This window comes from Martes martes (genome assembly GCF_963455335.1).
Source record: "Martes martes genome assembly, chromosome: 8".
Classification (NCBI taxonomy): Eukaryota; Metazoa; Chordata; class Mammalia; order Carnivora; family Mustelidae; genus Martes; species Martes martes.
Genome location: NC_137895.1, coordinates 90,299,270 through 90,370,946, shown reverse-complemented (window position 1 = coordinate 90,370,946; position 71,677 = coordinate 90,299,270). Strand labels below are relative to the sequence as shown.

At 35.6% G+C, this 71,677-nt stretch overlaps 3 protein-coding genes and 3 pseudogenes across 6 annotated transcripts in view; 2 read left to right on the top strand and 4 right to left on the bottom strand.

Annotated features, from left to right (window-relative positions):
- Positions 1-917, top strand: part of LOC308347523 (olfactory receptor 6C2-like) — a 964-nt pseudogene extending 47 nt beyond the window's left edge. Inside the window, exon 1 of the transcript in view lies at positions 1-917. This exon is cut by the window's left edge and continues 47 nt beyond it. The product of the transcript in view is annotated as an olfactory receptor 6C2-like (transcript).
- Positions 918-11,228: 10,311 nt separating this feature from the next.
- LOC308347126 lies at positions 11,229-29,184 on the bottom strand (annotated as a pseudogene). The gene is made up of 2 exons: positions 28,214-29,184; positions 11,229-12,219 (listed from the first exon to the last, which is right to left on the bottom strand). The product of its transcript is annotated as an uncharacterized misc_RNA (transcript).
- On the top strand, positions 24,375-25,016 carry LOC308347512 (large ribosomal subunit protein uL1-like; annotated as a pseudogene). Its single transcript has one exon. The product of its transcript is annotated as a large ribosomal subunit protein uL1-like (transcript).
- Positions 29,185-35,380: 6,196 nt separating the features above from the next.
- Positions 35,381-36,353, bottom strand: LOC308347522 (olfactory receptor 6C1-like; the record flags this gene model as incomplete). The annotated part of the gene is made up of 1 exon (XM_080810987.1): positions 35,381-36,353. Exon 1 carries the CDS (start codon positions 36,317-36,319, stop codon positions 35,381-35,383), a length of 939 nt encoding a protein of 312 aa, XP_080667113.1. The 5' UTR covers positions 36,320-36,353.
- Positions 36,354-61,480: 25,127 nt separating this feature from the next.
- LOC308347483 (olfactory receptor 6C1-like) lies at positions 61,481-62,419 on the bottom strand (the record flags this gene model as incomplete). The annotated part of the gene is made up of 1 exon (XM_080810957.1): positions 61,481-62,419. One exon carries the CDS (start codon positions 62,417-62,419, stop codon positions 61,481-61,483), a length of 939 nt encoding a protein of 312 aa, XP_080667083.1.
- Positions 62,420-67,099: 4,680 nt separating this feature from the next.
- Positions 67,100-68,038, bottom strand: LOC308347464 (olfactory receptor 6C3-like; the record flags this gene model as incomplete). The annotated part of the gene is made up of 1 exon (XM_080810940.1): positions 67,100-68,038. The coding sequence occupies one exon, from the start codon at positions 68,036-68,038 to the stop codon at positions 67,100-67,102; it is 939 nt and encodes a 312-aa protein (XP_080667066.1).
- Positions 68,039-71,677: the final 3,639 nt, after the last annotated feature.

Genomic DNA, 71,677 nt, shown 5'->3' with positions numbered 1-71,677 from the left:
AACATTCATTCTGCTGGGACTTACGGATGACCCTGAGCTGCAAGTTCTGATTTTTATCTTTCTCTTTCTGACCTACACACTGAGTGTAACTGGAAACCTGACCATCATCACACTCACTTTTGTGGATTCCCACCTTAAAACACCCATGTACTTTTTCTTAAAAAATTTCTCCTTCTTGGAGATCGCATTCATATCTGCCATTATTCCCAGATATTTGTATAGCATAGAAACAGGTGACAACATTATTACTTACAATGCTTGTGTTATCCAAGTGTTTTTTACTGACCTCTGTGGGGTATCAGAGTTTTTTTCTGCTAGCCGCCATGTCCTATGATTGCTATGTGGCCATCTGCAAACCCTTGCATTATATGATCATCATGAGCAATGGTGCCTGCAGGACTCTCATCATCTGTTCTTGGATGGCTGATTTATGTATAATAATCCCACCACTTAGCCTGGGTTTAAATCTAAAATTTTGTGACTCTAACATAATTGATCATTTTGGCTGTGATGCATTTCCCTTAGTGAAAATCTCATGTTCAGATACATGGTTCATGGAATGGACAGTTATAATCTGTGCTGTGCTGACCTTGAATATGATACCTACATGTGTGGTTCTGTCATATGCTTATATCATCAAGACAATTTTTAGATTCCCTTCTGTCCAACAAAGGAAAAATAACTTTCAACCTGTTCTTCCCACATGATTGTGGTCTCCATCACCTATGGCACATGCATTTTCATCTACATGAATCCTACAGCAAAGGAAAAAGTAACCATTAATAAAGTGGTTTCACTGCTCATTTTCTCTATTTCACCTACATTGAACCCATTTATTTATACTTTGAGAAACAATGAAGTTAAGAAAGCCTTTGAGGACTCAGTCAAAAGAATTTGCCTTTCTCTCAATTAAGTAAAAGAAATATTATTTTTTAAAATATCTCAAAAACAAGAATAAATATCCACAGTTATTTTATTTTGAAATCTATAATCTTGTTTTTTAATAGCATATATTTCTGTTGCATTAATTTTCTCAACACTTTTTTAACCAATCTTCCATTGAGCTCTGCTCATGCCATTCTTGTGTTTTGATTTTTCAAACCAATATTTGATAGTTTTGCATATCAATTTCTAAAAAACCATTCTGAAGAGAAATTAACTTCTTAATTTTGTTACAATATATAATAAGAGTTATTCCTCGGGGAAATATAGGGTAAAATTGTTTGTAGCTCTTCAATATACACAATAATGATATGTAAACACATGTAATAAGAGTACTTATAGGTAAAATGTCTAAAATGGATGAATAATCACATAATTTAAAATGTATGTGAAAAAGAGTAATGGCACTTCCAATACTGAGAAAATAGATGAAAATATACTATAATGAACACACAGAAACACTGGATGATATGTAATAAATATTCTCTTAACTCTATAGCTGAAATCATCGCAAAGTGGTCAACAGGAGGTATCAAAAATAAAGATTCAACTAAAAGTACAGTAATAATCTACAAAATGACTACTGGGTGCTGAGGTGAGCATAGACTGGAGGGTGGGCGCAGGACATTGCATTATGGATCACAAAGGCTTAGGCTTAAAGTCTCAGGATTAATGTGGAAAGTACTTGGGACAGCACAATAGCTGCACATTCAGTGAAAGTTTGAATTAGAAAACCAAGTTCATTTTCATAGAAAGATTACATTTTTTCTGAAAAAAATATCATCTGCTGCTTATAGAGCTCTGAGTCAAGGGGAAAACATTCCCCAGTGTATTTGATAGCCTGTGCCTACATCTAATACAAATTAAGCTCTCATAGTCCAAATTCTGCCATAGTAACCATAATATACAGAGTTTTACCTGTAAAGAATGAAAAATCCACATAATATAATTCCTTGGAAATTGAGGAATTTACATCAAATTAACTAATTGTTATCTGGAAAGTAATGAAATGCAGACATGCCATCACAAATTATTTGGAACACTGAAAAAGCTGTAGTTAGAAGGAATTCTGTTATCTTAAATAAATTCATTTTTTAAAAATACATAAACTAGACCAAAAGTGAGGAATTTATGCTAACAAATTTGAAAAAAAAAAAAACATTGAAAACAAAAGTAAATGAAAAATGTTACTGTGGGTAGAAATTCAAATCAATTAAATCAGTTCAAAAAATTCAAAAGCCAGGTCTCTGTAAACTCTAATAGCACAGATAAACCCCACCCCAATGAATGTGATGAGTAAAAATCAGAAATGCCCCTTATTTTATTAGATCTTGGATGATGACCTAAGAAAACAAAATAATCATGATATACATGGGAAAGAATAAAAACAATGGCATTTCCTTGATTTTAAAGTATTTTTCATATTTTGCTTTTCTGAAATTCAGACATTTCATACAATGGATGGCATCTACCATTGTTCATAGGCTAATTGTCAACATTTTCTTTTCAATTGTGATAAATAGTATAATGGCATGCCTTACAATTAATGCTGTCTTAAAGTTGATGAAATTTGATATATCTTTTTTTTTTTTTATATTGAGGGCATTCTTACATACAAGGAAAACTCAAGGAACTAATAGGAAACAAATGGAACTAGTAAGGGAATTTGGTATTCTAGCTGAAAAAATGGAAAATATTTTAAAAAGCAGTAGACTTTAATAGCAAAAGCAACAGGAAATCAATGAGCAAATGTTATTTTGGTCATAAAATGTTATCTTGGCTTAATTACCAAGAGAATAAATTTAACATAGAAGTGATTTTATATATATATATATATATATATATATATATATGTGTGTGTGTGTGTGTGTGTGTGTGTGTGTGTATATATTATAAAATCTCTTAAAAGAATATAAAATTTAATTAGAATAAAGGAAAGACAGCCAATATTCCAGATTGGAAAATTTTAGTATAAGCATGTGTCTGTGTGAATGCATAAGTTATTTATGTATTACAGAATATTTATTTTCATATAATTACTGAACATATAAAATATTAAAGGAAAACAAATTTTAATGAAGGTTATCTGAAGCAGAAACTAAACAATGTAATTAGAAAGAAGAATGGGTAGAATGAGACAAAGGGAAAAATCAAAATAAAACATTGATCATATAATCCCACTTATATATGTAGGTTTTGGTATATATACATTTGGGTGAAAATGAAGAAAATCTCTTTCAAATAGATTTTCATCTACAAAATGGTAAAATGTCTGTTGCCAAGCAGAAAGAAATGAAGTTGCAGGGGTTTTGTTAACTGCAGATCAATAAAAAATAAACCAAAAAAATGCAAAAAAGAAAACCTCTCTGAATGTATAAATGTTACACATTATACACATGATTATCTCAAGTGACACAGTAAAAACATTGGACAAAATCCAGCACCCTTTTGTGATAAAGACACTTGAAAGACTAGGAATAGAAGGTAACTTCCTCAACTTAATAAAAGCATGTACAGGTATCCCATAGTTGATGAGGAAAGATTGAATGTTTCCCCCCCTAAGATCAGTAACAAAAGGATATCTGCTTTTACCACTTCTATTCAACATTTTACTAAAGGGTTTTTTCCCATGGTAATTAGAGGAAGAAAGAAAGAAAAGAAAAAAAGACAGGAAAGGAAGAAGGGACATGATTTAGTATATAGAAAATCCACAAACAACTATTAGAACTAATAAGTGCAGCCAGTTTGCAGCATATAAGATCAATAACAAAAATTAGTTGCATTTCTGTACGCTAGCAAAGATAATTTAGAACATCAAAGTTTCCAAAGCTACTGGAAGTTCCTTTGTACTAGCCTTTCTTTTTAGTGATGGAAAGTAAAAGAAAATATTTCCTGGGCTTATGACAGCACATCTATCTTGAGGAAGTTTATGCAATTTATTAAGTCACACGGATTCTGTAACTGTGGCCATGAATTCAATCAGCAGTGAACAGAAGCTGTCATGCAGGTTTTCAACATTACATTTATTTTCAAATTTGTAGTTGTAAGAATAATTGTAGATAAGCATCAAAAGGTTACAATTAATTGCCAGAAGTATAAATAAATATGATCAATTCTGTCCTTTCAGTTATATTCTCTTTTGGTGATAACTGGGTCATGTTGTCTCTGGGAAACAGATTTTCTCTGACTGTATAAAACTAAAAGATGTGAGTTTTAATATGGATATTAAAAAATGTTATTTTTTAAATGTATTACTTTGGGATAGCTTATACTCATTGATCATTTGTATGTACCAATAAACAGGAAGTCATCCAAAAGTAGCATTAACTTGAGAGACATGAAGATGCACTGTTCAATGAAAAAAAAAAAACACTTAACAACTTGGCCCACATTGCATTATCTTATTAGAAATCAAATTTTAAAACCTTTTACATATCATACAAACAGCAATCAGTCAATAAAAATTCAGATCAGTTATACTCAACACCTGCATTGTAATGTCAGAGTTCTTATGGAAGTATAGTTTTAATGACTGGAAGAAAAATGATTCTCAGAGTCAGTTGGGTTGTATTAGTTTCCAGAGAAGCCCAAGTCTTTGTACATTGGGAAGAATAGATTCAGGGATGGGGGTGGGCTGCAGAAATGGTCGTCGCTGTGATGAATTGATCATTTCATCATAGAAATGACCAATTGTAAATGTCAGGAGTGGACCTACATTTATGGGAGCATTCTAGCTCTCAAGCAAACCATGAGCAAGTCCATGCCCCTTGTCTTTGATAGTGACTGTCATCCCTAGGATTCAACTCTGGCATTTAGGCACATGATCAGAGCTGGTACTGGCCCCATCTCAATATGGAGAAAATATTATAAAGCAATATAACAAAACATTTCACATAGTAAATGAACAGGAGCCTCCAGTTCAAATTGTAGGAAATCTACTATTTTGGGAAACCCTGATTTCATTTTGAAAATATTTTAAAAGCCAGCATAGTATTTAGTTTGTGTTAGTTGAGGGGGGGGGGAATCTAAACATAATGCCACAAATTTAGAATTTCAAAGTCCCTGGCTTCTGGGCTTCATATCCCACTGAGAGATTCATCAAGAAAGCAAAAGCAGTATCAATGAACATACAATTACTCCTCATGAACATACTACTATTCCTCTGATTGACAGGTAAGGCAAAGAGAAGGCAATTACCACTTTTTTTCAGGAGTGAATATAATGAATATGATCAGAGTAGTGCTTCTTCATGATAAGACTTACTACACTAGCAAGAAAAAAAAATCAAAAACAAAAGTCAAAATGTTAGACTCAGAATATAACAAGTTAAATAAGTAAATTCAATATCCCAGCAGTTTTAGCTGTATCCCAAATAAGAATAATGTAGCTTCAGGTGGAAAATTTGACTTGAATTTTTTACCAATAAGGACTTGATTTTGGCTCAGTTCATGATCGCAGAATCATGAGATGGAGCTCCTCACTCAGCACAGTGTTTGCTTGTCCTTCTCCCTTACTTCCTCCTCTATCTCCCTCTCTCTCTCTCTTCATCTCTCTGTTTCTCTCTCAAATAAATAAATAAATCTTTTTGAAAAAATTTTTCCAGTAAATTTTTTAGGTATTGAATATATATGGAACTGTGTTACTTATAGATGCTATTCTAAATAAAAAGCACCACATTAGCCTCAAAATAATGTACATTTTCAGGGTGATACTGGAATAGGAGAAAGAATTGATTACACTGAATGACATCCAATCCATATATCATAATTTCATTGGGTTCCATTCTACATAGATGTCTTCTACTATTTTAGATCAAAAGGTGGGGTCTTTAATAAACTTTGGTAAACATGGTTTTATTAGAACAACAGGGGTGGGGCATCTGGATGGTTCAGTTGTCTGAGCAACCCACTCTTGGTTTCAGCTCAGGTCATGGTCTCAGGGTCATGAAATCAAACCCCATGTCAGACTTTGCACTCAGGAGGGAGTCTGCTTGAGATTCTTTCCCTCCCCCTCTCCCTTTGCCTTCCCCACTGAAATAAATAAATAGAAAATTTTATAAAAAGAACAATGGGGTCAAATGTATGATTACAATGTGGTAAAGAATAATGGAGGGTGAATAACAAAAGGAAAATTACTGTGAATAACAACACTGAAATAGGGAGCATATAGTTATAACAAGCTAGGCACTTTCTAAGTTTCAGATATGTAGAATTTAGTTTTTTTAAATGGCGTGTAAAGGACACTATTATTATTTCCACTTCAAAGATGACAAGACTGAATAATAGTGAAAGTAAATAGTGCTTGGGGAATGTGATTAATATTTGAAATCTGACTTTTTTTTTTTGACTTAATGACATTGGAACCAAGATGTTGGAATGTTTAAATCTTAGTCACACAAATTAAAAGTAAAAAAAAAAAAATCGTGATGATGTCATACAATCCTGTGAATGTCACACCCAACATATCTTAACATTTCAAACAAATTTCTCACCAATAGCAACAATGACCATAAAGTTTGGACAAAAAATTCATGAGGGAGAGAGAGGAAAAGAAATGAGTCAGGAAAAAGTTGTTTAGAGAAGAAAACATGGGTTCAAAAATTAGAATAATGCTAGATCTCAAAATCTTAAGTAATGGATACGAAAGCCCATAACTATTTGCATATATTTGCATTTTATGTGTAACCAAACTACAAAGAAAAATTAAGTCTTTAGAAGTTTAAGTTTAACTTTAGGATATATCTTCAGTCAGCAGTAAAATATAAATACAAGTAATTCTAACCCAATGTGCAGATAAAAATAAAACATAAATTGGGAATAAATGAATCATGATTTGTCATTAGAGTGCCCTATAAATAAAGTAATCTGATTTTCTTAATATACCTTGAAATTATCTAAATGTACCACTGTGGAAACTAATGCCCTTTTATAATTTTTTTTTTAATTTAAAAAAGTTGTTGATTCACAATTTCAGAAGCTTTCCAGGTGAAATCTAAACTCGTCCCATTACACAAAGGGCAAGGAGGGACCAAAAGATCCAGGCCACTCCAGACTGATAAACTGTAGTTTCAACAAGCAGAAGAATATATTATATACGAGACTTGTCATCAGTGGCTGCAAGTTGATTAAATCTCTACACTCACCTCCTCCAGAATGTAAAAGTTTATGTAGAAGCTTTAGCTGGGTTTAATCACATACTGTCTAGATGGTTTCAGTGACACACTGCTCTCTCAAGACTGTGTCCTCCAAAACGGCTCCCACCATGGGAACAATGAGCTATCTGCATATATCAAATCATCACAGTTTATATGTCATCAAATGTTTTGGTTTGGGTTTTTGGTTTTGGTTTCAAGGTTTTTGGGGTTTATTTGATTTTTTGGTGAGAACATTTAAGTTCTATTCTCAGCAAATTTTAGTTATACAATACAGTGTTATCAAATATAGTCACCATGTCATACATTTGATCTTCAGACTTTATTCACCTTATAGTTTCTATGCTTTTACCAACCTCTCCCTATTTTCCTCATCCCCCAGTCCCAGCAACAACTTTCCTACACTCTGTTACTGATTTTTTTTATGTTTTTAGATTCCACATATAAGTGATATCATGCAGTATTTATCTTTCTTTGTCTAACTTATATTGCTTAGCATAATGCCCCCAAGTACCATCCATGTTGTCACAAAAGGAAGGATTTCCTTTTTCCCTGTGGTTGAATAATATTCTATTGTACATATACACACTACATCTTCTTTATCCACTCATATGTTGATAACCTTATAGGTTGTTTCCATATCCCAGCTATTATGAATAATGCAACAAAAATGCAACTCATGTATCTCTTCAATCCCTGTTTTCATTTCCTTTGGATATATACCTTGAATAGGGATTACTGGATCCTATGCTAGTACTACTTTTATTTTTATATTTTTTAAAGATTTTATTTATTTATTTGACAGAGATCACAAATAGGCAGAGAGTCAGGCAGAGAGAGAGGGGGAAGCAGGCTCCCTGCCGAGCAGAGAGCCCAATGTGGGTCTCGGTCCCAGGACCCTGGGATCATGACCTGAGCCGAAGGCAGAGGCTTTAACCCACTGAACCATCCAGGCGCCCCAGTGCTATTTTTAAATTTTTGAGGACCCTCCATACTATTTCCACAGTGACTGCACCAATTTACATTCTCAACAACAGTGCACAAGGATTCCCTTTCCTCCATATTTTACCAAAATTGTTATCTCCTGTATTTTTGATAACTGCCATTATAGTAACTAAAACTTACTATTAACTCATATTTTGACATTATAGGGTTAGTTTATTTATTACAGAATGTATATTTTTTTGTCATTAGAAAGAGATGGATTGGGGCGCCTGGGTGGCTCAATGGGTTAAAGCCTCTGCCTTCCACTGGGATGAAGCCCTGCATCAGGGCTCTCTGCTCAGCAGGGAGCCAGCTTCCCCCTCTCTCTCTGCCTTCCTCTCTGCCTACTTGTGATCTCAGTCTGTCAAGTAGATGAATAAAATCTTAAAAAAAAAAAAAAAAAAGAAAGGCATGGATGAAAAAGGAAAATGAGGCACTTAGTGGATTTGTGACTTTGGATGTTACTAAAGATTTTAAGCTTCATTTTTCTTCATTTGACATGGAGTTAAAATGCAAGGAGTGTTTGGAGAATTAATTCAACTAATATAAGTGAACACACTCTATAATTTATGTGACACTAGGATATATGAATAGCTGCTTCATTTATTTTTGTTTCAGTTGACATTAATTTCAAACTTTGGAAGGATGCTCATGGTAGTTGTGATTTTTCAAAGGCAATTTATTTCAGTGATAATTAGGACTTTTATTATTTATCTCACTTAGTCCTTAAACACAGTTATGAAAGTTTTATTCTCCTAGTCCATATTCCCATTGAAGAACTGAGGCTCATAGAGATGGTATACCTTACACAAATTCACATAGCTAGCAAGTGTCAAATATAACCTTAAGCTTCCTGAAATTAAAGTCTGTCCTCTTGAACACAATATCCATAGCCTATCTCCAAACGGCAACACACATAGCCATAGTAACTTTCTGTTCTTAACTGAAAATGAATTAATTGATATAATAAAACAAAATATATGGTCCTGTTTTTATACTTTTTAATATATCCAGTTGCAAATCCTAACCCCAATATACTCCATTTAATTTGATTAAAAGTTGAACTAATGAGTCAATAATAAGGCTTGGGAGACTTTCACTGCCTTCTGTATGCCAAGCTTAACTCTGCTTTTCATACAGGTTTACAAACACGGATTGTCTGTAATAGTAAAATATTGGCAAATCTCATCATTGTCATCTAAGGAAGCCAGCATTTCTGATAGCCTTCCCTTTGCCATTGAACAATGATGTTTTCTATCATCAATATTTTTTTCTTGTTCTTCCCATTTTGTCCCAGAAGGAATACACATATTTAACTTTAGAGACTAAGAAAGACCAAATATATAAAGGACAAAAAAAAAAATCAGAAAGTGTGTTAAAACTTTTTGGCATGGTTTTTACACAGATTTAACTTGTACAGAGTAGTTAATATTTTAGGTGTTCCCTGGCTCAAGGGAAATAATTCAGTGAATCAAAATTGCCCGAAAAGGGGGAACCTGGGTGGCTCAATGGGTTAAGACTCTGTCTTTGGCTCAGGTCATGATCTCAGGGTCCTGGGAACAAGCCCTGAATCAGGATCTCCACTCAGTGGGGAGTCTGTTTCCCCCCCTTCCACCCTGCCTCTCTGCCTGCTTGTGATCTCTGTCTGTCAAATAAATAAATAAAATCTTTAAAAAAATTGCCAGAACAGGAATGTGTACAAACGTTAAAGAATATAAAACATAGTACACATTAGTATTGCAGTGAAACAGGAAGCTTGTGAGACTGTCCAATGAGATAGGAGAAATAAAACCCAACAGTAAGCAACAACAACAAGCACTAAGTGTGAAGTTTTTTTCCTTTGACATTACTTTTCAGACAAAGATTAGCAACCAAATATCTTAATTCCTAATGCAGATCTCTACTGAATGCGTCTCTATTCAATGGCATGTTTTTTAAACTGGTAATCTACCACCTTGTACTAAGTCTATTCATTCACTCCATTATTTTTAATCTGACTTCTAATAAGAAGTTTTGGTGTCATAATAACGCTCATACTTTAGATTTTTTTTTCTCACACTATTGCTCATAATCAGCAGCAGTTGAAGAAATTCTAATTTTAGTTAATGTTCTAATTTATATGCCAAGTAGAGTAATAGGAGTTAGTGCTGTCTCTGACTAGACTATAATAATATAATCATGTTCAAATGAGATAGTATGAGTGAAAAGCACCAGCAAAATTGTGCAGGTGCTTAGTGAAAGCTATGCAAAATATGGAGGTCTTTAGTGAGTTTCAATTGTGTATATAATAAAGCAAATGATTTTTTGTCAGTTTGTTTTGATTTTCAAATCAGTTTATGATACTGGCTGTTATAGCTGAAGACCTCAGGAAAAATATGCAACTTTTTTGAACATCTATTTACACACTTGTAAAGAAGAGATAATTAGTCTAACTTGCCATACAGCTGTGAAGATTAAATATGATATGGTTTAGGACATATCTAGTTCAGAATATGGCACAATAATAATGTTCTCTCTAGAACAGATTTTATGAAATTCCTATCAAATGTCCTGGTGACATGAGTGTAATGATGACTGCCTAACTATTCACCTACTATATATTTAAAAATAATACAGTTAAGGAAGGAGAGTATGTAAAAAATGGCATGTCACATGCCTTAAGCATAACTAGAAAACAGAAGACTTATGACCTTCAAATAATTTGTAGTAATAGAAACACTCAAGTCAACTAGCTGAATTGGAGAATTGGACAGACACTGAAGATAGTGTGCAAAAAATATGGTTGTTACAGATAATTTCATATTTTTTGTAACTTTAGGAAAGAAACTATGATATTAGTAACAAAAAAATTAAGAGTTGATTAAGACAGTGTTTACTCATTCACCATTACAGTATACAATACAATACAATACAATATATTTATTATTCAGAACAATCAGAAAATAACATATTTTATAACCACGGGATTTCTATTTGGAACTGTAACAGTGAGAAAGTGGAACCTACAGACAGTTTGAAGGAACGACACAACATGGTTACTTTCAGTTTAAAGAAAGCTTCAATAAAGTGCTCAGCCTTGCAATTATCTCTGAGACGGATATGGGAGGATATTGTAGAAGTTGAAATTTTATATTTTCTTTGTTGAATCTTCTCAATGACATCCATTCATGTTAATATATATTTTCATTTCTTTCTCAACAACACTGTTAAGCAAGTTTTTGTAAACTTGTTTTACTTGCTGGTTCACCAGGACATAAACAAAAGGGTTCAACGTGGGTGGGGGGCAATTGAGGTGTTGAGAATAACTACTCCTTCGGTCAGTGATGCTCTTTCCTTTGCTGAAGGCTTGACATACATGAATATACAGCTCCCATAAGAGACGGACATGACAATCAAGTAAGAGGAACACGTGGAGAAAGCCTTTTTCCTCTGACTAGCAGATGGAATTTCTCAGGGTCGTGCTAAGGATACACAGGTAGGAGAGAATCACTAATGCCAAAGTGAAGAGCAGAGTGGCAAAAGCAAAGTAAAAGCCAATCATCTCCAAAAGCCATGTATCTGAGCACGAGAGTTGTAAGATGGGGAAATAGTCACAAGAGAAATGATCAATTACATTGGAAGCACAGAAATCTAGCTGGAGGATGAGCATGAGTGGTGGGAAAATGGTAAGAAATCCTCCTAGCCAGGACCCAAAGACAAGCAGGGTGCAGATTTTTTTTGTTCATGATGGTGGTGTACTGAAGAAATTTGCAGATGGCAACGTAATGATCAAAGGACATGGCAGTGAGAAAAAAAAAATTCAGAAACACCCATGAAGATGAAGAAAAATAGTTGAGCTAAACAATTGTTATAGGAAATGGTCTTGATATTTGTAATGATTGCCCCCAAAAGTCTTGAGATAGAGACACTGGTGAATGTAATTTCTAAGAAGGAGAAATTATGCAGGAAGTAATATATAGGAGTCTTGAGATGGCAGTCTATCAAGGTGAGGATGATGATGGTTAGGTTTCCAGTGACACTTAATACATAAACCACAAATAAAAAGATATAGTTGTGGGTGATCTGAGATGCCTAAGGGAATGAACTCTGTAATCATTGTATTATTTCTCATGCTGCTTTTCATTTTCTTTAAGCAAAATCTACTGTTGAGAAATAAAACAGAAAGAAAAAGTACGTGAATAGTAAAGGAATTGAGGATTTAAATGTTCATATTTGCTTCTTTTTTAAAATTTTTATTTAAATTCCGTTGTTTAACATATAATGCAATACTAGTTTCAGATGTACAACTGAGTGACTCAATACCTACATACTACATGCAGTGAAAGTTACAAATGTCCTCCTTAATGCCCATCACCTATTTCACCCATTCCCTCCACCCACCTCCCCCTGGTAACCATCAGTTTGTTCTCTATAGTTAAGAGTCTGTTTCTTGGTTTGCCACCCTGTTTCCTCCTAAGATTGTTTGTTTTGTTTTTAAAATTCCACATATAAGTGAGATCATAAGGTATTTGTCTGTCTCTGATTGACTTATTTTACTTATTATAACAACACATGCACACACACACACACACACACACACACACACACACACTCACACACACCCCATATTTTCTTTATCCACTCATTAGTTGATGGACATTTGGGCTCTTTCAATAGTTTGGCTATTGTGGACATGGCTGCTATAAACATTCAGGTGCATGTGTCCCTTCAGATCGCTACACTTGTATCTTTGCAGTAAATACCCAGTAATGCAATTGTTGGGTTGTGGGATAGCTCTATTTTCAACTTTTTGAGGAACCTCCAACTTTTTTCCAGAGTGGCTGGACCAGCTTGCATTCCCACCAACAGTGTAGGAGGGTTCCCCTTTCTCTGCATCCTCACCAACATCTGTAGTCTCCTAACATGTTAATTTTAGACATTCTGACTGGGGTGAGGTAGTATCTCATTGAGGTTTTGATTTGTATTTCCCTGATGCTGAGTGATGTGGAGCACTTTTTCATGTGTCTGTTGGCCATTTGAATGTGTTCTTTGCAGAAATATCTTTTCATATCTTCTGCCCATTTCTTGATTGGATTAAAATTTATTCCTTGGTGTTGTTTGATAAGTTCTTTATAGATTTTGGATACTAGCCATCTATGTGATACGTCATTTGCAAATATCTTCTCCCATTCTGTCAGTTGTCTTTTGGATTTGTTGACTGTTTCCTTTGCTGTGCAAAAGCTTTCTATCTTGATGGAGTCCCAATAGTTCACTTTTGCCCTTGCTTCCCTTGCATTTGGTGATGTTTCTAGGAAGAAGTTGTTGTGGCTGAAGTTGAAAAGGTTGCTGTCTGTGTTATCCTCAAGGATTTTGATATCTCACATTGAGTTCTTTCATACATTTGAGTCTATTTGTATGTGTGAGGTAAAGAAATGGTCCAGTTTCATTCTTCTGCATCCCAACATGATTTGTTAAAGAGAATATCTTCTTTTCATTGGATATTCTTTTCTGCTTTGTCAAAGATTAGTTGACCACAGAGTGGAGGGTTCATTTACGGGCTCTCCATTCTGTTCCATTGATCAATGTGTTTGTTTTTGTGCCAGTACCATACTGTCTTGATGATCACATCTTTGTAATTGAGCTTGAAGTCCAGAATTATGATGCCGCCAACTCTGGTTTTGTTTTTCAACATTCCTCTGGCTATTTGGAGTCTTTTGTAGTTCCATACAAGTTTTAGGATTATTTGTTCCATTTCTTTGAAAAAATTGATGGTATTTCCATAGGGATTGCTTTAAAAGTGTAGATTGTTCTAGGTAGCATCGACATTTTTACAATAAAAATGTTCTTCCAATCCATGAGCATGGAACGTTTTTCCATTTCCTTGTGTCTTAATCAATTTCTTTCATGAGTATTCTAGAGTTTTCTGAGTATAGGTTTTTTTTTGCCTCATTGGTTGAATTATTCCTAGGTATCTTATGGCTTTGGGTGCCATTGTAAATGGAATTGACTCCTTAATTTCTCTTTCTTTTGTCTTATTGTTGGTATGTAGAAATTCACCCGATTTCTGTGCATTGATTTTATATCCTGACACTTTACTGAATTCCTGTATGAGTTCTAGCAGTTTTGGGGTGGAGTCTTTTGGGTTTTCCACATAAAGTATCATATCATCTGCAAGGAGTGAAGTTTGACTTCTTCTTTCCTGAACTGGATGCTTTTTATTTCTTTTTGTTGTCTGATTGCTGAGGCTAAGACTTCTAGTACTATGTTGAATAACAGTGGTGATAGTGGACATCCCTGCATGCGCCTGACCTTAGGGGAAAAGTTCTCAGTTTTTCCCCATTGAGAAAGATATTCTCTATGGGTTCTTCATAGATGGCTTTGATGATATTGAGGATGTACCCTACATTGTGAAGGGTTTTGATCAAGAAAGGATGCTATACTTTTTCACATGTTTTTTCTGCATCTATTGAGAGTATCATATGGTTTTTGTTCCTTCTTTTACTAATGTATTGTATCACATTAATTGCTTTGCAGATGTTAAGCCCACCTTGCAGCCCAGGAATAAATCCCACTTCTTTGTGGTGAATAATCCTTTTCATGTACTGTTGGATCCTACTGGCTAGCATTTTGGTCAGAATTTTTACATCTGTGTTCATCAAGGTTACTGGTCTGTAATCTCCTTTTTGATGGAGTCTTTGTCTGGTTTGGGGATCAAGATAATGCTGGCCACATAAAATGAGTTTGGTAGTTTTCCTTCTATTTCTATTTTTTGGAACAGTTTCAGAAGAACAGGAATTAATTCTTTAAATGCTTGGTAGAATTCCCCTGGGAAGCTGTCTGGCCTTGGGCTCTTGTTTGTTGGGAGATTTTTGGTGCCTGCTTCAGTCTCCTTACTGGTTATGGGTCTGTTCAGGTTTTTTATTTCTTCCTGGTTCAGTTGTGGTAGTTTATATGTCTCTAGGAATGCATCCATTTCTTCCAGATTATAAAATCTGCTGGCATATAGTTGCTCATAATATGTTCTTATAATTGTTTGTATTTCTTTGGTGTTGGTTGTGATCTCTCCTCTTTCATCATGATTTTATTTACTCGAGTCCTCTCTCTCCTTTTTGAGATGTCTGGCCAAGAGTTTATTAACCTCATTAATTCTTTCGAAGAACCAACTCTTAGTTTCGTTGATCTGTTCTACTGTTCTTTTGGTTTCTATTTCATTGATTTCTGCTCTGATCTTTATGATTTCTCTTATGCTGGGTTTAGATTTTCTTTGCTATTTTTTCTTCAGCTCCTTTAGGTGTAGGGTTAGGCTTTGTCTGTCTTTCTTTCTTTCTCTTTTCCTACCTCATTTCTTATTATAGTTTTTATTTAAAATCTAATTTGTTTGATATAAGGATTACCACCACAGCTTTCTTTTGATGTCCATTAACATGGTAAATGCTTTTCCACCTCCTCACTTTAAATCTAGATGTGTCTTTGGGTCTAAAATGAGTCTCTTGCAGATAGCATTTTTTGGGTCTTTTTTAATTATCTTATCGGATACATGTGTCTTTAATTGATGCCTTCAGCCCATTTACATTGTGTAACTATTGAAAGATATGAATTTGGTGCCGTTGTATTGCCTGTAAGGCGACTGTTACTGTATATTGTCTGTTCCATTCTGATTTATGTTACTTTTAGGCTCTCTTTTTGCTTAGAGGACCCCTTTCAATATTTCCTATAGGGCTGGTTTGGTGTTTGCAAATTCATTTAGTTTTTGTTTGTCCTGGAAACTTTTTATCTCTTCTTCTATTTTCAATGACAACCTAGCTGGATATAGTACTCTTGGCTGCATCTTTCTCTCCTCTAGTGCTCTGAGTATATTGTGCCAGTCATTCTGGCCTGCCAGGTCTCTGTGGATAGGTCTGCTGCCAATCCAGTGTTTCTACCATTGAATGTTTGTTATAGATCTCTCGTCCTGAGCTGCTTTCAGGAGTTTCTCTTTGTCTCTGACACTTGTAAGTTTTACTATTAGATGATGGGGTGTGGACCTATTTTTATTGATTTTAAGTTGGGTATTCTGTGCCTCCTGGGTTTTGATGATTGTGTCCTTCCCCAAATTATTGAATTTCTCTCCTATAATTTGCTCCAATATACCTTCTGTCCCCCTCTCTCTTTCTTCTCCTTCTGAGATCCCAATTATTCTAATATTGTTTCATCCAATGATATTACTTATCTCTTGAATTCTCCCCTCATGATCCAGTAGTTGTTTATCTCTCTTTTTCTCAGCTTCTTTGGTCTCCATTATTTGTTCTGCTATACCACTCATTCTCTCTTCTGCCTCATTTATCCTATCAGTTAGAGGCTCCATTTATGATTGCACGTCATTAGTAGCCTTTTTGATTTTGACTTGGTTAGATTTTAGTTCTTCTATTTCTCCAGAAAGGGATTCTCCAGTATTTTCTATGCTTTTTTCAAGCTCATCTAATATCTTTACATCAGTTCTGACATCTTACTAATGTCCATATTGATTAGGTCTCTGGCAGTCAGTACTGCCTCTTGTTCTTTTTTTTTTTTTTTTTTTTGAGGTGAGTTTTTCCATGTTGTCATTTTATCCAAAGAAGAATAGATGAATGAGAACAAACTGCTAAAAGAGTAACAACAACTCCAGAAAATTATACACTAAACAAATCAGAAAGACAGGAAACCAGGGCAAAAAATAGAGTATGATCAGGCTGGTGAATACAACAGAGGCACACAACTAGATTTTGGGTGTATTTTGGTCTGTTAGAAGAAATTGCCTCCCAAAATTTTTAAGAAAGTAAAACATATATATGTATGTATATGTGTGTGTGTGTGTGTGTGTGTGTGTGTATATGTGTGTGTGTGTGTATGCATATATATACAAAAATAAGTTTAAATATGATGAAGGGATGCAATATAGGTGTAAAGATGAAAATTGAAAAAGGTTTTAAAAAAAGAATTGATAAGATAAGAAGTTGATTGAGAAAAGAAAGAAAAAAAATTTAAAAAAGGGAGAGAATGTGATCAGGTGAAAGACTAGAATAAAGTGATACAATAGATTTACGGTATATTTTGGTCTGTTAGAAGAAATTGTATTCCAAAATTTTAAAGGAAGAAAAACATATATATACAAAAAATACATACATATATATATATATATATATATATATATATATACACACACACACACAAATAGGGTTAAATACAATGAAGTGTTTGACTATGACTAAAAATGAAAATTAAAAACTTCAAGAAAGGAATTGATAAGATAAGATGCTGGTTGAAAAAGGAAAGAAGAAAATTTCAAAAGAAATAGGAAAAGAAAAAATGAATATTAAAAAAAAATTAACTTTGAAAGACTAAAAAATCATGAAAAAATTTTTAGGTTCACAGTTTACGACATTAAGTACATTCACATTGTTGTGCAATGATCACCACTATCCATCTCTAGAACTTTTTCATCATCTAAAACCGAAACTCTGTACCCATTAAACAATAACTCAGCATTCTCCCCTGCCTCCCAGCAGAGTTTGGTACCACTGTTCTACTTTCTGTCTGTATGAATTTGGCTTCTAGTTTCTTCTATAAGTAGAATCGTATAATATTTGTTTAAAAAAAAAAAATCATGGGAAATGGCCATAAACTTTATGTGCTGTATTCCTCCAGCACTGGAGTTTTGAAGTTCTCATTGATTGGTTAACTTAGTCTTAGCTGGATATCCTTGTTGATCTCCTGGGGGAGGGGCCTGTTGCAGTGATTCACAAATGTGTTTGCCTCAGGCAGAATTTTACCTCCCTTGCCAGGGGCTAGGTTTAGTCATCTGCTCTGGTTTGTTCTTGGTAGCTTTTGTTCCCTGAGAGCTTTCAACGCATCTTTGGAGGATGAGAATGAAAATGGTGACCTCCCAATCTGGCCCCAGAGGAGCTAAGAACTCAGGGCCCCACTCTTCAGTGAACCCTCAGAGAAAAGCAGTCAATCACTCCTGTCTCCCTGGTCTCTGGCCACAGTCCATGCTTACCCAGCCTGTGACCAAGCTTTTGTATCTCTGGCACATGGCCCTGTTTGGAATTTCCAAACCCAGCAGATTCCTACCATGAGCTCCCATGCCATTCTCCCCCAGGGAGGAAGGGGGATCTCCTTGGATCTGTTCCTTGCTGGGTTTTTTCTTGCATCGTATAGTAGGACAGTAATTGGTATATACTTTCCTCCTAGAACCACTTTTTCTTTTTCCCAAGGGTTTTGGGCTAATGTGTTATCATTTTCATTTGTTTCCATATATATATGGAAACAAATATTCCATATATATATGGAAACAAATGAAAATGTATGTATGTATGTATGTATGTATATACATATACATACATACATATTTCTTCTCTAATTTCCTGGTTGACCCATTCATTCTTTAGTAATATGTTCTTTAGCCTCCATTTATTTGCAGTCTTTCCAAATTTGTTTTTGTGGGTGACTTCAAGTTTCATAGTGTTCTGGTTGGTCAATATGTGAGGCATTATCTCAGTATTTTTGTGCTTGTTGAGGCCCAATTGTGACCCAGAATGTGATCTATTCTGGAGAATGTCCATGTGCCCTTGAAAAGAATGTGTCTTCTGCTCATTTAGGATGGAGTGTTGTGAATATATCTGTTAAGTCCATCTGGTCCAGTGTGTCATTCAAAGCCATTGTTTCCTTGTTGATTTCTTGCTGAGACCATCTGGGTTATTAAAGTCCCCTACTATTATTGTATTATAATCAAGGAATTCCTTTATGTTTATGATGACTTTTTTTTTTTTTTAATATATTTGGGTGCTCTGAAGTTCGGGGCATAAGTATTTATAATTGTTTGAACTTCTTGTTGGATAGGCACCTTTATTATGATACAGTGCCCTTCTTTGTGTCTTGTTACAGTCTTTGATTTATCTGATCTAAGTATGGCTAGTTTATCTGCTATCATTATGGTTACTCTGGCTTTCTTTTGACATCTGTTTCCATGATAAATGTGTCTCCATCCCCTCACTTTCAATCTGCAGGTTCTTTAGGTCTCAAATGTGTCTCTTGTAGGCAGCATATAGATGGGTCTTTTTTTTTTTTTAATCCATTCAGACACCCTAAGTCTTTTGATTGGAGCATTTAGTCCATTTCCATTCAGAGTAATTATTGATAGATATGAATTTAGTGCCATTTTATTACCTGTAAACTCTTTGTTTCTGGAGATTTTCTCTGTGCCTTTCTAGTTTTTGTCACTTCTGGTCTTTCTTTTCCAGTCAAAGAGTCCCCCTTAATATTTCTTTCACAGCTGGTTTAGTCGTCATGACCGCCTTTAATTTATGTTTGTCTGGGAAGCTCTTTAATTCTCTTTCTATTCTGAATGATAGCCTTGCTGGATTGAATAATCTTGGCTGCAGATTTTCCACATTGGGTACTTTGAATACACATGCCACTTTCATCTTGCCTGCCTAGTGTCTGTGGAGAGATCTGCTGCTAACCTTATTGGTCTTTATAAGTTAGGGACTTCGTTTGTTTTACTACTTTCAGGATTTTTTTCTTTATCTCTATAATATTGCAGATTTAACTAGAGTGTGTCTTGCTGTTGGCCTTCTTTTGTTGATTTTAATGGCAATTCTTTGCGCCTCCTGAATTTGGATGTTTGTTTCTTCTCCCAGGTTAGGGAAATCTTCAGCTATAATATCCTCAAATAAACCTTCTGTCCCCTTTTCCCTCTTTTCTTCTTCTGGGACTCCTATGATACAAATGTTACTACCTTTGATAATATCAGTGAGTTCTCTAATTCACGATCTAAATTTTTCTTTCCCTCTTGTGCAGCTTCATTATTTTCCATAATTATATATCAGTTATTCATTTCTCTGCTTCTTCCATCCTTGCAGTCATTACGTCCAGTGGGTTTCACATCTTAGTTTTTTCATTTTTCATTCAGGCCTGACTAATTTTTAGCTTTCCTATCTCTGTGGTAGGGGCCTCCCTGGAGTCTTGTATGCTTTTCTCAAGCACAATTAATATCTTTATGATTGTTGCTTTAAATTCTGGATCAGGCATATTACTTATATCTGTTTCAGTTTGATCCCTGGTCCTGACCTTTTCTTGTTCTTTCTTTTGAGATGAATTCCTCCATCTTGGCTTTTTGTCTAGGCCTCTGTCTTCTTCTGTATGTTACAAAAGCTTATGTTTCCTGCTCCTGATAATAATGGTTTTATGAAGAAGAGTTCATATAATGCCCATGTCCAGTGCTCCAGGATGTGTCTCTGGTTGTGTGCTGTGTGGACTCTGCTCCTGTGTTTTGGCAGCTCTTTTCCTCAGGTCAGTCCTCTGCAGTGTTTCTCCTTGCCTCCAGTGGGGAATGTCTGGACCTTTTCCAGAGTGTGGTTGAGTTTTAACCAAGTGTCTTCTGGTCTGCTTGCTAAAAGAGACCTGAGGCTACTTCCACTAGAGCTGAAGCTTTGCAGAACTCTAGTCGGTAGATGTGCTGTGTGCAGGGGTTTGTGCTGGTCGGGGGGCCCACTAAACTTGTCCTAAGGCACACTTGCTCTTGAAAAGTAGTACTAGTAGATCACAGCAGGAGAGGACTTGGCTTAAGCAGGTTAGGTTTCCAGTGTTGGTACTGTGTTGCTTACCGAAGTTGGTTTATGCTATGGGGCACAAGAGGAAAATGGCACCAGCCCACTCCTTTTCCCTGGAGAAGAGGGTCCACGATTGCTTCTCCCACAGAAGCACGTTCAGAGGAGCAAATAATTCTTCCTGTTGCATCACTGACGTTTTTCAGTTTGCTGAATTGACACTGTCTCTGGGTAACTTGCCTGCCTGGAGTAGCAGAGTGCTCATTGGCCTATATATGAGACAGGCCTGCTGCCTTTTAAAATTTCATGGTGTGGCAGGACCTGCACTGGTTCTTTGGGAAAGGGTCTTTCCACTCTGGGACTGATACTATCATCTAAGATCATTTTAAGAAATACTTAACTTTCCAGACACCTGTCCAAGTCTGTAATGTCTCATTTGTTCTCTATACCCTTCAGAGGTTTCAGAGTTTTCAAAAGGAATAATATTTACTCCTAATCAGACAATTAGTTTAATATGTTAATGAGCTTACTAAAATTCTTTACCTATAAAATTTCTGGGAGGGAATTATTCCATTTTCCATCATCTGTCCTTTTTGTGGTCAGAAGATATGTATATTTTTGCTTCTGCCTTTATATGCTGGATGCTAACTTTCACTCTAAAAAATTCACATTGGGCAAAACTGAAGCATAAAGTATATCTGCTCAGTGTTAAGACACATGAAATAAATTGTTTTAAATTTTGTACAGGAATGATTACATGGTGTGCTGATATTTACCATATTAAAATAATCATTAAAAGATATTTAGATAAGAACACAAAACCATCATGTGGTCCTATCAGTCACCAATTATTTATGTTATAATGAACAAAAATGTATGAAACTCTTACGAAATTGTAGCAGTTTTAAAAATATCTTCATTGATGTATTTCATATAAATTGTGTGGCTTAATTTTATTCACATATACCATTGAGCATAATTGAGATTACTTGTATAAAGCATAAATTTACCCTATTAAAGCAAAAATATATTCCTGAAAGATAGCATTAAAGACATATTTTATGGTAACTATGACTGGTTTACACAATGTCACTTTTAATAGCTTCTTTAATTTGTTTAAACATAAGTTCTTTGAGATTTTTCAAGTGTCTTTGCAATGTGTTTGTCCTCTGCCATCTTGTATTTATAAACAAATACTTGAAATATTGAAAATAAAGAATAATTCCAGGAGTTTCTCTATAATTTCACACAAAGGGCATAGATAAACTCATTTCTACACCTTAACCCAACTTTCACTAAGGATCTAAGGTCCCATGTTATCCTATGTATTGTCACTTAAAGAAGTATTATTTTAACACTTACAATGAAACAAGTTATAGTTAAAATAAGGGTTAATACAATGTCATTCCAAGCTTGGTGGGCAAGTTGGTATGATCTTAGTAATGTTAATGATTCAGGCTAGCCATAATTTTATCTGCTTTCTTAACAATGGATGCAGGGGGATTAGTTGAATGGATAAACAAAAGGTACCATGGAATTTTGTGTTCTCAAGACACCAGCATTAACCTGTAGTCCAAATTAGGACACAATTTAGATACAATATTTCAGCGATAATGGCCTGAAATCAGAGCAGAAAAATAATAGAAGAGCTTAAATTTTTATAATAGTCCATAACTGCACAAGAAGAAGAAACTTAACAGTTGGGTAACAGAATAACAATTTCTCAATAGCAACAGATTAATTTGTGAACAAGTGACTTTTTTCTCTAATCTTAGGGAAAATATTAAAAATTAATTGTGTTGATTTAGACTGGGGCTGAGGTCTCTATCCTTCTACACCATAAGAGATGTCAAGCTTGCCTTTATGTTTTGTATCTTCCCACTGAATGGTGACATAGAACACCTGACCATGATTAGAGTCATTACCATTTATTCATTCAATGATTACTTCTTAGATGTTTATTATGTGTTGTGGCTAAGCTTAGTTTTGGAGACTACAAAGATGCTAGTGACAGCTGTATGTGTAATTTTCTTCTTACAGCAAAGGGTGAGAATTCTACATTATTTTAGAAATCTCAGATTCTTTTTCTCGTATCCGATACAAGCAACATACCCTCCACCCCACTCGTCTTCTTGTTCACTGCAATGATCTGAGAAGACATCTCTAATATTTAATTTATATTCATTATTTAAGAGATATTTATTTTCTACTGTAACCAGGATGCAGAGGAGTAAGTGCCCCTTGCTCTGGTGTTCCAAAGAGACCAGGTTTGGCCACTCACTGCTGACGAAATACAAAGGCAAAGAAATGCATGGTGGTGAAACAAGAAAGGAATTTATTTCAGTGACACTAACACCAGGAAGACAGTGGACTAGCATCTCAAAGACTGTGACCAAAGTGCCAAAGTTCCAAAGTTCTCCCAGACTTATACAAGGGAAATGTGGGAAATGCGAGTTGGTAGGGACAGGCAGGCAGTAAATTGAAATTGATCATTGTCTTGGAGATACTCTTGTGGAGTCTTGCTGACTGGACAGTTCTTATGGCTTGAGAAGTTAATTTCAGTTCCCATCCTAGAAAACCCAGTCATAGAAAATTATTCAAACAAGGTATTGGAGGAGAGCAATAATAATTTCAAGCAGGGGATATCAACAATTTAGATAGGAATAGGCTTTTTGAGATCTCCATCCTTTTGTTGATTAATTTAAAAAATATTTTAGTAAGTGACGGCACTATGGTAAGCAACAATGGTAGGCAACAATGAACAAAGTATCCCATTTTCTAGCAAAATGTTCATAGTCTGTGAAGATCTAGTATCGAGAAAGATGACATTCCAGTATATGGTGAAACTTCTAATCATATTGATTAGCATACTGTACCATGAGGCTCATATAATCTTATTTGACTATAAATTGCAGCAATACAAAGCCAATTTTATAGATGGAGCAGAGGGCAATGTGAATTTGAGGACTTTAGCGTTGGAGATCTACCATCAGACAGAGTGGTATAGGGCAAGATGAACACCAAAGAGATCTGATTATTTAAGTATACAAAGACTTACTGTGACTAAGTATTATTTATCAGTGAGAGAATCAGTTGTTAATCCCATATTCTATGGTTATAGCTGCAGTTGTTGTTGTGGATAACTCAGTGCTCAATCCAAAAATAACAGAAACTCTTTCCAACAAGAGATGATACTATCATACTAGCATATGTTACATCTGAGATTACCAGTGGAAGAGTTTGGGATTCTAAGCTTCTTTAGTGAAAGCAATTTTCTGCACGTAAGTTTAGGGATCTAAGTTTAATTCCAAAAGAGTAGTTGTCTTCTGAATTTTTAATTTTCTGAGATATGTTATTTTGGAGAGAAATCCCCATAAGCCAAGACTGGCATTTTAGATGAGCTAATTTAGTACTCTTGTGAAGGAAGCGCTTTTGTGGAAAAAATAGCATCCAATTTGACATTCTAAGATTTTTTGGTATATGTTCATGTTGCAAGATTTCTCACCTCCCCCAGCAACTGGTACAATGGCTCCTTTGGGAGGAACAGCTTTGATCTGAATCACTGTTCAGATGCATATTGGCTATATATACATTATTTGTTTCTTATGAATATCTGTCTCATTCTTTAAAAGAAGAAAGCATATTCATTTAAAGGGATTGTTAATATCTTGTGGGGGGTAAGCAAAATGTTAAACAGAGTTTAAAACATATAATGTTGCTCTTTTCATCTGGTTATTGTGTCATGAAGCACCATGAGCAGCAAAGTCTCCAAGTGACACCCTGTACTGGTGGTGTGGGAAGTCCTGAATGGGAATCAGTGCCAGTGTCAGAAGTTTCTGGAGATGGTGGAGCTGCAGATCAGCTTGAAGAACTACAACCCACAGAAGGACAAATGCTTCTCAGACACATTCAGGCTCAAGTCCACTCTCTGCCACAAGTTTTGGGAGACCCAGCAGCACTGTGATGAGTCCAAGATTGTGGATATTCCCCACATGGACACTGAGACACTGAAGAAACTCAACAAGAATAAAAAAATTAGTCAAGAAGATGACCAAGAAGTTTGATGCCTTATTGGCTTCAGAATCTCTGATCAAGCAGATTCCACAAGTTTTGGGTCCAGGCCTGAATAAAGCTGGCAATTTCCCTTCCATGTTGACCCACAATGAGAACATGGGGCTCAAGTGAATGAAGTAAAGTCCACAGTCCAATTCCAGATGAAGAAGTTGCTATGTCTGGCAGTGGCTGTTGGTCACATGAAGATGGCAGATGATGAGCTTGTGTGCAACATCCACTTAGCTGTCAACTTCCAGGTGTTGTTGCTTAAGAAGAATTGACAGGAGGTCTGGGCTTTATACATGAAAAACATCATGGGCAAGCCCCAGCACCTGTACTAAGGCACACCTCGATAAACCCGAGTGCTAACATTAAAAAAAAAAAAAAGAAAGAAAGAAAGAAAAAAATGTAATATACATATGAGGAACACTAGTATTGGTTTTATAGCATAATTTTTTTCTGTGCATAATGAATTGAGTCAATAAAATCAGCTTCTCATGGAAAGCATAAAAGAGAAGTAATGATTCCTTTCAGTTTTCTTTTCCTATCCACATTATTCCCATTCACTTCGCTCACTTTAACACCTGTCATTTGGAATCATTATTCTCTTTGCCCAGGATATCGATTTAATTATATTTTTTACTTTTACCTGGAATTCTTACTGCATTATTGTAAATTCTGTGAGCAGTCCTGTATTTTATATTCTTATGGTCCTGGGTATATATTTTTATAAAAGATTAATAATTCCATACCTAAATGTCTACCTTTTTATCTGTGGCTCAAAATCTTATAAGGTGGTGATGGTCTATTCTAATAATCCAAATGGCTAGTGCATGCCTGCAACGTAGTTGCTTTCAAAGTCTTTTCAGAAATAACATCTAAATGATTTTCACTATAGGAATTAGGAGGAATTATAAATTCCCTTAATCTCAGGAAACAAACTGAGGTTTGCTGGGGAGTGGGGAGGGAGGCGTAAGGTAGCTGGGTGGTATACATTGGGGAGGGTATGTGCTATGGTGAGTGCTGTGAATTGTGTTAGACTGATGATTCACAGAACTGTACCCCTGAAGCAAACAATGCATTATATATATATATATTAAAAAAAATGCAACAGCAAAGGCAAAGAAGACACAGAATGTGGAGAGCTGAAAAAAAAACTTTCGATTATTTGTTCCTATAAAGCATTAAAAAGTACAATAGGTAAGAAAAAAAGAAGGAGGAAGAAATTATATTTGTGAGTTTCCTAATCTTATGATATGCTGTTAATATCCACATAATAGGTATTAAATATTGTTATTGGTTTTTCTTTTAGTTTAACTAGTTTGTGCATGAACTTAATTTGTCAAATATATCTCAGTGTTTCCTACCGTAAATTGATAAATGCCTGAAAAATTCTTAGAAATCTTGACTGTGGTCATTGATATAAATTTCTTCAAAATAGATCTGAGATAGTAGTTGATATGGTGTGGTAGCAGGTTAAACGGAGTGTAAGATGAATGTATGATCCACAATGCAGTTTGAGGGTAAAGGGAGGCTTGATGGAGAGTCTTGGAGACTATCATAAACCTATTCTCAAAAACCCTTTTTACAGGGGCACGTGGTTGGCTCAGTAGTTAAGTGTCTGCTTTCCACTAAGATCATGTTTCCAGGGTCCTGGGATTGACCCCACATCAGGCTCCCTGCTTGGCGGGAAACCTGCTTCTCCCTATTCCACTCCCCCTGCTTGTGTTCCCTCTTTCACTGTGTCTGACTCTGTCAAATAAATAAATAAATATTTAAAAAAAAATTCTTACTGAGGAGATAGTGTGACTTTTTTTTAAACATATGTAATAATGACCAAGAAAGAAAATAAAGGTAAAATTGAGATAATACCCAAAGCAGACAAGGTTTGTCTTATGCATATGACTTTAGGGTTAAAAAGAATCAACATTTAGCAATTATTGTGAAACTGACACTAATTGTGCTAAGGCAGGAAAACTGACATTTTCTTTGACAATGATAACATACCAGGCCGATAGGCTTCTCATGCTTAAGTTACTGCATTGATCAAATTAAATTTTAATTTCATGTAGTTTTTCTCCCCCACTAGAATCTGAGATAAGTTAGAGCAAGAATCCTCCTTCTCATCACTCAATCCCCAAAGCTTGTCATAAGTAAGAAAAGCCTGAATGAGTTCATTAAACATTACAAAGTCCTTTAATGTAACAATCCTAATATTGAACATGAACTTTTATTCATAATTTATTACAAGTGAAAGTCAGGGTGAAGATGAAAGTAACCCAACTAGTCTGGGTTTTGAGGTGAAAGGAAAGTGACTGAAATGCCAGTTCTGAAAGCTGCAATCTCTGTGCATTGAACTTCCAACCTCAATTGCATCATGTTCATTCACCTATAAATTGCAAGCAATAATGTTCGTTTTCTAAGAAGTTTTGTAAAATAAATACTGCATGTGATTTGCTTAATACAAAGTAGAGCGTGTAGAATATTATCAGTAGATGTTATATCTCTTCCATACTTCCCAAAACCCTAAAGTCGGTTCTAGATGCCACAAATAAAGCTCGGTTCTCCAGAAAGGTGAACTTCCAGTGGTTTATCATAGTTTCATCCATTTTATACATTTGGTGTATTTTTACATTGTCTGTTCTTTGCCTATTTTTTAATTTGGAGGCATTTGCTCTGCCTAAGGAAAAATACCTCTGACTAAGAGAGATTAGTTATTAATAGCACCCCATAAAGTTGTTGGCAGGATTAAATGAGTTAATACAAAGAAAATAGCTCTAGAAGGTAGGAATTGATGAAAATTTTTATGTTATCTTCTACCCCCTTCTACCTCCTTTCTCTTCTTCCTCATTAGCATCTTAATTATGATAAACAGTATAAATATATTTTAGTATGTATGTCTCTAATCTTTTAATATTTTTTTTAAGATTTTATTTATTTATTTGACAGAGAGAGAGAGAGAGATCACAAGTAGACAGAGAGGCAGGCAGAGGAAGAGGGGGAAACAGGCTCCCTGCTGAGCAGAGAGCCCGGTTTGGGGCTCAATCCCAGGACCCCGGGACCATGACCTGAGCCGAAGGCAGAGGCCTTAACCCACAGAGCCACCCAGGCGCCCCATAATCTTGTAATATTTTAAAGCAAATATTTGTATTTTATTCCTAGTCCTCTGGTAATTGTGTTTATTTGATTTAATGGAAATGACAAGGAGAATCAGAGTTTTCTAATAACATTCATCTCTATTACTGGGTAAGAATGAAAAGTTCAGAAATCCACATCTATCGGGACACTTTCCATCAAACTAAATGCCCAGTGTCTCTTCAAAGGCAAACCACTACCATTCAAAATCACAATCATTAACCCAGATGTTTTACTGCATTGAACCCAGAATTTACAGAAAATTCTGAAACAATATTCAGTTCATCAAATGTATTGAGGTCAAGGATTGGGAAACTTTAATATGGGAGTAGAAAAAAGGGGAAAATACATAACTCTAGTAAAGGAAAGGGAGTTTTGAGAAAGTGTGAATAATAGTATTTACAAGAACATCATCCTTTTAATGCTCCTTATACTTTCATTTACTGGAAAAAACATAACCTTTTGGAAAGCATCTTTAAAGGCTTGCTTTACTTGCTGGTTCCTGAGGGTATATATAAATGGATTCATCATAGGAGCGACAGAAGTATTCAGAATAGCCACTCCTTTGATCAATGATGTCTTTTCTTTTGCAGAAGGGTTGGCATACATGAATATGCAGCTTCCATAAGAGATGGAAATGACAATCATGTGTGAGGAACATGTAGAAAATGCCTTTTTTCTCTGACTGGCAGAGGGCAGTTTCAGAATTGTTCTAATGATAAACATGTAGGATAAAATTATTAATGCCAAAGTGAAAAGCAGAATCACTATGGCAGAGTAAAAACCGATCACTTCTAAGAGCCATGTGTCTGAGCAAGATAATTGCAAGAGGGGAAAATAATCACAAGCAAAGTGATCAATGACATTGGAACCACAGTAATCTAACTGGAGAAAAAGAATAACTAGTGGGAAGATATTTAAGAATGCTGCCAGCCAAGCACAAAAGACAAATAAAATGCAGACTCTTTTGTTCATGATGGTTGTATAATGCAAGGGTTTACAGATGGCAACATAGCGGTCATAGGACATGGCAGTTAGAAGGTAAAACTCAGTTATTCCCATGAAGATTAAGAAAAATAACTGAGCTGTACAATTATTGTATGAGATTGTCTTGTCTCTGGTGATAATTGTGCCCAGAAATCTAGGAATACAGACAGTTGTAAAGGATATTTCTAATACAGAGAAGTTCCTGAGGAAGAAATACATGGGGGTCTGTAGATGGGAGTCAACCAAGGTGAGAGTGATGATGGTCAAATTACCAGTGACACTTAATATATATGTGATAATTAAGAAGAGAAAAATCATAATCTGAAGCTCTGGGTCATCTGATAGCCCTAGAAGAATGAATTCTGTGGGTACTGTGCGGTTTTTCATTGCCGATCCTTTCTTCCCCCCTTTAGAGCAGAAACTGTTTGTTCCCCTGTAGGACATAAAAAGTTAAAACAGGATTGAGGTTAGAGTACAGAATCTTAAAAATATCTACGGTGATGAATAATCTATGAAACCCAAAAACAAATGTTTTCCTTCAGCAACTCTCCAATTTCTACTGGACCTCACATTCAAGTAATACATATTATTTGAAGTTAAATACTGATTTCTTTTTGTTGAAAATGCACTGTTATGGGCCATGGATAAAAAAAAAAAATCTTCTGTTAACATTTAAGCAGAAGCTATTTATTCTAAATTTTTTAAATATTAAGATTCTAATTATTCTTGAAAATATTTAGCTCTGTTTTTATAAACATGAAAATACTCTAATTGACATTTTTCTTTTCCTCAATATTATAAAAACTAGTCTGGATTATGGATAATCTAAATACAGGGTTTCAAATCTCACAGGGATTATTTAGGCCTACCTCCACATTTTTTATTTGGAGACCTACATTGTTTAGGAAACTTCCACAAGTTTACACAATTAGTCACCATAGTAATCATCTCACTGTAGAATGTGCATGTTTATCCATGGGAGTGTTTTGTTGGCATTCTCTTATAAAATTACTTTCTTAAGGGTTTGGTTGATGCTATCACACTCTTATCTTTTTTTTTTTTGATTTATTGATAAAAGGATCAAAAGGACAATAAGTTAACCTTATATTAGTAAGTTAAATAGTTGCCTAGAGTAGTTGCAATCATTCAATGCATAATCCTTTTTTTTTCCTTTTTTTTTTTGTTTACTATAACGCTATAGAAAATGAACAAGTGGATGGTCAAAATAACATCAACTTGGAAGCAGATATTCTTTCCATTTTTAAAAATAATCTCGTTTTTGTGACAGAGTACATTTTTAAATTAGAAAAAAAATGAACAATCCAATATTTATTTCTGTGTTCCTACTTTAGGATTTTATTAATAGTCTCTTAGTAGTAAGCAATTATTTAATTTTTTTAAAGATTTTATTTATTTATTTGACAGACAGAGATCACAAGTAGGCAGAGAGGCAGGCAGAGAGAGGGGGAAGCAGGCTCCCCACCAAGCAGAGAATCCGATGTGGGGCTCGATACCCGGACCCTGGGAATACGACATGAGCCGAAGGCAGAGGCTTTAACTCACGGAGCCACCCAGGCACCCTAGCAATTATTTAATTTGTAATATTATAATGGTTGTAAATCCACAAACACATATGCAGACATGATTTTAAAACATTTAAGTAAAATGAAGATTCCATATATTATAATGAAGAATAAAAAATTTACTTACTTCCTGATTCTTCTTGATGACCTAGTCTCAAATTTTATCATCTGATTTGCTTAAACATATACACAATTTCAGAGCTGGTAAATCGAGTTAGCAAAATATTTGGTTTCTACTGTGCTTTCAAAACAAGTGTGTTGATTTAACTTTTTCATGGTTCTTAGGGATTATAATTCTCTTTAACTCATGATATCCTTCATTCCTGATACTATAAAATGCTGACAACATTTTATTATAATTCAACTCATTCTTGCTTTTCATCTCTCTCTCAAACTCCACATACAAATTCAGTTACACCTTGGTTGACTACTACTTTTCCATTTGCCTCTTTTCATATAATACAAAGCACTATTTATTCAATCATTTTTCTTTCTATTCATGCAAATTTTTAAAATCAATATTTTGTAATTCTATGATTATACATCTATAAAACCTAAGTAATATTTTCCTTAAGTTCATGGACTGCTATATTTTCCTACTATATTTTCCTGCAAACACTGTTTTGAGAAACAGAAAATATGGAATGTTCTTCTCTATGTCTGACATACAAATGGAACTGGACTTTATTTTATCTGTGTATTTTTGTTGCCCCAGGGGAATTCATTAAGTAAATAGAGTGCCGAGGAGAAGAATCATTAAAGACAGAGATGAATCATTTTTATAAATATTGATTAAGAAGTTCAAGGAGCAAAATGACAAATACAAATGGCGAGATCCTAAGTATGTGAAAGCTTGATTTAGAATTTCACACTTCTAGTGCTTCTCGGCCTTTTGGCTATGATCAAGTGTAGAATTTCACTCTTCTGTGATTGCATAAAGAATCCACATTTTTCTTCCAGAAACTGGACTTGTCTTCAGTAGAATTAGTGTGCTGATATCTCGTGAATTTTGGCAACCTAGAGAAGAATTCTTTATCGGGATGAAATGGTGGAACACACTGCTGTGGATTTCTAGTATGACTTGATTGTCTTCTGAAATGGACAACCTCTTAAAGACTGATGAGGAGGTTTATACCTATATTGACCCTTTGAATTAAGGGAAGCCATTCCCAAGCCCCTCCCTAATGTGACTTTCATTGCCTTTTGACTACTTTCTTCACTGTGTTATTTACTTCTATTAAACAGTTATTTATATTTGTGCATATGACATCTTCTCATATTGAGAATATTATGAATCAATAAAATAAATATCTGGAAAGCTGGCATTGGATATTTTGACTTGTTTATTTCCACATTCCTTCAATGAGAGACATCATTTTTATTACTAGAAGGGTAATGTAGTATAGAAATATAGAGGTGCCTTGGCGGCTCAGTGACTTGGGCCTCTGCCTTCAGTTCACGTCATGATCTCAGGATTCTGGGATCAAGCCCCACATCAGGCTCTCTGCTCAGCAGAGACAATACATAGATGCTGAGATGTGTTGAATTTATAACTGCTGCACATTAAAATAGGCGTGAAAATATTTATTCAAGATATTTCAGTGGAGATGGTGAAACTGATTCTCTACTTGTGAAAATTCTATTCCTTTGCCTTTGGTTTTGTATCCAAATAGCAATTCTTTTTATATTTTATTCAGAGCTTTTATTGATTACCAGGCACTGACCATAAAATTATCTCATTTTTTCAAACAGGCAGACAATACAAAACCATCTGAGGTCATTACTATTATTATCCAGGTAAAGAAAGAGTCTGGGGCAGAAAGAAGTTAAAGTGTCTGGTGTCCACCATTAGTGTGTTTGGAGCAACACAATCTTTAGTGACTCACAGGGAAAGGGAATGAATTTCTATCTCACAAAGCACTGTACTTCACGAAATATCCTATTAGACATGTTTCTTCTCCATATCTTTTCTCAAACTCCTAGGTACTGGATTGTCTCTCTCTTTCCTCCTTGATCACCCTCTCGCTCTCTAACTTTTACCCTCACTGCTTTATTCCTAGTTCCTAATAGCTGTCTAGCTTTTCTCTAGGCCTTGGAATAATTTACTTTAAATGAAGACTGATTACACCTGTTACCCTCCTATCCACAAGCTAGTAGGCATCTGCTTTTTAGTAATGTGTCAATTACCTCCGTGTATTCTGAGGTTGATGAGGGACTATGTATTAGGTCAATGAAACATCGTTCAAGCTACCAGGTTTCACTCTCCTCAGAGAGTGGAGGATGGATTTTAATTACAAATAGTGGTCTGCTTTAACATGTTCTAAATCAAAATATAAAATTTATTAAATCAAATTGTTAAGGGATCCAAATCTTTTAAGACTTTCTCTAAAACCTAAACTGGCATTGTATTACTGAATATTTTCGGTCTGTATTACTAATCATTTTCAGTGATATACTATCATGATTTACACGGAAGCCTCTCCACAAGATGTCTGGATGTCCTCCTACTTACTGTCTACCATCATTTAATTGAGCTATTATTCTATAAATTGAATTTTTAATCTCAGAAGTGTATCGATTGACAGGTGTTCTTGGACCTGATAAGTTACTAGGTGTAACCCATATAGTTAAGAGTATCTTTTTTGTGTGTGAAAAAAAATAAGGGTTTGCATCATGGATGTTCCTACCATTAGAAAGTTCCAATGCAAACCTTAACAAGAATTGTTCTCAATAACTTCAATACACATCAAATAAATTGATTTTTGCATAGTTGTCACAAGTCCTAATGTAAAATAAAAGAGGAAAATGAAAACCAAATGCCTTAGAAAATATTCAATTAATTATTCTTTTGTCATACAAAATGTCTAGTTATGATAAAATGCACATTTTATTCAATCACTGTTTTAAAAGCTAACTCAGTGTTATGTACATTATTACATGTGTTTATGTTGGATAAAATATTTAGTCAGAGCACTAGGGCATTGGAACCGTTCTAAATTATTCAAATGTATTTATGTATTCAAAAAATGTTTATCAAAAACCCACTACATGGCAGATGCCGGTTCTAAGGGAGGACTATTAGTGACTTCTGGTAAAAGTCTAACAACTGCTTCTCAGCGGGTGGAGGTGAGGGGCTGATCTGTAGAGCTGATCCTTTTCCAAGATGTGAAGTCACTCACATGGCAGGTTTCAAGCTACTGATATGGGCTTTCTGAATGCAAAATTGAGAAGACACAACACAACTGGCTTTTGGGAAGTGTCTAGGCAGGCCCTGCACCCTGCTGTAGGGACCACAGCATTTAGTCTGCAGAGGAGACTGAGATCTCTGCTCTCCTAGGGTGAGGGATGTGAGAGAAAGCAGACAATAAGCAATGAACATGATTAATTCCTAAATTATAGGGTCTTTTATAAATTAGTAACTATTTTGTAAAGGAAGAGAAAACTGAAAACCCTTGGAAGTGGGGGGCTACTATAATATTATGTAGAGAAATTGGGGGAGGCCTTATTGAGGTGACATGCAGATATCTGGGAGAGGAGTGTGTCTGGTTTAAGTACCATCTAGTGTGAATGCACTAAGGTCTTAGGAGGAAAAATCATGTGATTTGCTAAGAAAGATTTATTTGTTTCTTCCTTTCCAATATCAGTAAATGTATTGGTGCTTATCCTGCTAGTCTCCTAGATAGAACATCCAGTATAGTACTGAATAAACACAGTGATAGTGAGCTTGTAACTGAATTTTGTTAAAATGATTTTTCTATAAACAAAGTATATCATGAAACAAATAAGGTTTTGCATCATTTGCATTTAAATGAATTGTATTTGTAAGGTATTATATCAAAAGAGACCAAAAAAGTATGAGTAACTTATAATCTTAGGTATTGATTATCAAAAAGAGCAGTTTAAAGTCAAGCATTTAAATACACTACTAAAGGGCACCTCGGTGGCTCTGGGTTAAGCCTCTGCCTTCAGCTCAGGTCATGATCTCAGTTAGTGTCCTGGGATTGAGACCCATGTGGACTCTGCTCAGCAGGGAGCCTGCTTACTTCCCTTCTCTCTCTGCCAGCCTTTCTGCCTACTTGTTACTTCTTTCTCTGTCAAATAAATAAGTAAAGTCTATTTTAAAAAATAAATACACTATTAAGAAACAGTAAATGTACTCATATTTGGTATCAAGGAATATTTATGTCTTCAGGCTTTTTTAAAGAACTGATATGGTTTATGTGTTAATTAAGGAGCTTGTTAGAAATAAGGGCTACTTCATGTTTTCCATAAATAAGTGTGACTTCATAATTGCATTTTAAATTGGTAAATTGTATAGCACAGAAAATTTTAAACTGGGTACTTGAAAAATACTTTGAGACTTCTCAAAAAGAGTAAATATATCACTTTCTTAGTGATAGTTTTTTACATAGTTACTAAGTATGCTATCATATGGAGAGGATAGTACATGTAATATTCCAGTAAGACTAAGTTATATTTACAGTTTTCATATAGTAAAAGAATAATAATATTAAACATGACAATATTTTCTGAATTCCTTAAAAGAATGTTTTCTGGTGAAATCATAAAAAAATTTTAACTCATTGATCTTACAATGTCTTTTTGTCTTTCTTTGATTTTCTAAGTTTTATTATGAAAAAATTGGTATTTAAAAATATTTATAAGAAGGAAATGAGGTCAGTCTCATAGTTACAGAGTGAAAAGACTATCTCAAAGGAAAGGAAATGCATGAGAAAGTGATTGGAATTTAAGTGGAAATATATATATATTCAAATATATGTATATATTTGATATTTGGACATATATCTACATATGTATATATGTATTTCACAGTATTTCTCAAATATCCTCAGTATATTGCTGGCAATAGAAATATAAGCAATGAAACAGAACTCTAGTGAGACTATGTGGATATTTATAGACTTTTGTGGGGCCCTGTTTCCTATTTACTTGTTCTTGACTATGTCTCTAATTTATGACAACATTTTTATCTTTTTTTTTTATTTGCTTGAGAAAAATACAACCTTCCTTGCCCTGTCCATGAAGGCTCGCTTGACTTGCTGGTTCCTTAAGCTGTAAATAAAGGGGTTCAGCATGGGGGCTACTGAGGTGTTTAGCACAGCAACACCCTTGCTCAGAGACACTCTGTCTTTTGCTGCTGGATTAATGTACATGAAAATGCAGCTGCCATAGGAGATGGAGATGACAATCATGTGGGACGAACAGGTGGAAAAGGCTTTTGTCCTCTGACTAGCAGAAGGGATCTTCAAAATTGTTCTGATGATATATATGTAGGACAGAATTATTAATGCCAAAGTGAACAGTAGAGTAAACACAGCACAGGAAAAACCCACTGTCTCTAGGAATTTTGTGTCTGAACAAGAAAGGTGTAGTAAGGGGAAATAATCACAGGTAAAATGGTCTATAACATTGGACTTACAGTAATCAAGCTGTATGAACAGCATGAGTGATGGGAATATGATTAAGAATGAAGCCAACCAAGAGGCAAAGACAAGGAGTATGCAGACTCTGGGATTCATGATGGTCATGTAATGCAGAGGTTTGCAGATGGCAATGTAACGGTCATAGGACATGGCAGCCAGGAGGTAAAATTCAGTGACTCCCAACAGAATGAAAAAAAACAACTGAGCCATGCAATCATTAAAGGAAATGGTTTTATCTCCTGTAATCAGGGTGCCCAGGAACTTGGGTATGCTGACAGTTGTGAATGAAACCTCTAGCAAGGAGAAATTTCTGAGGAAGAAATACATGGGAGTCCGGAGGTGGGAATCCAGCAGGGTAAGGGTGATAATGGTCAGGTTCCCAGTGATGCTGAGCATGTAGGTGATGAGCAGAAAGACAAAGATCACCCCCTGAAGCCGTGGATCATCTGACAATCCCAGGAGGATAAACTCTGTTATTTCTGTGTGGTTTTTCATTTCTTTTCTTCTTTTGTGTAGAGTAGAGGAGAAAACACAAACAGAAGGATTAGAGAAAGGGGATTGTATATGGGAAGCCATTGGAGTTGGTCTCTAGAAGTAAACTAATTTAATTTAGTTTAATTTAATTTCATTAATTTAATGTAAGAGAACTTTAAGACAACTCAATGAAAGTAGGTGACATGTTTAAAGTAAGTTTTTACCATGAGCCACACTCTGTGTTTTCCATAGAATGTTTCTTCATAAAACCTTTATTTCCCTGATTGGGAACCGATTCTAAAAAAGATTTTTAAAAATCTTATCTGCAATACATGCCCTACATGAGAAGAACAGGAATTTTAACCCAGGTTTTTCTGAATATTTGATAACTGGAATAGAAATGCTTCTGTTGACTCTTCAGAGTAATTCCCTGAAGGATTCCCTTCCTATTGAGAAAATCTTTGTCCTCTTCCAACACAAGTTGTCTCATTTCCTCATTTCTGTCACCTGAATTAGGTGTATTATTACTTAGTATTATTAGTATTAGTATTAGCATTATGACTTAGAAGTATAACATAGAAAAGATGGTATGTTTGGAGGGAGGTCACTCAAATGGGGATGTAACCAAAATTTGACAGTCAGTGAAGTTCAATTTTTAACATTGTGACAAAATTCCCAAGTTTTCACTCTGGTTCACATTCTTCTTTTCCAACTTCCTATGCCTCATCTGAAGCCACAGTTAATGAATTCTTTGACATGATGTCCTCGGACTTTAGAGAGCACAGAGTTGACAGGAGGCACGGTAGAAATTAAGCAGGTCGATCTACACATTCATGGGCTAAAGAAACAATGTATTTATATCTAAAATTATTTTATAGAACATTTTTTCCTTCAGAATTTCTTCTATCTAAATGTTGTTGGTATTATTCTTTATATATGAATTCTGCTTTCTATGCCATATTATAATTTTATATTTTTCCTTTTATCTACATGAGTATCCAGTTATAGAAGCTTTATTATGTCAACACCTTGGAGTATAGGATAAGACAGCACATGAAATCCCTTTATATTCTTTTCCTGAATAATAATAACATTAATAATACAATGCATGTTAAAGTGAAGCTAAATTTTTCTCAGTAAATCAAACCAGTCCATTATCATATCCCTCATTCTGTACATTCTCACTGAATGGTTAAGTGTTCAGTTCAGAGTCATGAAGGAAGTTTTGCAATAGGATATTTAGTTTAAGATGTAGAATTACTGATTACTGGTATATAATACATCATAATACTGTGAAGTTTCTTGATCTTTTTTTCCCCCTTACATGTCTGAGTTTTTTCACTCACTTCACTCACTTCACACTGTTTAGCAAAAAGTATTGCTGTTGATTATTTAAGGCAAATTCCAACTGAGATGGATAGTGCCAATGCTATGGGGAAAGCATGTGAAAGTCACAGGAAATGAACATTTCTTTTGCTATTTCTCAGGACTGGAGGAAGCAGGCTGAAGAGCTTTTAAACAGACATCACAGTGACATATTTTGTAAACAAACTTATGGCAATTCAGTGTATGATCGATATTTCAATCATAACAGTCATTGTTCTTAATGAACAATCCTCCATAATTAACACTGTGTGTACACTCTTTGATCTGTAAGTTATTTCTGTGATGTTTTTGGTAGAGTGATGAAAAATATATCCAAGACTCTAAAACATCATTTCAAGCTTTCCTTCCTAACTACTTATCCATGTTTCTTTTACCCAGTCACATGTAACTTATGTTCACAAGATTTGTAGTCCCATTTGCTCCTTTCTTTTCAATGAATTCTACTCTGTCATGGATATCTAATTGTTGAATCACGTATGTCATTCATTGAAAGTGAAAATTAACATATTGTATGAACAGCTACTTGCTATTTTGTTAAATAAAATAACTGGAAATGATTTTTAGGACACTTCTGCCATCCCATATACATTTTGAAAAAAGAACAGTAGCATTCCCCAGATTGTCCAATTTAAAGAAACAACAATTTTTTAAGGCCTACTAAAAATGAAAAGATTGTTTTCTTTATTTTTTTAATAATTAGAAGAAGTAGTAAAAAGCACCATGATTCCACAATATAATTGGAAACTAACTTTATCATCCTACACTCTCTTCTTAATTTAAAGAGAGAGAATTCTTTAATTCTATATGCTAAATTCTCTCTTTGTAAGTTAAAACTCCTTAAAGAAAGGTGTGAACATGTATATTCAAGGAAATTTTCACCCACAAATTAATACACAATTTTCCAATTCTCTTTCTCTCTCATGTGACACTCCTTTTCTTGGTGTTAGATTTAGATGTGAGGCTAATTTGTCAAAGAAGAGAACAAAATATTGGTTTAATATGGTATCTCGAGTAGTAATTTGGTTTTATAACAACCACTAACTTTTTTTTTTTTTTTTCTGGAACAATTCACTCCATTTCTGATCATGTTTGCTGACAGCTAATATCATGCAAGAACTTTATGGTGACTGAATATAAAAAATATCATGAAGGACAAATTTAGTTTCTTTTTTTTTCAGATTATTACTTTAGTAATGTCTCAGAATTTTCCTCAAATTGGATCAGAATCTTGTTTCCCTCAGTCCCCTGAAAAAAAAAAAAGTACCTGTTTTTTTCCTAATAGAAAGGGAGAATTGGGATCCCAAATCAGATCGAAGCATCAACCAGTATGAATGGGAATAATGAAGGAAAAGCAGTAATCATATAAATTACTCTCAAAATCTGTAGGTTTTCATAGAGATATTCTACATATATCCTGTTATCTCAATTTATTAACTAATTATCTATATTTGGGGATAATTTTTAACATAAAGAAGGAAAGGAATTCTTAAAAAACATAAATCATCAGAACTTAATATTTATTTATAAGGAATGATATTATTGGGGCACTTGCGGGCTTTGCCTTCAAAGAGAAATGGATTAAAAATGCAACTCATAGTATTGTGACTTTGGACAAGTTACTTAATCTCTCTGAATTTTACTTTTTCCTTCATTTAAAAAATGGGAATAATAATTCATGGAATATTCATGAGGACTAATTTAAGAAAAAGTAAAATTAAATCATACAAAATTTTTATAAAATGTACTCCCAAACAGTGGTTAATATTATCTTTATTCTACCAAAAATAAAGTCAATGATCATATTTGAGGAATATGGCCCCACTTTAAACACCAAAACCATTTTTGAGACAGTGACAGACTATACGCACTTATCTCATTTACTCAGTATGAGTTATCTATGTTAATTTGAAGAAACTGACAATGAAAGAGATTAAGTATAATAAGCAAGATCAGACATCAGATGTTAGTTGATAGTAGAATTGGAATTCCTAAGTCTTTCTGTCTGAAACCAGAGCATTTACTACTTATTAAACATGTATTCCATGAGGAAGATCAAATTGAGAGATAATAATTTTATGAAAATTAATAGAGGAATAAAATATTATGACAAACAGGAAAAGTAATGTACTCATTTTACATAATCCTTGATAAATACAGCTGACATAAGAAACCCAAATTATTCTATGTATTCCAATGTAAAGTTAAGGTAAACATTAATGAATCAGTGCTAAGAAAAATAAAATTTCCATTGGCTACAACTTTACAATCTTACCTCTATTTGTCACACAAATGACATCATCAGCTGGTTGAAATGGTTAAAAAAAAAAAAAAGCAAATTGACAACTATTTCAGTTTTAGGTTAAGAGATTCAGTATTTTAAAAATCATTCTTTCTCAATACATTGGAGTTACTTTATTTCTGTATCTAATATTCTTTTACATACTTTTCCCTATAGCTATGAGAGCAAAAATAGTGAAGAGAAGTTATATTTGGAGTTACTTTGGACCTTTTGGAAGAAGATTCTATGTGGATTTTCTCTTGCCTAAAGTGCATGTTTTATTTACCATATATACCCATGTCTCAGAGCAAATACTCCAGTGAATCAAATGTGCCAACAAGGCCTTAGAGGAAAATACACGAAGGATTGTACAAATGTTATCAACATTTGCACCAATATTGGAACAAGAAACTTTTGGGATAATGCCCAAAGAGATAGAAAGGGCATAAGAAATCAGCTAGAAGCACATGGAATATTTTGCATATAATCTAAATGAGAAAATGACTAAATGTGAACAGCTTTTTGGGGAAAATTCCTGAATTTCCTAAATCAGGATTTCTCTCAAGAATAGAATCTCCCATTTCTTCTTTTGCTGAGTAAAATACTGGGACAACTTAATCTTGTATGAAAACATTACATTTTTATCATATACTAAAACATCACCATAAAAGTGGCACTCCAAGCTAGTAGGTATCAAATAAAATATTCAAAAATACTGAATATAGAAGGATAACAAGAATGCAGGGAATGATCCCAGTCTTTTGGTACCAGTTGAAACCTGATTTGTGACCCAAGATGTGATCTATTCTGGAGAATGTTCACTAGAGAAGAATGCATATTCTGTTGTTTTGGGATGGAATGTTCTGAATATATCTACAGTGTCCATCCAGTGCGTCATTTAAGGCCTTTATTTCCTTGTTGATATTTTGCTTGGATGATCTGTCCATTTCAGTGAGGGGGGTTTTAAGTGCCCTTCTATTATTGTATTATTGTTGAGTGTTTCTTTGATTTTGTTATTAATTGGTTTATTTAGTTGGCTGCTCCCATGTTAGGGGCATAGATATTTAAGATTGTTAGATCCTCTTGTTGGACAGACCCTTTGAGTATGATATAGTGTCCTTCCTCATCTCGTATTGTTGCCTTTAGCTTAAAATCTAATTTATCTGATAAACGGATTGCCAGCCCAGCTTTCTTCTGATGTCCATTAGCATGGTGAATTGTTTTTTACCCCCTCACTTTAAATCTGGAGGTGTCTTTGGGTCTAAAATGAGTTTCTTGGAGACAGCACACAGATGGGTTTTGTGTTTTTATCCATTCTGATACCCTGTGTCTTTTGATTGGGGTATTTAGGCCATTTACATTCAGGGTAATGATTGAACGATATGAATTTAGACATGTTATGCCATTGTATTGCATGTAAGGTGACTGTTACTGTATATTGTCTCTGTTCCTTTCTGGTCTATTACTTTTAGCCTCTCTCTTTGCTTAGAGGACCTCTTTCACTATTTCCTATAGAGCTGGTTTGTTTTTTAGAAATTCTTTTAGTTTTTTTTTGTCCTGGAAGCTTTTTATCTCTCCTTCTATTTTTAATGATAGTCTAGCTAGGTATCGTATTCTTGGCTGCATGTTTTTCTCGTTCAGTGCTCTGAATATATCATGCCAGTCCTTTGCGGCCTGCCAGGTCTCTGTGGATAGGTCTGCTGCCAATCTAATATTTCTACCATTGTATGTTACAGACCTCTTGTCTGGACCTGATTTCAGGATTTTCTCTTTGTCCCTGAAATTTGTAAGTTTTACTATTAGATGATGGGCTGTGGACCTATTCTTATTGATTTTGAGGGGGGGCTTCTCTGCACCTCCTGGATTTTGATGCTTGTTCCCTTTGCCATATTAGAGAAAATCTCTACAATAATTTTCTCCAATATAACTTATGCTCCCCTCTCTCTTTCTTCTTCTTCTTCTGGAATCCCAATTATTCTAATGTTGTTTCATCTTATGGTATCACTTATGTCTCAAATTCTCCCCTCATGGTCCAGTAGTTGTTTGTCTCTCTTTTGCTCAGCTTCTTTATTCTCTGTCATTTGGTCTTCTATATCACTAATTCCCTCTTATGCCTCATTTATACTAGCAGTAAGAGCCTCCATTTTTTAGTGCACCTCATTAATAGCTCTTTAAATTTCAGCTTGGTTAGATTTTACTTTTTTTTATTTCTCCAGAAAGGGTTTTTATTTCTCAATACAGGGTTTCTCTAATATCTTCCATGCATTTTTCCAGCCCTGCTAGCACCTTGAGAATTGTCATTTTGAACTCTAGATCTGACATGTTACCATTGTCCATATTGATTAGGTCCCTATCCTTCTGTACTTCCTCTTGTTCTTTTTTTGTGTGTGTGGAGAGTTTTTCCACCTTGCCATTTTATCTAGAAAAGAATGTATGAATGCGAGAATAAAATACTAAAATGGTGGCAAAGACCCCAGAAAAATGTGTGTTAACCAAATCAGAAGAGACCCCAAACCATGGGGAGAAGAATGGGGGTAAAGAGAAGTTTAAAAATATATATATTAGACTGGTGAATAGAACAGAGCCACACACTTGATTTTGGGTATATTTTGGTCTGTTAGAAGAAATTGCCTCCCAAAATTTTAAAGAAAGAAAAACTTGTGTATATATATACAAAAATTAGGGCAAACTTGATGAAGGGATGGAATATGACTGTAAGGATGAAATTTTTTTAAATATTTGCAAAAAGGAGTACATAGGATATGTTGGTTGTGAAAGGAAAGAAAAAGAAAGTGGAGAGAATTTGCTCAGGCTGGAGACTAAAACAAAGCCCTGTGCTAGATTTAGGGTATATTTTGATCTATTAGTAGAAATTGTATCCCAATTTTTTTAGAAGAAAAAACTCTATATGTATACAAAAAATAAAGTTAGATAAAATGAAGGATAAAATATGACTATAATAATAAAGATTCAAAAAGATTTTTAAAAGAAAGGTATTGTTAGGAGAGGAAAGAGTAAAAGTTAAAAAAAATAGAATAAGAAAAAAATAAAATTAAAACAATTAATTAACTTTGCAAGTCTAAAGAATCATGGAGAGAAAGCCATGAATTCCATACTTTGCTTTTCCCTCCTCTGGAATTCATTGTTCTCCTTGATCAGTGAGACTGGTCTTGGCTGGATGTTCTTGCTGATCTCCTGGGGGAGGGGCCTGTTGTAGTGATTCTCAAGTGTCTTTGCCCAAGGTGATATTGCACCACCCTCGCCAGGGGCTGGGGTAAGTAATCTGCTCAGGTTCACTCTTGGTAGCTTTTTTTCCCTGAATGCTTTCCATAGAGCTCTGGAGGATGGGAATAAAAATGGAAGCCAACCAATCTCCAGGCCGGAGGAGCTGAGAGCTCGGGGCCCCACTCCTCAGTGTGCCCTTGGAGAAAAGCGTTCAATCACTGCTGTCTCCATGGTCTCCACCCACGCTCAGAGCTCACCCAGCCTGTTATCAAGTGTTTCTGTCTCTGGCACACAACCCCATTTGGAGTCTCCAAACCCAGCAGATTCCTGACACTCTGCTCTTCCAGGGGCGGTCTCCCTGGATCTGCCACATGTGGAGTCCCTGCTCAAAGAACAGTGGCCTAACTACAGATCATAGTTTAAGGTAACCCCAAGCTGAGAGCTCACTCCTTGTCTCTGTCTCTGTAGCTGGCTTCCTGCTCTAATATCTGCAAGCTCTGCTACATTCAGACACCCCCAATTTTTCTGTGACCCCGTGGGACCTGAGACCATGCTGTCCCTGCAAGGGCTCCACTTCCACTTAGCCTCTGGAGTGATGCCCCTCAATGGAGTAGACTTTTAAAAGTTCTGATTTTGTGCTCTGTTGCTCTGCTGCTTGCCAAGAGCTGGCCCCTCCCCCCGTGTCATTTGGATTCACTTCCCCACAGGTCCTGCCTTCCAGAAAGGGGTCAATTTTCTGTTTCTAGAATTTCTTCTCTTCTTCTCTTTGATCTCCTGTTGGATTTGTAGGTATTTGGATGGTTTGATAACTATCTAACTGAATTCCTACAACCTGAACATGCTGCTACTCCTCTGCCATCTTGATTCCTCCCCTAGAATCTTTTTAAATTTTCATCTTTACAGTCATATTCCATCCCTTCATCATGCATACCCTTACTTTGTGTGTGTGTGTATATATATATATATATATATATGTATGTGTGTGTGTATATATATGTGTGTGTGTGTGTATATATATATACACACACACACACGTAATATATGTATATATATATACATATACATATATATACATATTGCTCCCTCCTTGCATGGACCAACACATACACCCTTATCTGTGTAAGACTAAGTAAATCGCTACCCCTTCCATTGTCAATATTCAAGTAAGGCTCAAGGGATTCTATGAATTGGTAATAGGCTCTTGTCTGTTTTCTCACATTCCTGCTATTAAAACATTTCAAACAATACCAGTAAAGCTGAAGTCCCTACTTGCCCTTAGGCAGTTCCCCTCCCCTCCTCAATGATAATCATTGTTATCATTGTTATAAATAGGTCTGTACCTCCTAGACCTTTATCAAGATATTTATATACATATATATTTGAACATTAGAAAATATACGGGTTCATCTTTCTTTATATAAATATAAATGTATAGTTTGCATTTTTCACCTAACAGTCTATCTTAGACCTTAAACATTAGTACATATAAATCTCTTTTTATTTTTTTAAAGATTTTATTTATTTATTTGAGAGACAGAGATCACAAGTAGGCAGAGAGGCAGGCAGAGAGAGGAGGAAGCAGGCTCCCCATTGAGCAGAGAGCCCGATGTGGGACTTGATCCCAGGACCCTGGGATCATGACCTGAGCTGAAAGCAGAGGCCTTAACCCACTGAGCCACCCAGGTTCCCATAAATCTCTTTTTAAAATACAGTAAGCTATTATATATTATGACTGTATTATACAGAATTCACATCTGACTTTTTAACTTGATATGTCTGAAGAGTTTACCTGTGCTATTGAAAATTTCGGGTGCCTGGGTGGCTCAGTGGGTTCAAGCCTCTCCCTTTGGTTCAGGTAATGATCTCAGGGTCCTGGGATCAAGCCTCCCATCAGGTTCTCTGTTCAGCGGGGAGCCTGCTTCCCCCTCTCTCTCTGCCTGCTTCTCTGCCTACTTGTGATCTCTGTCTGTCAAATAAAATATTTTAAATATATATATATGTTTATACACATATATTTGTGTGTGTGTATATGTGAGTGTGTGTGTATCTATATATTTTTTTTCTTTTTTTAAAATTTTGGGAGGTAGTTTCTTCTAACAGAAGAAAATACACCAAAATCAAATGTGTGGCTCTGTTCCATTCAGCAGTATAATATATATATATATATATATATATTTTTTCCTTTATTCCCCCCATTCTTCTCCCCCCGAGTTTCGGGTCTCTTCTGATTCAGTTAGTGTATATTTTTCTGGAGTCATTGCTATACTTTAAGTATTTTGTTCTCTCATACAACTATTCTTATCTGGATAAAATGACAAAGCAGAAAAATGCACCACAAAAAAAAAAAAAAAAAGAAAGAAAAGAAAAGAAAAAAAGAAAAAGAGGCAGTATTGAATGGTAGGAACCTAATCAATATGGACATTAGTAATATGTCAGAACTAGTGTGCAGATTGAGGATTATCAAGGTGCTAGCTGGAAAAAAGCATGGAAAATATTAGAGAATCCCTTTCTGGAGAAATAAAAGAACTAAAATCTAATGAAGTTGAAATAAAAAAAAGCTATTAATGAGGTGCAATCAAAAAGAGGCTCTTACTGATAGTGTAAATGAGGCATAAGAGAGAATTAGTGATATAGAAGACCAAGTGATGGAGAATAATGAAGCTGAACAAAAGAGAGACAAACAACTACTGGACCATGAGGGAAGAATTCGAGAGTTAAATGATAACATAAGATGGAACAATATTTAAATAATTAGTATCCCAGAAGAAGAAGAAAGAGAGAAAGGAGCAGAAGGTATATTGGAGCAAATTATAGCAGAGAATATCCCTAATTTGGCTAAGGGAACAAACACCAAAATCCAGAAGGCACAGAGAACAGCCCTCAAAATCAATGAAAATAGGTCCACACTCTGTCATCTAATAGTAAAACAAAGAGAAAATCCTGAAATCAGGTCCAGACAAGAGGTCTGTAACATACAATGGTAGAAATATTAGATTGGCAGCAGACCTATCCACAGAGACCTGGCAGGCCACAAAGGACTGGCATGATATATTCAGAGCACTGAACGAGAAAAACATGCAGCCAAGAATACGATACCTAGCTAGACTATCATTAAAAATAGAAGGAGAGATAAAAAGCTTCCAGGACAAAAAAAAACTAAAAGAATTTCTAAAAAACAAACCAGCTCTATAGGAAATAGTGAAAGAGGTCCTCTAAGCAAAGAGAGAGGCTAAAAGTAATAGACCAGAAAGGAACAGAGACAATATACAGTAACAGTCACCTTACATGCAATACAATGGCATAACATGTCTAAATTCATATCGTTCAATCATTACCCTGAATGTAAATGGCCTAAATACCCCAATCAAAAGACACAGGGTATCAGAATGGATAAAAACACAAAACCCATCTGTGTGCTGTCTCCAAGAAACTCATTTTAGACCCAAAGACACCTCCAGATTTAAAGTGAGGGGGTGAAAAACAATTCACCATGCTAATGGACATCAGAAGAAAGCTGGGCTGGCAATCCGTTTATCAGATAAATTAGATTTTAAGCTAAAGGCAACAATACGAGATGAGGAAGGACACTATATCATACTCAAAGGGTCTGTCCAACAAGAGGATCTAACAATCTTAAATATCTATGCCCCTAACATGGGAGCAGCCAACTAAATAAACCAATTAATAACAAAATCAAAGAAACACTCAACAATAATACAATAATAGAAGGGCACTTAAAACCCCCCTCACTGAAATGGACAGATCATCCAAGCAAAATATCAACAAGGAAATAAAGGCCTTAAATGACGCACTGGATGGACACTGTAGATATATTCAGAACATTCCATCCCAAAACAACAGAATATGCATTCTTCTCTAGTGAACATTCTCCAGAATAGATCACATCTTGGGTCACAAATCAGGTTTCAACTGGTACCAAACGACTGGATCATTCCCTGCATATTTTCAGACCCCAATGCTCTGAAGCTAGAACTCAATCACAAGAGGAATTTTGGAAAGAACCCTAATACATGGAGGCTAAAGAGCATCCTACTGAAGAATGAATGGGTCAAAGAGAAATTAAAGAAGTATTTTTTTAAATTCATGGAAACAAATGAAAATGAAAATGAAAACACAACTATTCGAAATCTTTGAAACACAGCAAAGGCGGTCCTGAGAGGAAATTCTGTAGAAACACAAGCCTTTCTCAAGAAACAAGAAATGTCTCAAGTACACAACCTAACCCTAAACCTAAAGGAGCTGGAGAGAGAAGAACAAAAAAGCATAAACATATCAGAAGAAGAGAAATATTAAAGATCAGAGCAGAAATCAATGAAATAGAAACCAAAAAACAATAGAACAAAACAACAAAACTAGGAGCTGGTTCTTTGAAAGAATTAATAAGATTGAAAAATCCCTGGCAAGATTTATCAAAAAGAAAAGAGAAAGGACCAGAATAAATGAAATCATTAATAAAAGAGGAGAGATCACAACCAACACCAAAGAAATACAAACAATTATAAGAACATATTATGAGCAACTATACACTGGCAGATTTGATAATCTGGAAGAAAGGGATGCATTCCTAGAGACATATAAACTACCCCAACTGAACCAGGAAGAAATAGAAAACCTGAAAAGACCCATAGCCAGATTGAAGCAGTCATCAAAAATCTCCCAACAAATAAGAGACCAGGGTCAGACAGCTACCTGGGGAATTCTACCAAGCATTTAAAGAAGAATTAATTCCTATCCTTCTGAAACTGTTCCAAAAAATAGAAATGGAAGGAAAACTTTCAAACTCATTTTATAAGGCCAACATTACCTTGATCCCCAAACCAAACAAACATCCCATCAAAAAAGAGAATTACAGACCAATATACTTGATGAACCCAGATGTGAAAATTCTCACCAAAATACTAGCCAATAGGATCCATTAAAAGGATTACTCGCCACAACCAAGTGGGATTTATTCCAGGGTTCCAAGGTTGGTTAAACATCTGCGAATCAATCAATGTGATACAACACATTAATAAAAGAAAGAAAAAGAACCATATGATACTCTCAATAGATGCTGAAAAGGCATTTGACAAAGTACAGCATCCTTTCTTGATCAAAACTCTTCAAAGTGTAGGGAGAGAGGATATATTTCTCAGTATCATCAATGCCATCTATGAAAAACCCACAGCAAATATCATTCTCGATAGAGAAAAACACAGCTTTTTTGCTAAGTTCAGGAACACGTCAGGGATGTCCATTATCACCATATTAAACTGCTATTCAACATAGTACTAGAAGTCCTAGCCTCAGCAATCAGACAAGAGAAAGTAATTAAACACATCCAAATTAGCAAAGAAGAAGCCAAACTCTTACCGTTTGCAGATGATATGATACTTTATGTGGAAAACCCAAAAGACTCCACTCCAAATCTGCTAGAACTTGTATAAGAGTTCAGTAAAGTGTTAGGATATAAAATCAATGCACAGAAATCAGTTGCATTTCTATACACCAACAAGACAGAAGAAAGAGAAATTAAGGAGTCAATCCCATTTACAATTGCACCCAAAACCATAAGATACCTAGGAATAAACCTAACCAAAGAGGCAAAGAATCTGTACTCAGAAAACTAAAAAATACTCATGAAAGAAATTGAGAAGACACAAAGAAGTGGAAGAATGTTCCATGCTCATGGATTGGAAGAACAAGTATTGTGAAAATGTCTATGCTACCTAGAATGAGCTACACGTTTAATGCAATCCCTATCAAAATATCATCAATTTTTTTCAAAGAAATGGAACAAATAATCCTAAAACTTGTATGGAACCACAAAGGCCTCAAATAGCCAGAGGAATGTTGAAAAAGAAAGCCAAAGTTGGTGGCATCACAATTCCAAACTTCAAGTTCTATTATAAAGCTGTCATCATCAATACAGTATGGTAGTGGCACAAAAACAGACACATAGATCAATGGAACAGAATAGAGAGCCTAGAAATAGATCTTCAACTCCTTGGCCAACTAATCTTTGACAAAGCAGGGATGAATGTCCAAGGGAAAAAGACAGTCTCTTCAACAAATGGTGTTGGGAAAACTGGACAGCTACATGCAGAAAAATGAAACTAGACCATTTCCCTACACCACACACAATAACAGACTCCAAATGGATGAAAGATCTCAATGTGAGAAAGGAATCCATCAAAATTTCTGAGGAGAACACAGGCAGCAACTCTTCAACCTCAGCTGCAGCAACTTCTTCCTAGAAACATCACCAAAGGCAAGGGAAGCAAGGGCAAAAATGAACTATTGGGACTTCATTAAGATCAAAACTTCTGCACAGCTTAGCCTCTGGAGCAATGCCCCTCAGCGGAATAGACTTCTAAAATTCCAATTTTGTGTTCTGTTGCTCTCTCATTTGTCGAGGGCCGCCCCCCCCCCCACGGTCTATCTTCCTGTATGTTGCCTTGGATTCACTTCTCTGCACCTCCTACCTTCTGGGAAGTGGTTGACTTTCTGTTCCTAGAACTGCTGCTCTTTTTCTCTTCTTTCTCCTGTTGAGTTTGTAGGTGTTCAGAATGGTTTGATGACTATCTACTTGAACTCCTGGGACCTGATGATATTTCAGTCTCTTACTCCTCCACCATCTTGCTCTTCCCCCTCATATGCCAAGTATTATATTCAGAGTTAGTACCCTCCCTGACTATACTATAATAATCTAATTATGTGCAGATAAGATAAGGTTAGTAAAAACACCAGTAAAACTGTGCTTATTATAGTAAAGTTATGCAAAATTTGCAGTCTTTACAGAGTTATATATATATATATATATATATACAAACACAAAATTTTCTTTGTGTTGTTTTTCAAATTGGGCTATTATATTGACCGTTATAGCTCAAGACCTTAGGCAAATCATTTAACACTTCTAAGCATCAATTTACCCATTGATAAAAAGGGATAATCATGTCTAATTTGTCATATAGCTGTGAAGATTAAATATGATGTGGTATAGAACATATTTTGTCTTGCATATGACACAAAATATATGTTCTCTATAGAAGAGTTGCTATTTATGAAATTCCTATCAAACCTTTAAGTGGCATAAGTGTTAGTGGCTGCCTTGGGGTGCCTGGGTGGCTCAGTTGGTTAAGTGGCCAACTCTTGATTTCTGCTTGGGTCATGATCTCAGAGTCTTGAGATCAAGCCCTGTGTCAGGTTCCATGCCCAGAGCAGAGTCAGATTGTCCCTCTCCCTCTGCTCCTCTCCTCACCCCTGCATGTCCTCTCTCTCTCTGTCTCTAAAATAAATAAATAAATAACATTTTTTAAAAATAAAAAAATAGTGGCTGCCTAAATATTTATCTGTTATATGTTTTTTATAAAAAATAATGCAGAAAATAAGAAAGCCTTATAAAACAAGATGTAATACCTGACTTCATATCTAGAAAACATAGAATATATGACCTTCAGATAATTTGTAAGTCATAACATATGCATCCAAGTTTACTAACTGAATGGGAAGAATTGGACAGACTACAGACACGACAGATAGTGTGCAAAAACACTGGTGCTGTAGATATTTATTTCATGATTCAGGTAACTTTTAAAAGGAAAAATAATTTTATATCAATAAGAGAAAATAATTTAAAATAAATTGAAACAATATCGACTTAAGTCATTACAGTATAAAATATTTTTACTGAAGTTTATTTGACACACAGTGTTACATTAGTTTCAGTTGTACAACATAACATTTCAAGAAGTCCATACAATATGCTATGCTCACCACAAGTGCAGCTGCCATCTGTCACCATTCAGAGCTATTAAAATAGCATTGACTAAATTCCTTATGCTGTACCTTCTATCCCTGTGACTTATTTATTCCATAATTGAAAGTCTATACATTCTACTCCCCTTCACACATTTTGCCCATCACCCCCCCCTTCCTTCTGGCAACCATCGGTTTGTTCTATGTATTTATGGATCTCTTCCAGTTTCGTTTGCTTCTTTATTCATTGTTTTGTTTTATTTTTGCGATTCCAAATATAAGTGAAATCATATGGTATCTGTCTTTCTCTGTCTGACTTACTTCATTTAGCAAAACATCCTCTAGATCAATCCATATTGTTGCTAGTGTCAGGTTCTTATGCTTTTTTATGGCTGAGTAATATTCTGTTATATATGTCACAACATCTTTATCCTTTCCTCTGTCAGTGTACACTTGGATTGCTTCTGTATCTTGGCTATTGTGAATAATGTGGCAAAAAATGCAGGGGCTATATATTTTTTTGGAATTAGTGTTTTTGATCAAACATTTTGATTAATCAAAATAGTTGGCAAATGATTTATGTTCCATAACTATTGGTTTTATATTCATAATCATAAATCCCTGACATGGAACATACAGAAAGTTTTAAAGGAAGACACAGTTCATGTTATCATGTAAACATAATTCATGTGTTAATAATTATTAACACATCTATGCTATCAAGAGTGTTTAGCAAATGAGCTCAGCATTTTCTGTAGCTGTGACATGAATATAGGAAGATAATACAAATTAGTTTAAATTTCATTTTCTTTTTTTTTTTTAAAGATTTTATTTATTTATTTGACAGACAGATCACAAGTAGGCAGAGAGGTGGGCAGAGAGAGACGGGAGGAAGCAGGCTCCCCGCTGAGCAGAGAGCCCGATGCGGGCGGGGCTCGATCCCAGGACGCTGGGATCATGACCTGAGCCGAAGGCAGTGGCTCTAACCCACTGAGCCACCCAGGCGCCCCATGCCTCATTTTCTTTTATTGAATCTTCATGATAACGTTCATTCATACTACCCAAAACTTTGTTTTGTTTGTATGAAATAGTACTTCAAGTACCAAATCTTTGAAGGTCTGTGTTCTTTTTGGTCCCTTAGGATGTAAATAAAAGTGTTCAACATGAGGGCAACTGAATTATTGAGAATAGCTACTTCTTGTGTCACAAATGCCTTTTTTTTTGCAGAAGAATTAGCATATATGGAAATAGAAATGGCAATCGTGTGAGTCGAACAAATAGAGAAAAACATTGTTTTTCTCTGACTAGGAGATGTGATGTATATGTAAGACAAAATCACCAACACCAAAGTAAATAGCAAAGTACCCCAACCAAGCAAAAGTCAGTTACTACAAAGAACCATGTATCTGAATGAGACAGTTGCAAAAAAGAAAGACAGCCACATGCAAAGTGTTCAATGACATTGGAAACACAGTAATCCAGCTGAGTAATCCAGTATAAGTGGTGGGAAAATGGTCAGAAACTTGCCCAGCATTGAACATAGTATAAACAGGTTACAGAGTTTACTGTTCTTGATGGTTGTATAATGAAGGGGCTTGCAAATAGCAATAATAGTGATCAAAGGACATGGCAATTAGAATTTGAAATTCAGTTGCCCCATGAAAATAAAGAATAGTTGGGCAACACAACTGTTATTGGAAATGATATTATCCCTGGTGATAATTACCCTCAGAAATTGAGGAATACATGTAATTGTAAATGAGATTTCTAAGAAAGAGAAGTTCTAGCTAAGAAATGCAGAGGCCTCTGTAGATGAGAGCTCACCCAAATTAGGGTGATGATAGTCAGGTTTCCATTGACACTTAACATGTTTGTGATAAATAGGCAGAGTGAAATCAGAATCAGAAATCAGGATCATCAGAAAGGCTCAGCAGGACAAATTCTGATCATTGTGTGGTGGTTTATTTCTTTCTCTTCCATTTTTATTTCTTTTAAAGATATGAGACAACACTGATGAATCTGGAGGACATTACCCTAAGTGAAACAAGTGGAAGGACAAAAAAATGCATGATTCCACTTATATGAGGTGTTAAAATCAGTCTATCTCATGGAAATGGAGTAGAATGGCAACTATCTTAGGATGGAGCAGGGTCGGCAATGGGGAGTTGCTATTAGCTGATATAAAGTTCAGTTCTTTAAGAAGGATAAGTTTTCAAGATCTTGAAGATGAATACTGTTGAAGAACATTGTTTACTGTACTACATTTTGATTACAGTTAACAATACTATATTGTGCCTTTAAAAATACAAGTGGGGGGGAGAAGTCAAGATGGTCGAGAAGTAGCAGGCTGAGACGACATCAGGTAGCAGGAGATCAGCTAGATAGCTTATCTAACCATTGTGAACACCTATAAATCCAATGGGAAATCGAAGAGAAGAAGAACAACAATTCTAGAAACAGAAAATCGATCACTTTCTGAAAGGTAGGACCTGCGGAAAAGTGAATCCAAAGCGATGGGAAGACAGACCACGGAGGGAGGGGCCGGTTCCTGGCAAGCGGTGGAGCAATAGAGCAAAAAATCCGGACTTTTAAAAGTCTGCTCCACAGAGGGACATCACTCCAGAGGCTAAACCGAGGGGATGTGGGAGGCCACGCAGTAGCTTGAGAGAGAACAAAACCAGGCCCTGACTCACGCCTCCTTGAAACCTAAGGGTTAAAGCAATCCTGTGGTTAATAAGTTGAGGTACTTGAGAATGGGCCTGTGCCATGGGTCTCATGCTCTCCTGCGCAACCACCCTCTGGGGCTTATCTGGAACAGGACATGCAGGCCTAAAGCTGTGAATCAGTAACTTGACTTGCTGTTCCTGCAGGGGCCATAAACTGCACTAGATGCCCTTTGGCCCTTCTCTGTCTACTTATCTATAGGGAACTCATCTTCAAGCAGCCCTCTTGGCATCAGGATGTTTGCACATGAGCCTTAAGAAAGCTTCTAAGGGGAACCTGTGGAAACTATTTTAAGAATGTAATGGATCACTGCTTCCCTGTGATTGTCTCTGTATGATATATATATCAGAGCACTCTTCTGAATAAACTGGCATTGCTTGGACATCATCCACTTTGCCCCTCCTGTCCTCATCACTTTGCGACTTTATTCTTCACCATCATCTTATCCTCTCGACCCTGGTTGTGTTGTCGCAGTGGCCATGACAGGGGGAAGCCCAGGTGGGGTCTGCATAACCCCAGGTCCTGCAGGGTCACAGAAGGACTGGGGGTGTCTGAGTGCCACAGAGCTCGCAGGTATTAGAGTGGGGAAGCCAGCTACAGTGACAAAGCCGAGTAGTGAGCTCTCAGCCTGGGGTTACCTTGTGCCGGTCGCAGGCTGGGAGGGCTCGGAGCGTGTCCGGAGGCCATGGAGATGGAAGCAACCGGGCACTTTTCTCCAAGTGCCAGCAATTGACTGCTTTCCTCCAGGCGTGACCACAGGCCAGGGAGGAGGGGCAGTTGGGCGCTTTCTCTGAGGGTGCACTGAGGAGCAGGACTCCAAGCTCTCGGCTCCTCCGGGCCAGAGATTGGGAGGCCGCCATCTTCATTCCTGTCCTCTGGAACTCTATGGAAAGCGCTCAGGGAACCAAAGCTCCCGAAAGAAACCCGAGCAGATTACTTAGCCCGGCCCCTGGCAAGGGTGGTGAAATTCTGCCTGGGACAAAGACACTTGAGAATCACTACAACAGGCCCCTCCCCCAGAAGATCAACAAGACACCCATCCAAAATCAAATTCACTCACCAAGAACAGCCGAATTCCACAGCAGGAGAAAGCAAATCTTATCTGGACAAAATGACAAGGCGGAAAAACTCACCTCAAAAAAAAGAACAAGAGGCCGTACCGAAGGCTGGAGACCTAATCAATACGGACATTGGTAATATGGCATATCTAGAGTTCAGAATGACGATTCTCAAATTTCTGGCCGGGCTCAAAAAAGGCATAGAAGATATTAGAGAAACCCTCTCTGGAGAGATAAAAGCCCTTTCTGGAGAAATAAAAGAACTAAAATCTAACCAAGTTGAAATCAAAAAAGCTATTAATGAGGTGCAACCAAAAATGAAGCTCTCACTACTAGGATAAATGAGGCAGAAGAAAGAATTAGTGACATAGAAGACCAAATGACAGAGAATAAAGAAGCTGAGCAAAAGAGAGACAAACAAATACTGGACCACGAGGAGAGGATTCGAGAGATAAGCGACACCATAAGACGACACAACATTAGAATAACTGGGATTCCAGAAGAAGAAGAAAGAGAGAGGGGAGCAGAAGGTATATTGGAGAGAATTATTGGAGAGAATGTCCCTAATATGGCAAAGGGAACAAACATCAAAATCCAGGAGCTGCTAAGAACGTCCCTCAAAATCAATAAAAATAGGTCCACACCCCATCATCTAATAGTAAAATTTACAAGTCTTAGCGACAAAGAGAACATCCTGAAAGCAGCCCGGGAAAAGAAGTCTGTAACATACAAGGGTAAAAACATTAGATTGGCAGTGAGCCTATCCACAGAGACCTGGCAGACCAGAAAGAACTGGCATGATATATTCAGAGCACTAAATGAGAAAAACATGCAGCCAAGAATACTATATCCGGCTAGGCTATCATTGAAAATAGAAGGAGAGATAAAGAGCTTCCAGGACAAACAAAAGCTGAAAGAATTTGCAAACACAAAACCAGCTCTACAGGAAATATTGAAAGGGGACCTCTAAGCAAAGAGACACCCTAAAAGTAGTAGATCAGAAAGAAACAGAGACAATATACAGTAACAGTCACCTTACAGGCAATACAATGGCACTAAATTCGTATCTCTCAGTAGTTACCCTGAATGTTAATGGGCTATATGCCCCAATCAAAAGACACAGGGTATCAGAATGGATAAAAAAACAAAACCCATCAATATGCTGCCTACAAGAAACTCATTTTAGACCCGAAGACACCTCCAGATTTCAAGTGAGGGGGTGGAAAACAAGGTACCATGCTAATGGACATCAGAAGAAAGCTGGGGTGGCAATCCTTATATCAGATCAATTAGATTTTAAGCCAAAGACTATAATAAGAGATGAGGAAGGACACTATATCATACTCAAAGGGTCTGTCCAACAAGAAGACCTAACAATCTTAAATATCTATGCCCCTAACATGGGAGCAGCCAACTTTATAAACCAATTAATAACAAAATCAAAGAAATACATCAGCAGTAATACAATAATAGCAGGGGACTTGAACACTCCCCTCACCGAAATGGACAGATCATCTAGCAAAAGATCAACAAGGAAATAAAGGCCTTAAATGACACACTGGACCAGATGGACATCACAGATATATTCAGAGCATTCCATCCCAAAGCAACAGAATATACATTCTTCTCTAGTGCACATGGAACATTCTCCAGAATAGACCACATCCTGGGTCATAAATCAGGTCTCAACCGGTATCAAAAGATTGGGATCATTCCCTGCATATTTTCAGACCACAATGCTCTGAAGCTCAAACTCAATCACAAGAGGAAATTTGGAAAGAACCCAAATACACGGAGACTAAACAGCATCCTTCTAAAAAATGAATGGGTCAACCAGGAAATTAAAGAAGAATTGAAAAAAATTCATAGAAACAAATGATAATGAAAACACAGTGATTCAAAATCTGTGGGACACAACAAAGGCAGTCCTGAGAGGAAAATATATAGCAGTACAAACCTTTCTCAAGAAACAAGAAAGGTCTCAAATACACAACCTATCCCTACACCTAAAAGAGCTGGAGAGAGAGCAACAAAGAAAGCCTAAACCCAGCAGGAGAAGAGAAATCATAAAGATCAGAGCCAAAATCAATGAAATAGAAACTAAAAAAAAAAAAACAAAAAAAAACAATAGAACAAATCAACAAAACTAGGAGCTGGTTCTTTGAAAGAATTAATAAGATTGACAAACCCCTGGCAAGACTTATCAAAAAGAAAAGAGAAAGGACCCAAATAAATAAAATCGTGAATGAAAGAGGAGAGATCACAACCAGCACCAAAGAAATACAAACAATTATAAGAACATAGTACGAGCAACTCTACGCCAACAAATTTGACAATCTGGAAGAAATGGATACATTTCTAGAGACATATAAACTACCACAACTGAACCAGGAAGAAATAGATAACCTGAACAGACCCATAACCAGTAAGGAGATTGAAACAGTCATCAAAAATCTTCAAACAAACAAAAGTCCAGGATCAGGCGGCTTCCCAGGGGAATTTTACCAAACATTTAAAGAAGAATTAATTCCTATTCTCCTGAAACTGTTCCAAAAAATAGAAATGGAAGGAAAACTTCCAAACTCATTTTATGAGGCCAGCATCACCTTGATCCCAAAACCAGACAAGGATCCCACCAAAAAAGAGAATTACAGACCAATATCCTTGATGAACACAGATGCGAAAATTCTCACCAAAATACTGGCCAATAGGATCCAACAGTACATTAAAAGGATTATTCACCACGACCAAGTGGGATTTATTCCAGGGGTGCAAGGTTGGTTCAACATCCGCAAATCCATCAATGGGATACAATACATTAATAAAAGAAAGAATAAGAACCATATGATACTCTCAATAGATGCTGAAAAAGCATTTGACAAAGTGCAGTATCCCTTCCTGATTAAAACTCTTCAAAGTGTAGGGATAGAGGGCACATACCTCAATATTATCAAAGCCATCTATGAAAAACCCACTGCAAATATCATTCTCAATGGAGAAAAACTGAAAGCTTTTCCACTAAGGTCAGGAACACGGCAAGGATGTCCGTTATCACCATTGCTGTTCAACATAGTACTAGAAGTCCTAGCCTCAGCAATCAGACAACAAAAAGAAATTAAAGGCATCCAAATTGGCAAAGAAGAAGTCAAACTATCACTCTTTGCAGACGATATGATACTATATGTGGAAAACCCAAAATGCTCCACTCCAAAACTGCTAGAACTTGTACAGGAATTCAATAAAGTGTCAGGATATAAAGTCAATGCACAGGAATCAGTCTTTCTTCACACTAACAACAAGGCAGAAGAAAGAGAAATTGAGGAGTCAGTCCCATTTAAAATTGCACCCAAAACCATAAGATACTTAGGCATAAATCTAACCAAAGAGGCAAAGAATCTATACTCAGAAAACTATAAAGTACTCATGAAAGAAATTGAGGAAGACACAAAGAAATGGAAAAAATATTCCATGCTCATGGATTGGAAGAACAAATATTGTGAAAATGTCTATTCTACCTAAAGCAATCTACACATTTAATGCAATCCCTATCAAAATACCATCCATTTTTTCAAAGAAATAGAACAAATAGTCCTAAAATTTATATGGAACCAGAAAAGACCTCGAATAGTGAAAGGAATATTGAAGAAGAAAGCCAAAGTCGGTGGCATCACAATTCCAGACTTCAAGCTCTATTACAAAGCTGTCATCATCAAGACAGTATGGTCCTGGCACAAAAACATACATATAGATCAATAGAACAGAATAGAGAGCCCAGAAATAGACCCTGAACTCTATGGTCAACTAATCTTTGACAAAGCAGGAAGGAATGTCCAATGGAAAAAAGACAGCCTCTTCAACAAATGGTGCTGGGAAAATTGGACAGCCACATGCAGAAAAATGAAATTGGACTATTTCCTTACACCACACACGAAAATAGACTCAAAATGGATGAAGGACCTCAATGTGAGAAAGGAATCTATCAAAATCCTTGAGGAGAATGCAGGCAGCAACCTCTTTGACCTCAACCACAGTAACTTCTTCCTAGGAACATTACCAAAGGCAACAGAAGCAAGGGCAAAAATGAACTATTGGGATTTCAGCAAGATCAAAAGCTTTCGCACAGCAAAGGAAACAGTTAACAAAACCAAAAGACAACTCACAGAATGGGAGAACATATTTGCAAATGGCATATCAGATAAAGGGCTAGTGTCCAAAATCTATAAAGAACTTAGCAAACTGAACACCCAAAGAACAAATAATCCAATCAAGAAATGGGCAGAGGACATGAACAGACATTTATGCAAAGAAGACATCCAGATGACCAACAGACACATGAAGAAATGCTCCACATCACTCGGCATCAGGGAAATACAAATCAAAACCACAATGAGATACCACCTCACACCAGTCAGAATGGCTAAAATTAACAAGTCAAGAAATGACAGATGCTGGCGAGGATGCGGAGAGAGGGGAACCCTCCTACACTGCTGGTGGGAATGCAAGCTGGTGCAACCACTCTGGAAAACAGTGTGGGGGTTCCTCAAAAACCTGAAAACAGAGCTACCCTATGACCCAGCAATTGCACTACTAGGTATATATCCTAAAGATACAAACGTGGTGCTCCAAAGGGGCATGTGAACCCGAATGTTTATAGCAGCAATATCCACAATAGCCAAACTGTGGAAAGAGCGTAGGTGTCCATCAACAGATGAATGGATAAAGAAGAAGTGGTATATATACACAATGGAATACTATGCAGCCATCAAAAGACATGAAATCTTGCCATTTGCGACGAGGTGGATGGAACTATAGGGTATTATGCTTAGCGAAATAAGTCAGTCAGAGAAAGACAACTATCATATGATCTCTTTGATATGAGGAAGTGGAGTAGAAATGTGGGGGGTTTGGGGGGAGGTAGGAAAAGAAAAATGAAAAGATGGGATTGGGAGGGAGACAAACCATAAAAGACTCAATCTCAAAAAACAGACTGAGGGTTGCTGGGGGGAGGGGGGACGGGAGAGGGTGGTGGGAATATGGACATTGGGGAGGGTATGTGCTATGATGAGTGCTATGAAATGTGTAAACCTGGTGATTCACAGACCTGTACCCCTGGGGATAAAATATATATTATATGTTTATTAAAATAAATAAATTAATTTAAAGAAAAGATACATGTCGGTAAATCTCAAGTTAAGTGTTCTCTCCACTTTATAAATTTAATTTGTTCTTATTCACAACCATAGCAGTTAACTATAGAGACAATGTTAATAATAATAGCTACTATTTATTGATAGCTAATTATGCTATGTGCTTGAAAGGTTCATTCCCATCCCTATGGTACATTATATATGCCAGATTTATCTGACACCTGATTTACTACTGGGAAAATATATGTTGAGAGGTCATAGAAACCCTAACTTTGTCAAATATTTGCCTTTTTTCACATACAAAATATACTTCAGAAAGAATGAAATTGAGAAACCATTCATAACTTTTCTATTACATTTTGAATACCCTTCAATTTTCTATTACCTATTTTATTTTTTTCTCTACAACTCCTATGCTGTATTTCTCAGTTGAATATTTTACACAGAAATCATTAGGAATGTTATGGCATGAGTTAGGATTATAGTATATTTTCTATTACTAAATAGTCATTTATATTATTTAGAATACTTTATTGTATCCATAATTTTCTTCATTTTCTCTCTCACACACACATACAGAAACACACATACTTTTTTCTAAAATACTTTACGCATTAATACCTTAAGTAGAGTGAGTGGAGGAGTATTTTAACAGGTGAAATTCTAACTTTATATGAAATGGAAAATTTTGCTCTGTTGTGAAGATTTTATTTTATATAAAACTTAAATGATTTTGTTTTTTAGGCATCAAATAATTCAGACACATGCCCAGTGTCAACCTAGTCCAAAACTAGAAAGGAGCTATACATATATATTTCCAGCATTATCAGAAAGAAAAGCTTACGCCATGAAACTAGAGAAATCGAACTTATTCTACATATCTAAAACAATATTTCTTCACTATTTTCTACAGTATGTGTATGTGTGTGTATGTATGTATGTATGCATGTATGTATGCCTGCATCTACTTGTATATCTACCTATATCTAGTGAGTCATAATGGATTTTGGAAATAAGGAGATGTATTTAGCAGCATATCTACAAAAGTATATATGTTAAATATCTATTCTTTTTTTAACATAGATAAATTATATGAACACACACTATTTAGTGAGCAATGTTTTGTGGTTTTTAAATGAAATCTTTCACATTTTTCAAAAAATCGTATGACATTTGAAGAATTTTTTTTTTCCTAGAGAAACTGCAAGATGGTGAAAGGATTTCTGACAAAGATCACTGAAAATCACAAAATTATATTTTCTGTATAGAGTAAGGAAAATACCACATCAATTATTACAGTGACTCCTCCATTCTGTGTGATAATCATTTTCCTAAACAAAATGCAAAGTAAATTACATTTACAAATTAAAACAATTAATAATCAAGACGTTGCAACTAATCAAAGTTTCAGAAGAATGGGAACCAGAAAAACTTATGAAGTTATTTCATCTGAATGGGAAATATATTAAATGTGATTATAAACTCTTAGAAAGAATGAATAAGGATAGCAGGAAGACCACTACCATTTAAAGGTGGCTCAAATTTCATGTTTGTATATTTTAAATTGCCCTGCAATGTGTCTAATTTGTAAAACCATAACATTTCATTTGCTTGAGAAAAATACAACCTTCCTTGCCCTGTCCATGAAGGCTCGCTTGACTTGCTGGTTCCTTAGGCTGTAAATAAAGGGGTTCAGCATGGGGGCAACTGAGGTGTTTAGCACAGCAACACCCTTGCTCAGAGACACTCTGTCTTTTGCTGCTGGGTTAATGTACATGAAGATGCAGCTGCCATAGGAGATGGAGATGACAATCATGTGGGACGAACAGGTGGAAAAGGCCTTTGTCCTCTGACTAGCAGAAGGAATCCTCAAAATTGTTCTGATGGTATATATGTAGGACAGAATTATTATTACCAAGGTGAATATTAAAGCAAACAGAGACCAGGAAAACCCCATTATCTCTAGGAATTTTGTGTCTGAACAAGAAAGTTGCAGCAGGGGGTAAAAATCACAGCTAAAATGGTCAATTATATTAGACCTACAGTAATTAAGGTTTAAGAGCAACATGAGTGCAGGGAATACGATTAAGAATGAAATCAGCCATGAAGAGAAGACAAGGAGTATGCACACTCTGGGATTCATGATGGTCATGTAATGCAGAGGTTTGCAGATGGCAATATAACGGTCATAGGACATGGCAGCCAGGAGGTAAAATTCAGTGACTCCCAACAGAATGAAAAAAAATAACTGAGTCATGCAATCATTAAAGGAAATGGTTTTATCTCCTGTAATCAGGGTGCCCAGGAACTTGGGTATGCTGACAGTGGTGAATGAAACCTCTAATAAGGAGAAGTTTCTGAGGAAGAAATACATGGGTGTCTGGAGGTGAGCATCCAGCAGGGTAAGGGTGATAATGGTCAGGTTCCCAGTGATGCTGAGCATGTAGGTGATGAACAGAAAGACAAAGATCACTCCCTGAAGCTGCAGGTCATCTGACAATCCCAGGAGGATGAACTCTGTTAGTTCTGTGTGGTTTCTCATTCTCCAGTTGCTTATTTGTTGTTCTCCTGCCAGACCTCTAGGAGAAAACACAAGGAAGAAACTTGAAGAGAGGATTAACAGAAGTTCAAGTTTGGAGACAGAATTTGGCAGAAAAAAAAAAAAACCTATGTGCTTTCATCTACAGGGGAGATTTTATGAATCTTTGACTGACTTTTCCCAACCCACAAACATCTGTGCTGAAATCTCCTGTGAACTCCTCCACTATGCTGTGCGTGTCTGAAAGTTAGGAAGAATCTGACCTTCAAAGCCTTTGTAACACAGTCCAGTGCCTGGAAGTCACAGGAGGCTTAAAATAAACACTTGTCTACTTAATTCATTCACTCATTTTGAGTTTGTTCTTGCATCACAAACACCCATCAGATGAAGTTCTCTATTGTATGCCCAATTCCTGGCTGCATATTACATTGGTTGTGTCTTTGTTTTACAAGATGTTTTTCCCCATCTGGAGTAAATTTATAAGAAAGGACATGTAAGGGGCACCTGGGTGGCTCAGTTGGTTAAGCCACTGCCTTCAGCTCAGGTCCTGATCCCAGAGTTCCAGGATCGAGTGCCGCATCGGGTTCCCAGCTCCACAGGGAGTCTGCTTTTCCCTCTGACCTTCTCCCCTCTCATGCTCTCTCTCTCTCTCAAATAAATAAATAAAATCTTAAAAAAAAAAAAGAAAGGACATGTAAAAGAAGCCGCAATTTTTTGACATATAATTAAAAAAAAAAACTTCATTAAACATTATTTCAAAATAGGCTTCATTAAATTTCTTTAGAATGCTTTCTTTTAATTAACTTTACTCCTGCTCAGTAATAATACTCTTCCTTCATCAGGGTTTGCCTTTCCTAGGAAGCACTAGTTTCTCATAACACCTGGGAGCCTCAATATGCATTCTCATCAAATAGGCAATACTTAGTTTCATTTGAATTGAATTTCAATTCAATACCCAAATTGAAATTTCTGCACTAAATTTACTGCCTTTGGAGATACTGTTTTAAAAAGGCATATTATTACTCTCCCATAGGTAATAATGTGTCAGTGCACTGCATTTTTAAACTTATTTCAAATTTTTTTGCATATTCTTTGTTTTCTTAATTTTCCTACCAATTTTAACACTTTCTGAAAAAGGATAACTTGACTGAATTACACATTTTGGCTACTGATGAAACATATGAGGGAATGTATGAAGAGCTGTGAAAGAAGGTATTAATATATATAGAAACATTTATGTGAGCATTACTGAAAAGGAGTACTTAAAGGCCAATTTTCTAGGATCAGTGAATATAGGCTGAAAACAACTCTACCAAGAGATGATCCAATATCACAGACCTGGGGGAAACATACTATACTATTTATGTAAAAATATTAATGAAAATCAATGGACTATATTCGTTTACCAACATCACCTAATGTTTACCAACATTGCCAACATGGATGTTATTCATTCATTCATTCATTTATTCATTCATTAATTCAGCAGCTTTGGGGAGGGAAAAAAACCTCAATGTTTAACAAGGTGCATATGATTCCTCAAGCCTGAAGCCACCCCAAGGATGTACTCATGCAGTGCATGAAGGATATCTCTAAGAATTTAGCCCATCTTTTTATTTCTGAACACAGATCCATATTTCCCGTGGAAGAACATGGTTTAGGTTCAACTTAAATTATTTTCCACCCATTTGGTTAAAATCAAGAACCCCTTCTTAGAACCGCTGAGGCATATACTTTGAGCTATTCAAAATGAAAGTTAGCAATAATACTTCGTATTTGTTAAATAAGATGGCCACAAAGTACCTTCAAGTTTCATTCTGAAAATATCACTGTTCCATTCTCTATTTAGTCATCAATAATCAAATAAAAAAGGAAAATACATAAACTCATAAAAAGATCATGGTATAAAAATCCTATTAATTTCTAACTTGTGACACTCTAAGGTAAATTGCTATTACAGAAAGTTTATGGGATCTGCAGTTAGAGGAACATGGGCTAAAAATTCAAATGGTCTGTTTAATGGATTTGTGACTTTAGATGGTACTTAATTTCCTGAAGCATCTGTTTTCTCAGTTTACTATGGATGTAAAATTTCAAGGGCATTTTGGGAATTAATTGAAATAATATAAATGAAAGTGCTGTATAAACCATGTGGCATTAAATGTACTTTAAGAAGAGCTGGTTTATTTATCTTTTAGTGGAATTGTCTTCCAACTTTGAGCAGAATATTCATAGTAACTGTGATTGTACAGGGGCATTATTTATTCAAATGAAATATTAAGGACTCTTACATTCTATCTCACTAACTTTTATGACTCCCTGATAGAACTTTAACTTTGTTCCCAAATGAAGCACTAGGGTACTATGGTGTTGTACCTCAGATATATTTGTGTAGCTAACAAGTATTCAATATATTAGAGACTACCTAAAATTAAAGTCTGTTCTCGTAAAGAAAGTACTACATAACCTATATTCAATTAGAAACACAGCCACAGAGATGATAATTTCTTCCTTTTATTTGAGAATGAATAAATTATATAATAAAGCAAAATATACTAACATCCCTTTACATTTTTAAAAATAAATCCAGTTGAAAAATGAAATTCCAATATATCTTATTTAATCTGACTAAAGGTTGAGCTGATAAGTAATGAAGCAATGACACAGTTTGGGAGACTCCATTGCCTTCTATATGTCCCACTTACCTCTGATTTTCATACAGGGTCACTAACATGCAGAATGGCCGGAATATAAAAAATACTAGCTGTTGCCATTGTTGCAATCTAGGGAAACCAGCATTCCTGAACACATGTCCTCTTAGTGTACTTCTTTGCTTTCTATTGTTAATGTTTTTGTCCTAAGTTTCCTGTTATTTCTTGAGTATGGTTTCTACACAGATCTTATGTAGTATGAGTTACATAATGTTTTATCTGTTCTCTCTGCCAATGGCTCACAGGGAATAATTCAGTGAATCAAAATTGCCAGAACAGGACTGCACACAAAACACTAAGGAATATAAAACATAATACACATTAGAATTGAGATTTGACAAAGAAGCTTGGGGGACAGTGTCCAATGAGACAGAAAAAATAACAATGAACAAACAACCATTCTAAATGTGATTTGTTTCTCTTGAGAAACAAACATACTGACAGAAATTATTTTTCAGACAGAGATTACCAAAAAAGTATCTCAATTCATACTTCAGAACTCTACCAAAAGTGCCTTTACACCATGACATTTTTAAAAACTGGTAATCTAGCACATTGTACTAAGTCATTCATTGCCCCTATTAACTTTAAAAAAAAATATTTTATTTATTTGACAGACAGAGATCACAAGTAGGCAGAAAGGCAGGCAGAGAGAGAGGGGGGGGGAAGCAGCCTCCCTGCCGAACAGAGAGCCTGATTCGGGGCTCTATCCCTGGACTCTGGGATCATGACCTGAGCCAAAGGCAGAGGCTTAACCCACTGAGCCACCCAGGTGCCCCACCTCTATTAACTTTAATCTGCCTTCCAAGAAGAATTTTTGCTACTCTAATACTGCTAGTGCTTCATACTTTTTTTTCCTTCTCACTCTGTTGTTCACCAGCAGTGTCAGTTGAGGAGGTTTTTGTTTTGATTGATTAATGTTCCAGTGTATATTGGCACCTTCCTTCACCAGACCATGATAACATAATCATCCCCAAATGATATGATGTGAGTGTAAAACACCAATAAAATTGTGCCTGTCTTTAGTAAAAGCTAAGCAATATATGCAGGTCCATAAGAGTTTGGCAAATGTAAAATAGAACAAGCATAAGTTTTTAGTAATTTTATTTTGTTTCATTTTCAAATCAGGTTATTATATCGGCTGTTATAGCTCAAGACCTCAAGCAAAAAACTCAACCTCTCAATTTACACATTTGTGAAAAAGAGATAATCACCCTAATTTGCCATATAGCTTTGAAAACTAAATACAGTATGATTGAGGACATACCTAGTTGAGTAGATGGCATAGAATAAATACTCTCTACAAAAGAGATATTATTATTTGTGAAATTCCTATTAGATTTCCAGGTGGCATGAGTGTATCGGTGACTGCCTAAATACTCATTTATCTCATATTTTTAAATATAATACAAATAAACAAGGAAAGTATGTAAAATAAAACATATCGTATACCTTAGACATAACTACAAAATAGAAGATATATGACTTTCAAATAATTTATAAGCAGTAAAGTAAACATTCAAGCCTATACTTTAAGGGAGGAATTGGATAAACACTGCAGATATTGTGTAAAAAAATATGGTTGTTGCAGATAACATATTTCATTTTTTATAACTTTAAGAAAGAAACTGCAATATCAGTAACAAAATAATATTTTAGAGTAAGTTGATTAAACTGTTTACTCCTTTATCTATTACCATATACAATATTTGTGTTATTCATAACAATCAGCCAAATTAGGTATGTTTTATAGCCACTGCCTTTCTGTGTAGAATTGTAACTCAATAAGGAAACAGAACCTATAGAGGGTTTGAAAGAAAGATATAACGTAGCTACTTTTGGTTTAAAAGAAAAATTAAAGTGCTTTGCCTTACATGTATCTGTGAGATGGATATTGGAGGATAGAAGTTGAAATTTTATTTGTCCTTTATTGGATCTTCACAATGACATCTATTCATGTTAATACATATTTTCATTTGTGTCTAGAAAGCAGTACTTTATGAAGCAAGTTTCTGAAAGCTTGTTTTACTTGCTGATTCCTCAGGGTATAAATAAAAGGGTTCAACATGGGGGCAATTGAGGTGTTGAGAATAGCTACTCCTTTGGTCAGTGATGCTCTTTCTTTTGCTGAAGGCTTGACATACATGAATATACAGCTCCCATAAGAGATGGAAATGACAATCAAGTGAGAGGAGCACGTGGAGAAAGCCTTCTTCCTCTGACTAGCAGATGGGATTCTCAGGATGGTGCTAAGGATGCACAGGTAGGAGAGAATCACTAATGCCAAAGTGAAGAGCAGAGTGACAAAAGCAAAGTAAAAGCCAATCATCTCCAAAAGCCATGTATCTGAGCACGAGAGTTGTAAGATGGGGAAATAGTCACAAGAGAAATGATCAATTACATTGGAAGCACAGAAATCTAGCTGGAGGATGAGCATGAGTGGTGGGAAAATGGTAAGAAATCCTCCTAGCCAGGACCCAAAGACAAGCAGGGTGCAGATTTTTTTGCTCATGATGGTGGTGTAATGAAGAGGCTTGCAGATGGCAACGTAACGATCAAAGGACATGGCAGTGAGAAGAAAAAATTCAGAAACACCCATGAAAATGAAGAAAAATAGTTGAGCTAAACAATTGTTATAGGAAATGCTCTTGATATTTGTAATGATTGCCCCCAAAAATCTGGGGATAGAGACACTGGTGAATGTGATTTCTAAGAAGGAGAAATTCTGCAGGAAGTAATACATAGGAGTCTTGAGATGACAGTCTATCAAGGTGAGGATGATGATGGTTAAGTTTCCAGAGACACTTAATACATAAGCCATAAATAAAAAGACAAAGATCACAACCTGAAGCTGTGGGTCATCTGAGATGCCTAAGAGAATGAACTCTGTAATCTTTGTGTGGTTTCTCATGCTGCCTTTTATTTTCTTTAAGCAAAATCTACTGTTGGGAAACAAGACAAAAAGAAAGAGTATGTGAATAGCAAAGGAATTGAGGGTTTAAAAATTTTAATGTTCATATTAGTAGCTCCAATGAAATGAAGCAATGGAACATTTTTCCTGTGTGCAGTTTTGCAATATCCACTCAGTCTGTTAAAGCACATATATTTTACACATCCTCTCTTGAAAAGGAAAACATATTCATAGGTCTATGTTAAAAGTCCCCTCATGAGTGACTTTACATAACACCTGTACCTGTAAGCAAATTGTCTATATATGCAACATATTTCTTAATTTTTATTTCTTAATTTTTATTTTATTTTAATTCCAGTGTTGGTAACACACACTTATATTCAATTCACTTGTACAATATAGTGATTCAACAATTGCATACATCACCCAGTGCTCATCAGGACACGTGTACTCCTTCCTTAATCGTCATCCCCTATTTCTCCCTTTCTCCCACCCATCTCCCCTCTGGTAATCATCAGTTTGTTCTCTACAGTTAAGAGTGTCTTCATTCCATAAAGGAGGAAAGAACATCCAATGGGAAGAAAGAGAGTCTCTCCAACAAATGGTGGTGTAAACTGGTCAGCTACATGCAGAGGAATGAAAATACACCACTCTCTTATACCATCCACAAAACTAAACTTGAAATGGATTTAAGATCTAAATGTGAGACCTGAAAGCATAAAAATCCTAGAAGAGGGCACAGGGAGTAATCTCTCTGAAATTGGCCACAGTAACATTTTTCTAGATATGTCTCCAGAGGCAAAGGAAATTCATTCCTGCAATACTAGCTATCACATCTGTAATTTATATATTGAAGCATTGTTTTCCAGTTTCCAGGATTGTGTGTTCTTAGGACTGAAATACCTAATTCTGAGTTTAAAATTTGATGCCACTTACAAACTTCATCTTCTCATTTTGGTGGAAGCTGATGTCTCTGTTATAATTCCTGAGCTTAATAAGAACACGATTATTGTTATTCTTAAAATATATACTTTTTAAATGTGACAAGAAGAAATAAATATATTTCCCATCTTAGAAATATGAGACTAGAATTGCCTTGGTTGTAAATGAGAGTAAAATTCTTTATTTGTGTGAAAGAAAACAGAAGCCAAAAATATCATTTAATACATGGAAGAAGTCATATAAATAACATAGTTTTTACAACATAGTGATCCATTCATGTCATCTTCATGTTCTTTATTTAAATTAACAATTGACTTCCTTTTTTTTTTTTTTCATTTTAAACTATGTTCACTTTGTTTTGTTACTCTCCATATTTGAGGACAAGAGGAGTTCATAAGGGAATTGTTTGATCACAAAATATCTCATTGTCTTCTTTCCAGAAGATTAAATAAGTAGAATTAATAAAATTCTCTGTAAATTTTACTTTATAGAAACTATAGATTATTAAAATGTAATCAATATAGGGCACATGGGTGGCTCAGTCAGTTATACATCTGCCTTTGGCTCAGGCCATGCTCCCAGGGTCCTAGGATCTAGTCTGGCATCAGGCTCCCTGCTCAGTTAGGAACCTACTTCTCCCTCTGCCTCCAGCTCCCTCTGCTTGTGCTCTTTCTCTCTGTCAAATAAATAAATAAAATCCTTAAAAAAATGTAATCTATATGTTGGCTAACTGAACATAATAAGAAAATTTTTTAAAAATTATTTAAAAAATGAAGCTCATTTTGTTTCAATTAAAAAAAAAAAACAGTTAACCAAAATAAGTAAGTTTCTTTTTTAGTAAATTTAGTGAATTTGGTTTTGGAGAAATGTTCAATGCAGAAAGCTGTATATTCTTTTTATGATTAAAAAAAAGTAATCTTAGGGCGCCTGGGTGGCTCAGTGGTTTAAGCCTCTGCCTTCGGCTTGGGTCATGGTCTCAGGGTCCTGGGATCGAGCCCCGCATCGGACTCTCTGCTCAGTGGGGAGCCTGCATCCCCCCCTCTCTCTGCCTGCCTCTCTGCCTACTTCTGATTTCTCTCTGTCAAATAAATTAAAAAAAGATATAAAAAAAAGTAATCTTATATGACTTTTATCCATCATGTTCTGTCTTTATTCTTAGAAACCAATATTTTATCTATGTTTAAAGTTCTCAATAATATTTGCTGTATTATTTTCTTCCTGTAGGGGATAAGTGTCAAGCTTATATTGTGCCTCTTTTTTTCTTTTAATTTTTCCTGACAATCAACGTTTCTTCCTTTAGGAATAAACACACTTTTGTTCTAAGACACCAGCAAAACTGTCAGATCGAAAGACAGAGATTGCTACCATATTTTGAAAAATGTAAATCATAAAATTAGTAATTATAAATATACTAATGTGATAACTTGGGGATTCCTGCAATTTATTTCAACAAAATAACCTCAGGAATGGGAGGTAAGCACATTCACTGACAAGTATGGAACATACTTATTTTTTGTTATATCTAATGATTCAAGTCATAAATATAACCCCAGATTTTCTTAATTTACTTAAAATGTGAGAGGCAGTGCACTCATAATCTACTTCAGGAGGTTTTTGTCATGAGTTTACCCTTGTCTCTGTCATGTAAAAGCCTCTCACACTGAGAAAATGCAGGCTTGATTGCACACAAGCTTTCTATAGCCTCTGCTCCAGTCAAAGGAATTTCTTTTTATCACTTTTATGTTTCCATATTACCATAAACATTGTTCTGAACTGAACTCCAAGAAGTACTATTGTAAGCCTGTGAATTCTTTAAGAGATTTCCAGGGGCTAAAACCTGATGACTGGAAGGTAAAATATTTCACAGCTTCCTGGATAAGATGAAGATTGACTGAATACTAAATACTAAACAATCTTACCTTCTCTGGTCATTGTATAAATCCCTGAGAGACCAGAGTGAAGAAAGGAAAAGTTGCAAAAAGAGATAAACTCAAGAAGTATAGTGATGCCGTGACATGCATCTTCCTAGAAAGCTAGCAATGCAGTGACATAAAAGCAAAAGTGTACTTACCAGCAACACAATCAGACTAGGTTGCTTTTGTGTGTACTTATTTTTCCTGATATGCCCATGGAGCTCAGTCTACACTCAGGAGATAGTTTATTCTCAGTTCCCTTGGGATGGGTTAAATACAGGGCTAAGCTACACAGTAGTGGACCCTTCACCAAGAGTAGCATCCAGACTTTATTAAATGATACACCTCCACCTGTAAAAAGTAGAATGAATAGGCAAATTATTTTATTTATTTATTTTTGTTGTGTATTTTTGTTACTAACTTTAAAGTGAAAATAGGGCTTTGAAATGAAAATTACCAAGTTCTTTGTTAAAAAAACCAAAAAACCAAAAAACCAAACCCAAAAAACATTTTCAGACTTTAGTGTTAGGCTATTGCCCACCTTCTTCCAAAAACCATTCAGGATTAAATCCTCTGCCAGATCTAAAAGCCTCCTTTATCTTGTCAACTCTCAGCCCCAACCTGCTTACTATATCCACAATCCATAGGACCAGTTCTGGATCTCATTATTCCCTTGAAAATGTCTGCTCTGTGCTCAACAAACTTACCTATTCTTTCTTTTTTTGTTATTAATTTAAAAAAAAACACAAAAAAAACACATGAGTATAGTTGACTTACACTGTTA